Raw genomic sequence first — 57,225 nt, 5'->3', positions numbered from 1 at the left:
AAAACATTTGCCTATTTCCATTCCTATGTTGCTGAAATTGTTACAAGTGGTCCTTGGGTTACAACCACCTTAGTGACCATCCATAGTTATGAATGGCATTGAACAAGGACGTATTTATTTTGAGAGTGCAAGTAACTCATTCATCTACTTCTTTCAAATTTTAAAAAGCACAAAAACTCTGGTGCAGCATTACCCTAAGGATTTTAATATTGAGCCCAGCTGTTGGATGCCACATCTTTTTATCTCATGAGTGTATTACTAAACAAGTGCATTCATTACACGTTCTATGAACTCATGGCTTTGACTACCAATTACACTATTAATGTATTTCATTTCCAAAATATGTTTACTATGTAAAATAGAAGGTGCATGCAGGCTCAAGCAAAATATAACCTCTGTAGTTATTAAAAGTCCAGGTCTGAAAGCAAAACTCCCCACCAACTCTATTAATTATATCACCATCTGATTATTCCAAAAAAACATTCAACATTCTCAAGGCATAATCCAGTTGTAACAGATAAAAGTAGTTCCTACATCAGCTATTCAAGAGACATTTTTTCCTACATCCAAGTGTTGTTATGGTCATTACCCACATCAAATCAAGCAGTTTGATGTTTGAGGGGTGTCAAAATGCCAGCCCATGGGCCGGATGCATCATGGCGAAACCACGCCCACCCCATTGCCAGCAATGGAAAAAAAGTTGCGATATGTCATGAAACATCACATGATGTTGCAAGTTTGACATAAATTATGTCATAACAGCAAGAATTCTAATCTATTAGAACAGACATGTCAAACTCGCGACATCACGTGACGTCGTGCAACGTATCGGAGCTTTTTTGCCATTGCTGACAATGGGGTGGGCACTGACAATGGGGTGGTATGATGAAACCGGCCCGCAGGCCGGCAATTTCACACCCCTGTATTAAAACAATCTTTTAATTTTTTTTTTTTTTTTTTTTTTTATTGAAAATTTTTACATTTTACAAAAACAAATCCCCTTCCCATACCCCCCCCTACCTCACCCCCCCCCCTTCCCAAGCTCCCAAACCCTCCCCTGGACTTCCCAGAGCTGAGTACAGGCTTAATTAAAAAAAAAAAAAAACTTAAAACACTTTTAAAACCTAAACAAATTTAAATACAATCATCATTCTATATAAGCTCCCTCCAAAAACACAAATTTAAACATTACTTTCTTTGAATATCTATATCTATAATATAAAATCTAATTTCTCCCTCTTTCTTTATCCTAAAACGAAAAAATAAACATACAAATCTTTGTTATACCATTAAAGCTAAATACTCTTAAAGAACTTAAAGTAAGTACATATTTCCTTCAATCTTCATAATCTTCTCTCCTATCCAAAAAGAAAAAAAAAAAAAAAAAAAAACTTAAAAAACCTATAAGTCCTAAACAAATCTAAGCACATTTAATTAAACAAATTATTTTGTCTTAAAAATATTAATAATAATATTTAAAAACTAAAAACACTTTTAAATCCTAAACAAATCTAAATACAATCATCACTCTATATAAACTCCCTCCAAAACCACAAATTTTTAAAATTTAAAACATTAGAATCCACTCACTAAAATAAGCAAATTATAATCCCTTCAAAACACAAATTTAAACAATATTATCATTAAAGGTTCAAAACTTAAAACAACAAAGTTAATAAACACATTAAACATTTCAATCTTCACCAATAACTAATTCCATCCGTAAAAAACTACATCCTTATCAATCTCAATTATATTAGTATTATTAATTATTCACATTCCAGTTTTTTCCATTCTCCATTCTTCCATTCTTCCATTTCCCTTCTCCATTCTTGTATCAAACTCGTAAGAAATGCTGCAAGTTCTGCCTTAGGAGACTGCTCCAAAATTCCTGAATCTCCCATCGACTCCGAAGCCAATAAGGGTTCCTTAAATTCCTCCTTGTATTGATCTTTACAATTGTAAGTTGTACAAGTTATCCTCTGCCCATTCCTCTCTTGTTGATGCCCCTCAGACTGAGATTTCCCAGTTTCCATTTCAGGCAACAATTCCACCCTTAAAGATTGCTCCAAAGACTTTGTAGGTCTAACATCTCCCAGAGATTCAGAAACCACTAAATATGAAACTTCCTTAACCTTCTTCTGTTGCTGCTTTTCTTTGGGATTATATACTGCACAAGTTGTCTTCTGCTCCTCAACCTGGACTTGTTGAGGCCTCTCACACAAAGATTCTCCAGTTTTCATAAATATAGGCTCTTCAAACTGTGATTCTACATTCTTTTCTTCCAAAGCTTTAAACTTAATTGATGGCGATGCACATACCCCCAGGACCGAAGTATAAAAATCTTTTGCTTGAAAAACAGTATTAAGTCTATAACATGTCCCCAGGTAATTCACCACCATTCCAATCGGAACATCCCATCTGAATGAAATTTTTCTCTTTTTAAGTTCATTTGCTAAAAAAGCAAACTCCTTTCTTCTTCTTAAAATTTTAGATGGGATCTCTTTAAAAATTATAACATCTTGTGAAGCAATTTGAAATCTCTTCTTATAATAGGCTTGCACAATTTCATTGCGTAAAGATCTTTTACCAAAGTAAATTACCACATCTCTTGGCAGATTCTTCTGTGCTGCCACCACAGAGTTAACCCTAAATAATTTTTCAATTTCATTAAGTATTCCCTCTTTTTCTTTATTCAAAATCAATGCAAAGTCCTTTGCAACCATCTCCTTCAGATCTCCTTGCAAAGACTCTCCCAGGCCTCTAATTCTTAAGGCATATTCCATTTGTCCATATTGAAGCATAAGAATCTCATTTTCCATTTCTTTTTCCATACTTTCAATTTTCCCCTCCATTATGTCCACTTTTTCAGCTACCTCTTCCACATGGGAGTTCACCTTTTCAAGAACAGAAGCAACACCTTCTAAAGCCAAAACAAAATCTTGTCTCAAGATCTTATTGTTTTCCTCTAAAATCTTTTTCATTTCTGCCCTAATTTGAATTATAACATCTCCCATCATGTCTTGCAAGTCCTTCATAGTTATTAGCTGACCCCCAGAAGAGGGTGAAACTGTTGATTTAGAAGCTGTAGAAATCCCTGGACGCTTTGGAGCCATCTTAAAGAAAAACCTTTAGTCCTTCTTAAGAAATTATAAAAATTCCTTCAAAAATCATAACTCCCTCCAAAGAAGGTCATTATAATAAAAAGAAAAAAGGGAAAAAAAGGAAGAGAAAAAGAATTAAAAAAAAATTTTACTCCTTCTTAAAAATTACAAAAAATTAAACAAAAAAAAAGTCCTTCAAAAAAGGGTCATTACAAAAAAAAAGGGAGTTCAAAGGAAAAAAAAAGGGAGAAGAAAAAAAAAAATAATAATTAAATAAAAAAAGTCCGTTCCAAAAAAAATACTTAGAGATACCAAAAACAACCATTCCAATCATAAGGAAATAAAAAGAGAAAGGGAAAGGAAAGAAAGAAAAACACCAAAAAGCCTGCCGGTCAGCATTCTAACTTCCAGAAAAAAAAAACACCGAGGAGTTTGCCGATCGCCATTTTACTTTCCCTTTCAACAAAGAAAAAAAATAAAAAGAGAGAATAAAAATAGAAACAAATCTTAAAACTTAAAATCCAAATAAGTCAAAGAAAGCAAAAACTAAATCCTCTACTCAGCTCTGTCCATTTAAAAAAAAAAACTCACCAGTTCTCTTTAAGCACGGAGGTGTTTGCAGCGGCTCGTTTTGTCCCTGAGGACAAAAACAGCTGGGAAGCGGAGACAAGTCTGAACTCCGTGGGAGCACTCCTTTCACCCCCCCAAAAAAAAAAACTTGGGGGGTGCGAAAGAGGCTCTACCACTATTCAGACACTCTCTACCCCCCCCCTTTGCCCGGGAGGGGGATTTTGAACCGCTGAACAGCTGGTGTCTGCTGTTCATAGCGGTTCTTACACTTACCCAGGAGGACGGCTACAAAGTAGCCGCCATCACGCACGCAAAATCCACCGGAAGTCCAACAATCTTTTAATTTTGAGCTACTAATCATTTGAAACAGACTGCTGTGCCAAAATTAAGAACCGTTTCAGGTACTTGACATCACTATTGGTTTTCTGAGAAACAAGTGTTTTTCAAGAATATAAAAACTAGCTGCTTAATGCCTGGAAAATACATGTAATAGCAAAAGCACGAGACCCCAATTTAATGCAGTGGTTAAAGATTCAGGGGGAGAAACTAGAAAGCTGTAACTTCTAAGCTTGCCTTAGTCATGAAGCCAGGCTAAATGGGCCAGTCACTTACTCTTTGCTCTAGGAAGAAGGATATGGCAAACGACTTCCAAAAGTGCAAATGCCACCCATACACTCTTCATCTACTTGACAAAGTTTATTGCAATAATGAGATGGGTGGCATGTAAACTTAATAAACAGTAATAATAATCCAGTTCAAACAGCAATTATCTCTGCTCCCTCTGAGTTTATGAGTATCATCACAAAATGGTATTGGGAGCAATTTAAAAAAAAATTCACAGAATGCCAATTGGTAGAAGTAACAGACAAATAACTTGCATAAAAAGCATAAGCCTCAAATATCTTTAAATTTTGCCTCTCTGTTCCAGGACCAGGCCTTATTCCTGTTTTCTTGTTCTCCCAAAGATAGTCCAGCAATTAATTTTTCTTCAAACATATGCATACAAAAAATATTTATTTGGACAGAAGATAGAATTCATGGACCCTTTTGCTTTTTCTCTCAAGACTGGCTCACAGCTTTCCTAATGGCAATTATGCTTCCTCCTTCTTTCCCCACTGCCTCTCCTCACTATATTGAATTGCCTTCCTTGGGCTACACCAGTACTTCCTTAGTTATCTCACACCTCTACTCCCAGGTTTCTTCACTTATCCAGCAGAGAAAATGAGACCATTTTTTCGGCTCAGTCCCAGGGAACAAAGAAAAGGAGGCCAACCTTCCTACATACACATCTACTTAACATTTTAAGAAAATGTAAAATAAGTCATAGTAAATCACAATTAGTTATAAGACAGTACTGTAAATAAAACTACAGAGCACTTCACCAACTTCGTCTATCTCCACCTTTCAGGGAGTGCTTCACCAATGATAACTGAAGCAATAGGCATTTGTTTTCTTTCTTTCGGGATCATTATATAAAATACAACATTGTGGTCTCATATAAGAAAACATTGAGCACATTAATTCTGTTGGACTGAAAATGAGTTGTTCTTCACGTCCAATAAAATGCTGTGTGTGCTTTGACAGCCATTATTTACCATCCCAACAGAACAGTATAAATCAAAATTTGTGTTATTTTTTTGGCATACCTTCATGCTGAGTATAATTTCATACTGTCCATCAGTGTCAAACTAAAGTGTTGGCAAAGAGAGGCATAAAGCCATGAAAAGCAAATTTAGCAAGCAAAACAGAAGCATTAGAAAACTGAAAACAGAATGGAATTACATAGAAACGGCACTGGAAAAACTAAGCTGTATGTTAAAATGTACTCTTGGAGCAAGGATTTCTTTAATTATTAACATTTCCGCATTGTAGTACTTCAGTAATCTCAGGACTGACACCAAATATGCTACATTTTAAAGATGTAAATACTCTTCACTTTCTACAGAAGAAATATCAAAAATTACTATCCAGCAGAGAAAAAAGCATACTATAATGCCATTATGATAATAAACATGAGAAACTACAGTGCAGATCATGAACTGAGATTATATATTTAATATCTTTCTAATTCCACTTTGAAAATCACAATCATAATCTGAACTCATGATTTCAAATATCCAGGAATAAAAATCTAAAATTCACTTCTTTGAAATTTCAGTCAAAGTAAGGTGCTGCACCTGGCCATTGAAAACTTGGTATCTTATTGGTAATTTAAAGAAAAAGGATGAGTTAAAAATATGAAGAGGTTATACTTAGTTTCTTAGCTTTTGCCCAAGGACATGCTTTAAAATCTGCATTTCTTCCTGAAGCTAAACAATTTTTTAAAAGCTGTTTGGCATACCAACCAGCCTCCCAAATTTGTTCTTATGCTTAGGAACAGCTGTGCAGTACTTCATAAGACAGCTGTTATTTAAATTAAATTGCTCCCATGTATAGGTGTTTATTACTTATATTGAACTTTACTTTTTTAATCAAGATATATAATAAAATATCTCTTCATGACAGAGTTATTTGACCATATTTTTTCTACCGCTATGAAAGTACACAAAGGACCATTACTAAGCCATTAATTTGATGTTTGATGGCAACTAAAATCCACACAGAATATTCACAAGAAAACCTGAAAAGCAAAATGGCATTCTCTTTTCTCATTTTCTCAAGTCACTTGTCATGTTTCATGGCATCTTGGAAATAGACAGAAAGTTAATATTCAAATGATAAGCAATATGATTTGTATTCATATTAAAATAAAATAACAGTTTCTACATAATTTTATTTCTGAATGCATAGACATAAAATATTTACTCTACTTAGATGGGCAACAACATCCACTCCTGAAGCTTGCTCTTTACTTTAGGGGAGCAGAATGCTCCCCTAGGTTAGTTAGAAATGTTTTCTATAGTAGTGTAATAACTGTAATTAGACAAAGTATTTTGCTACAAATTTCATTTCTTTGAATTCACTGTCCCTGAATACTCGAAGACAAAGAAGCAGAGAAACCTACTTCCAGAGGGCAATAAGTGTGTTTTTCCTCTAAAGAAAGCAGCATAAATGAAGTAGCTCTTCGATTCACAAACCCCAAAACAAAATTACTTTTGGTGTGTAAACTGTTGTACTGTCCTTTCACTCTCTTTTTTCAATTCTTCAATATGTGTATCTAAGCGTTCCAAAATATGATGGGACCTTTCTTCTTCTTCTTCTAGGAACTTTGCAGCAATCACATCTACATTTGTGGCAGGCAGAGGACTCTAAAAAAAAAATATGTTCAACAAGACTGTGAATCAAAAAAAAACCAATTTTAATCTAATGCTTATTATTACTATTTAAACAATGAAAAGGAGAGAACTATATTACCAGTTTCACAATGTAATTACAACACTAGCCGGTTTACTAGCTCCAGAACTTTGTAGAGAATAGCTAGGTCACAGTGATACACGTCTTACTAACCTTGTTCCTAGATTACTGCAACATGAGGTACAACTAATTCAGGAGACTGGACAGCCACTTGTCAGAAATGGGATAGGGTCTCCCGCTTGAACAGGGGATTGGACTAGATGACCTACAAGGTCCCTTCCAGCTGTTCTATTCTATTCTATTCTATTCTATTCTATTCTATTCTATTCTATTCTATTCTATTCTATTCTATTCTATTCTATTCTTGTCTGTATATGTCAATCCTTGCCAATTAAGATCTTAAGAGGCAGTTTGTAGTGCCCAAGCACTATGAAGCATTATTGCAAGGAATGATTGTGGCACTCTTTTGGTAAAGCATGTCAGGCATCTAGTATTTCCTAATTTATATGTACTTCTTTAAACTTTATTTGAAGTATTTGCCTCTGACTTTTTTATGGTACATACTTTATTGTGTTGTATAGCTTTTAGTTTTGTTATTTTGTATTGCTGCACATTGCTCTTAATATTGGATAGAGCAGTTATTGGCGAATCTTTTAGAGACCGAGTGCCCAAACTGCAACCCAAAACCCACTTATGCATCATCGGGTGCCGGATGGGTGTGGCCCATTGGGTGGGTGTGGCCCATTGGTGGGCATGGCTGCAGTAACAGCAGACTGGGTGGGACTAAAAAGTTCAATCAATTCCAACTTTGCAAGATCTTTTTTTTCCCGTGAGAAGTTGAAATTGACTGATTGATTGAACCGGTTTTTTTGCACACGGTGGCAGAGGCCTAAAGCAAAATGGTTTTATAAAACCCAGCTGAAGGCCTAAAACTGGAGCGACGGCACGTGTGCTGACAGAGAAGGCTCTGAGTGCCGCCTCTGGCACCCGTGCCATAGGTTCGCCACCACTGGGATAGAGAAATAATAATTGAAAATCAGAAGGCAAAGCTTCATGTCTGCATTGAGTACAAGAATTTAACTGCAAATGGAATCCCAGTTTAAAAGCTAGATAAATAAATATCTACATATTTTAAAAGATATATCTATTTTTAAAAAACCAAATCACTTAAATGACTAGTTTATTTGCATTTATGATCTCTGAAAAAAAAATTGACCAAGATTGAATATTTGGTTGCATACTGAAAAACCTTTATTGAAAATGATAACTATCATTTGGCTTTTAAGGCATCTAGGTTTAATTTGTATATATACTCCTGGAACTGAAAGTCTCAGTGTAATCTATAAGACTGACTTCTCAACAATAAGATTCATCTTCAGGCCTTTAACAGTCAACCCATGATTACTGGTGTTCCTCAGCAACCATACGGCCTTTGAAAATTGAATACTAAATATTCAAAATCTTATTGGTAGTTCATAATTAATCCTTCAAAAGATACATACAAGCAACAGGTTACATTCTTCAGTTTATATAAATATTTATATTCTACGCATTTTTTGCACGTGAATTTGCTTCTCATAGTTAAGCTAACATTCCAACAGTCAAAGCATGCTGTATACTTGTCAGGTTTTAGCACTCATTCCAACAGTCCCTTCTCAAGCAATGTGTTCTGTCCCATATTTTCTGCTAAATTCAAAGTTAATAGCAAACTAGCCAGATTTACAAGTATTGTTCCTCAGCATTTATTTAGAGAACAGTTTGCACTTATTATAGTTGGGAATTGGGGAATTGACGGTTCTCATCTTTCTTTCATCTCTTGTTCCATTGTTCCATTGTAGATTGAAAAGTAAGTAGCATGGCGTTAGTGAGTGAAAATATTTCAAAGAGGACATATTGAAACGAATGCAAAACCTCACAGATTATGATATCAGAAAATAGTATATCCCTTGCAATCTTTTATTATGCTTACCAAAGGTAAAACGTCTTTCTCATACTCTCTTGATACCATGTAAGAAAATTCTGGATCTTCACAGAGCAAAAGATCGGATCTCTCAAGAGATTCATAAGGCAAAGATTCGACACTGTTTGTTCCATTGACCTGAAGTAGACCAGCAGCTGTACTAGAAACAGAAAGCATTCTGGATGGAAAGTATTTTGCTCTCTGGAGTTCCTCCTCATAATGTTGAACAGTCCTGTCATATTTAGCTTGAAGTGCTTTCATTTCTTCCTCATGCTTGCACTGCAGATCTTGCATTCTTCTGTAAATTTATTAGAAATAATATGTTAGATCCAACAGACCAATGATTTTCAGTTTAAAATCTGCAAAAAAATTTAGTGGCTGAAATCACTGCCAGAAACTTCCTGAATGCAATATAGTCCATAGAAAATTTAAATGTAATTTCCCTCTGTGCTATTCAAAAGGTATATATTACAACTGCTTCTACCACATGGAACTGTTTTTCACAAAATAAGAAAGAAGAAGGGAGAAGAACATCTCTTTTCAATGTTTTTTCTGTTTGGTAACAATGTAAAAAAAATTAATCAAATCTCATTTACAATTAATAAAATATGGGAAATAACTAGAAATTATAAAAAGATTTTAGAGTGCTTCAGCATTTTTTTTAAAAAATCAAAATCTAGTATTTGTTAGGCTTTCAAAAAGTCTCCATTTTCAAAATCATATAAATTCTTACTTGTTTTCTGCATTTGTTATCTCAGTCACCTGATGCTGCAATTGCTGCACAATATTGTCATATTTGCTCTGAGAAACCCAAGACGAAGCTTCTAAGTTAGTTCTAGTTTCTGCTAATTCTTTCTGTAGATGCTTATTCTGAAGTTCCACTTTATTTAAAGGCTTGTTATAACTTTCCTGGAATTCTGCAAAGGAAGTACTTTTTGCCTTAAAATGATAGAAACACATTAGTAAGATTTTTTTTTTGTTTAATAAAACTCAGTTGCTTCTAAAGTTATTTTTCTGTTTTATGGATTTAAGAAATTTACAAGTATTTTATTAAGAAAGAACCCCATAGAAGATAAATCAATCACTAAATGTTTGAATCATCATCTGAACTAATCAAATCTACAGACCAACAGTTTCTCTCATTCATCTAAAATGAATATGAACTTTAAAACCACTCAACTCACTCACAAATCAGTATACAGTTAAACATGTATATAGCTTCATAATTCAGATCCAAAACAATGAGATTGCTCTCTGTTTGCTGAAGATACTCAAAATCTCCTAATACTCCATTTAGTAGAAGTTGCTCTATGATTACTACATTTTTGCTCCATATAAAACCTTAAACAACGATAGCAATGAATCTAAAAATCTTATTACGGACAAAGCCAAACAGAAGCATAAACACAAATTGTGACATAACTTATAACTTCTTGCCTTAAGCAAAGAATTGTCATTTCCATTTTGTTTCTTCATGGTTACATGGGTAAATGATTAGAATTATTGGAGTTAGTTTCTGCTCCCTAACTCATTAAAATTAATTTGCAAGAACTGCAATATTTTTTCAAATTCAAATAGTTCTTTATGAATTTAGAATACAATAGAACTGGATCTTGGAGGTCTTCTAGTCCAGTCCCCTGCTCAAGCAGGAGAACCTATACCATTTCAGACAAGTGACTGTAGCCTCTTCTTAAAAAGTGATGGAGCATCCATGATTTCTGAAAGCAAGCTGTTCCACTGGTTAACTGTCCTCACTGTTAGGAAGTTTCTCCTTAATTCCAGGTTACTTCTCTCTTTGATTAATTTCCAACCATTTTGAAAAAAAAAAAATCCTGGTATAATTGTTGTTAATTTTGTAAAAAGTATATTTTTATTATATTTTTTATTATTATTTGATACAAAAAAGTTAAGCCTAGTTTCATTTCATGCCAGATATGAAACATTTTTAAGGGCTCGTTCTCACAGGGAGTCTCTTAGAAAAATGTCCTCTTTTTATGCAGAGATCAAGAGGGCAGCACTAAGATTATGAACTTGCACTGACATCTAGTGGTCATACTAAATAAAATAATACCTTATTTGTGTATAACCTTTTTAAAAAATCATACTCTGTTGAATATATTGAGAAACAAATTTCCTAATCAACTTTACACCCCACTATTACTTTCAACATTAGATGCATATAGTAATTTGTTTTGGGGGAGCATCTTCAACTTTGTATAAATGCATAAAAATAATATTTGTCTGTACTATAAAGCAGTTAAGCAACTCAATGCATCAAAGGAAATAACACAACTCAATCAAAATGTATTCTACCTTCTGCAGCTTCTCTGACAGATGGTGATTTTCTTGTCTGAGGGCTTCCAACTGAGACAGAACAGCCTTAAGAGATAAATTTAATTTTTTTTATTGTTAGTATAGATTAGATGCAGGAAATAAATAGCCCCTTGGCTATACACTTCTTATCAAGCCATGTGGATTTTAGTATCATAAATTATTTCAAATAAGAGAAGCCAAACTTTCATATTCTGAAGTTACTAGTAATTATATTTAAATCTGAACAAGTATTACCAAAAAGATTAGAATGTACAACGAGGGAACCAAAGAAAATAAGTCCCATATTATTTTTAATCGAACAAGTTGTAATACTATACTATAAAATATTGTAGAACTCAATTATTCTACCTTGTGCTCTATTGTCTTTTGCTCTGTTTTTTCAATCTCTATTTTTAACTGTTGCTCTAAGCTTAAAGTAGAACCCAAGGAAGAAGCAATTGTGATGTCACGTTGATACAGTTCCCGTGTTAATTGGGTAACCTCAAGCCTCATTCCTTCCAATTCTCGGCTATGACTTTGCTCTTTGCGGGATAGCTCTTCCTTCATCTGGACAGAATTGGATACAAATTTGCAGGTCAGCATTTTTGTGATAATCATCATGCATAGTAAGTAATACTAACTCTCTATAGCATAATTTCCTCCTGTTACCTTGCTAATCCCATACTGCAGCAATGTTTCAGAAATCTATTACATTAAGTTACAGTAAAACAGTCCTGTCTGAAGTTGGAATATTCATCTGGAGTCTTTGTATTCAATCAAATAGAACCTAATTGATGGTTTTCTGTATTTTCATTAAAGCCAGCCAACAACAAAGTACAAATATGACCAAGTAAGACTGCTTTTATGAAATAATTTGAATTCCTAAAGATCTGCACGTTAGGGTACAAATTGCACAAAACAAGAACAACCTCCTAACCTCGTTTATAGTAAACACCAGCAGCTCCTAAAAAATAGGAATGCTGGGACTAGTGAAAAGCAGTAAATGCTAAAAGTCCCAGTATGGCTCAAAGAAAGGATGACATCTTAAGACAATACCCTCAACTCCTCCAGATTTTACACATTATTCCTAGAGGATTATCTTCCATCTTGATCTGAGATAAATATTTGATATGGACTGTAAGAGAATGTAAGATAGGATGCTCAGATTGCCATATACCAATTTTCAATGGGCAACTTAAATTCAATTTAGATGAAACAGTCATTTTAACAAACCAATCTGCTGGAACATGGACAAACTGAAGCATTGTTTTTTCCTCATATAATGCCCATATACATTTCAATATGTCTTAAACCATAGCCTCATGTGAAGTCAGAACTAGGAAACTGAGTTAACCAATTAAGAAGTTGCTCTGAAGTCAGCAGTGTGAAAGAAAAACAAAACCTAAATTGTTCTTTAGTTCATAGTTTTAAGTTCCCATGCATCACCATTTATGGGTACTTTCCCTTTAAGCTTGAACTACACTGAATATTTTTATTTCTTGTGTGTGCTGGATTGAGTGAATATTTAGGACGTAACTTTCATCTAAATATGTGAGTATGTCATATACCTGAGCCTTGACACTAATAGCCCATAACAATTTTGAGGGAGAAATGGTTAAATTTGAAGCCTTCATTGAGAAAACCATGGGGGGCTATAGATTTAGTACTTTTGTACTATTTTTTTTTCTTTAGGTTGATTCATATTCAAAATTTGTCTCAGTCTTGATGGGAAAAGAAAAAGATATACCAGTTAAGGACAACATAGCATTTGGTAGATATTTGGATGGTATCTAATAGAAAACGCTATCTGAACTGTATTTCTAAGCATACCCTTTCACCCAGCTGGCCATCTTCCATTTAATTTCAAGCTACTGCTTTACACTATTGACATTTCATTGTGTACAGTTATCCTCAGTTTTCTTTTTAGCCAAGCTAGATGACTTTCTCTGTCTGCAATTCCTTGCATTCAACTATTCTTCTGGAATTTTGCAAATTCTGCTGAAACTATAATAATGATATGAGATATCAGAGAAGTTCTTATTTTTTAAGAATATTTTGCAATAAGCACCTTAGACAGTCCAAAATATAAACATATATGAGTCTGTACTTTCTACAGTTATCTAACTTTACTTACATAACCTGAATTGGAGACTCAGCTTTTTATGAAAAGGTTATCTTGCAGGCATGAAAATTGCAATAATGGAAGCAGTGAATGTATTGAGTTGCAAAGAAAATAATCTTAAATTCTGAATCATCTTCTTCAATATAATTCATCACTCCTCTTTTAGTACCCCTTAATGATAAATTGTTTCTTTGTCTACATTACCACAATGTAAGAAACTTCATATTGTCCCAATCTGTTTTAATGATACATAAATTGGGCATTTTAATATGTTTATTTGTACAAGAGATCCACACTTTTTTTATCTCGGTCTTGGCTTTGCACAGCTGTTCTTCAGTTAGTCGAAGCTCCAGTAACTTCTCCTTTTGCTCTTCAGATAGCTGGATGCACTTTCTATCTGGAGATTCCAAGCTAAAGCCAAGAAAAATACATGCAAAATCAAAAGCAAGTATTTGTAAGCAACATAATGCCAAATTTAACAAATCCAACAGATTTTTTGTTTCATAAGGTTTTTATTATAAAGAAATTTTTGAGGTCATGTACCTGCTCTCAAGTTGAATCACTTCAGTGCCATCAAACTGCTGGCATAAATGCTTCTCTAATTCTGTTCCACCATAGTAGTTTCCTTTGGCTTCTGTATTCTTTTGCAGCTGCCTAGACAAGACAGTTTAATGCTTGAAGCTTTCTAACAAACAAAGTAAATTATACCAGTTGTACAGGGAGGCATTTGTGTAGATACATTAATGGCATAAATGAAGATGGCAATGTGTCTTTAAAATAACTTTAAATATTTATCAAAATTGTAATAAAAGAAGTTCTGCCACAGTACTACACTGACAGGTATTATCAGTCAATGACATTACAACATAATCTCTTACCAACATCTTTTAAAATTATTATCTCACCCTTTATTCTGACTATTTGACAAAAGAATTGTCACTGGTCTTCCTAATATTGGAACACTGATTTAAAATATCTTATTAGAACATTAAGTGAGTTAGTTTGGTTTAGAGATTAGAGTTTGCTTTAGGAGCAGGAAAACCTGACTTCCATTCCTGCCTTATGAAGGCATCTGAGTGACATTGAGCCACTCAGACATTCTTGTTAATTGTCCATGTAGTTGTTGGGAGTCAAAAGTGACTTGAAGTAAAAACACACACACAAACAGACATAGAGAGTGAGGTGGGATATTACTTTTTAAAATGAGGTGGGTGGGTGAATCACTGGGACTAATTTTAAGGAAACAGGAAAAGGGAAAATGGAGAGAATTACAAAGGACCGAGAAGTGGGGAGGGTGATCCTCTGTAGGCTTTGATAAGAGAAATTTTTCCTTTTCCTAGTAGACTTATATGCAGGACAAAAGAGAAAAAAAGACCATATGGAAGGATGGCCATACTACTATTGGTTCCACTTTTATCTACATTTGGCAGCAGTTCACAACAAATTTAGGAAAGATGATGAGCTTTAACAATATTAGAAACTTAATGAATTCAGTTAGACTGAAATTTCATGCATGCACCAGACAGCAACACACATTCTTACCACAGCAAAAATACAGTGTCAAATATGTGGTTCCCAATGCATAAACTGGCTGAACTGACAATTCCAAATCAAGAGAAATTACAGCAAGGGTGTTGACAATCAACCGCCAGAGGCACATTTTCACTTTATAATAGTGCACATATACATTTTAATAACTGTTTTCATTATCTTTGCTCTACTAGAATTTTAAGAAAAAGTTCAATTTGCCAAACAAAATTATGTTAATTTTCTATAAAAAAAACTGTTGGCTTGCTAAGTTCTGTCATACAGGCAACAGTTGTATTGACAATCAACATAAAGAGAATCCATCTGTTTTACTATTTTAAAAAAATCTGAAAATATTTTAAATTATGTTATATATCCATGTAATCATGTTTTCTCTTCTTAATTGAAGAATAATGACATAATGCATAGTAATCTGTTCAATATTTTCCTCAATATTTGGAGACACACCTGATAAGAGTTTCTTTCACATTCAGAGTTTCAGTTAGCTTGGACAATTCTTTCTGTAATTGTTCATGATAAAGCTGTAAATTCGTGATGAAGTCCTCTTGAGACAACAGAGTAGATCTGAGTTCCATCTTTTCATCATGAAGAACCTTCGAGGGAGAAAATGAAACTCACTGAAAATAAATATAACATATGGGATTAAATTTACCTTTCAACAGAGAATCCCTTTCTTACAACCATGTTTCCTATTTAGCCTCAATGGAATGCTAGAACAAGTGGCTAAATAAAATATGTATTATTCAGCTTCCTAGCAATTCATTCACACACCTCTAGGGAGTTCCGGGAAAGTTTCAGTTCGTGTAAAAGCTTTTGTTGTTCTGACAGAATCTTCTGGTTAGTATCAGTCAAATCATCTACTCTTATATTCAGTCTCTCCAGTTCCAATTCATTGGCACAAATAGTGTCATTGGCTCTTTCCAACTTGCTGGCTAAATGATGGATTTCAGATTGACTTGCCAGTTCCACAGATTCAAACATTTGCTTCCGGTTGCACAGTTGAGTCTATGAAGTAGAAAGCATTATTGTGTTAAAATTAAGCAATATCTTTCAAAAATAAAAATTAAGTTGGATGCAGATGTCACATGTCATTCTATTTTCCAATATGAGAGGATTTTTTTTCCCAAAGCTTAATTCCATTGTAAAAATAAGGAATTATGACTAGAAAAATATCTCAAAGCCACTCAGCATATATTTAACTCAATCAGATCTTTAGCCATCCACATCCAATTAAGAATACCATTCTATTACACCAAGGAGATAATTTACCACCTTCGGGTCCCATTATCTGCATCTCAGTTTTGGTCGTTAAAAGAAAATTGAATTTCAAAGATTGAATCTCAGAAATGTTTTGAGAATTTCTGAAATGAAGGATAGCATCAAGGACTATTCTTGGTCTCTTCTCCATGGGATAGTCAAGTGCCTCCAAAGCAAGCAGAGCAAAAGGTCCAACTCAAGCTAGAAAAAGGGGTTATCCCTGTAAAGGATTCGGTATCGGGATAACAGAGACATCTGAGCAACGCTATTTTTCCATGTGAGCAGTACTGTAGATTACTGATACAAATTCTGGCTGATTATTGCAGACAGCCAAAATTTCTGACTAATTTAGAATAATTCAGACTAATAGACTCCCCATATATTAAAAGTAAAAAAAACACACTGCAAAAGAAACAAACGTAAATAAACTTATTTCAAAAATAAAAGTTACTGTTACAGGATTTATTTTAAAGGCAGAAATATTGCATACCAATTTCTTATTCTTGCTCATAAATTTACATTTTTTTCCTTAAACTCCTCACCTTTCAGTTCTACTACAAAACTGAGAAAAGCAATGTGCTTGGACTGCAGAGGAAGCAATCACAATTTAATACACAACACAGAAGGCTGACATGGCTATGATCTGTCAAAATAGTAGAAGTTGAGAGAGCACATATATGAGCTGTAACAAGATAAAAAAATATTCTTGCCAAATTTTCTTTTTATTCACTATGATCATGTTGACCATGACACTAATTTTTCTGAGGAAAAAAACTTTTAAATATTTGCAAAAGAAAATATTACAGAAGTACGTTTAACACTTTTTTTGTCACTGACTTAACAAGTCAAGCAAAACACATAGTTTGCAGAAATTTGGGAGATTTCTGTTAAAAGAATTGTTGGGGTGAAATTACAAGCCCCTGACCTCAATACATCTTCTCAGGAAAAACTGTTTGCTCACTCCCAAAACATTTAGAAAGCCAAAGCATACTGATAAACTGAGGAAAGATACTGGGACATAAGCAGAACTCTGGCAAAGCAAAATAAAGTAACTCCCTAGAAAGAAACAGAGTTATCTCTTCATGAAATACTGCCTTTTTATTTTTTCAAAATCCAACTGTCTTTGAAGTCTTTGCCTCAATTCCTTACAACTACACCTACTGGCCTCACTGATTTTATACATACATGTTGTGTTATATACATGAAATACCTAGTTGCTCTTCCTAGTTGCTCTTCCTATATATATGTAGGTCTTTGGTTGTTCGGGTTTTCTCCCGCGTAAAATTGGAAGTGTCTTGGCGACGTTTCGACGAAGTCTCATTCGTCATCTTCAGGCTGGTGCTTTCGGCTTTGTGCTTCTAGGAGCAATGTGTGATTGTAGCTGTTTCCTCCTTTTAACTGCCAGTGGGGATATGAACTGATTGGATGAGAGCTTGGCTGTGTTCTGATTGGATGGAGGTGTATTCTGATTGGTTAGGAGCTTGGCTGTGCTCTGATTGGCTGGGGAGTTGGCTGTGTTCTGATTGGCTGGGGAAGTGTTCTGTTTGGGTGGGGGCTTTGTTGTGCTCAGGTTAGTCTGAGTTGCAGGGGGGTTTAAAATGGTGAACTGCATTGCTATTTTTTGGCTTCGCGTTCGTGGTCGTGCCTCATCTTCATGGTGGTGTCAGTTTGCTTCATGTATGGATTGGAGGGGTTTAAAGTGGCTAATGATGCAGCTGTGGTCTGGCTTCTGGTTTGTGGTCGTGCCTCATCATTGGTGTGGCTTTGGGTTTGCTTTTTGCGTGGATGTGTGGTGGTGACATCCTGTGTGGTTTTTGTGAGGGTGGGTCTGGTATCATTTTTTGTGTTAGGGAGTCGTTTGTCAATAAGGGCGGGTTTCCAAATGGCTGGTAGGCAGGAGGTATCATCTCGCTTGTTCATGCTGTGTGGGCATTTTTCTATCTCGATGGCTTCTCTGATTATTCTGTTATTAAAATGTTCAGTTTTGGAGATAGTTCTGGTCTTTTTAAAGTCAATTTCATGTCCTGTGATTTTAAGGTGTTGGACCAGGGAAGAAGTTGGTTCCTTTTTTTTGACTGAGTTCTTATGCTCTTCAATGCGTGCACTTATTCTTCTGTTGGTTTGTCCGATGTATGTGGTGGGACAAGTGGTGCATGGGATTTCGTATACTCCTTGATTTTCTAATTCAATTTTATCTTTGGGGTTTCTTGGGATGGTGGATATTTTTCTGTTTGGGCAGAATGCTATCTTAATGTTGTGTTTGTGGAGGATCTTACTGATTCTGTCTGTGGTGCCTTTTATGTAAGAGAGGAGGGTTTTGCCGTTTTCTTGTTCTCTGTCTTGGGTTTTAATGGGGGTTTCTTTTTGGATTAGTTTGGTAATCTTATTTCATTGGAATCCATTGGATGTAAGTACATTAGTGAGAGTGTGTAGTTCAGTTTTTAGGTGTTGTTCATCAGCTAAGCGTTTTGTTCTAGAGATGAGTGTCTTGGCTACGGAGTTGATCTGTGCTGGGTGGTAGCGTGAGAGAGCATGCAGATAGCGGTTTGTGTGTGTTTTCTTCTGGTAGATGGTGTGTCCTAGGGAGCCATTGGATTTCTTGTAGACTAAGACATCTAGGAAGGGAAGTTGGTTATTAGCTTCTGTTTCCATGGTGAACTGTATTTTGGGGTGTAGGCTGTTGAGGTGTATGAGGAAGTTGTACAGTTTTTCTTTCCCATGTGGCCAGATTATGAAGGTGTCGTCTACGTATCTGAAGGTGTTCTGTTTGGATGGGGGCCCACCCAAACAGAACACTCCCCCAGCCAATCAGAGCACAGCCAACCCCCCAGCCAATCAGAGCACAGCCAACCCCCCAGCCAATCAGAGCACAGCCAAGCTTCTAACCAATCAGAACACACCTCCATCCAATCAGAACACAGCCAAGCTCTCATCCAATCAGTTCATACCCCCACTGGCAGTTAAAAGGAGGAAACAGCTACAATCACACATTGCTCCTAGAAGCACAAAGCCGAAAGCACCAGCCTGAAGATGACGAATAAGATTTCGTCAAAACGTTGCTAAGACACTTCCAATTTTACGTGGGAGAAAACCCGAATAACCAAAGACCTACATATATATATATATATATATATATATATATATATATATATATATATATATATATATATATATATATATTATTTTGCATAAGTCTGTAAATAGAAACAATAACCCCATCCTACAAAATCAATTTTGTAGTTCAATGTAATGTGCCCATAAAATATTCTACATACCATTTGCTTTACCCAAATTTGCATCAGAGGATCTCTGATTCCCCCAACACTATTTTTCAAAGGGCACTGAATGGATCTGTTTTGCCAGATAGCCTGAATAGTTATTTATCAGCAGAGTTCTACAGTGTAATTATGTATCAAATCATTTTCACATGGTATACTTCCGGAAAAAAATATATCTAAAATCTATCAATGTAAGAAATAAATAATCAACTATCTGATGGGGAAGCAAATATTTTTATGGACAACCTTCTGTATTAACTTTCATGACTACAATCATTCCAAAAACATGAAAGTGGCAAATACACAGCTACATTTGAAAATCAAAATGCTAATTATTATTTTTCTATTATCTTGTAACTAACAGAAGTATACCAAAAAAAAGTTCTCTGAAACCCAGTTTTAAAAGGCTAAACCATCAACAACTTAGGCATAACGCAACAAGGCATTTGTTTTTAAAAAAACACACACTTTTTCCCAAGTCATTCTGTCAACATCTGTCTTTTGCAAAGCCACCATCAGTGTCAGCTTCAGTCCCATCACAGCCAATTTCTGCCATGCAGAACTTCTATTCAGAGGCAACTCTATAGTCCATTAAGTGGAAAGCTCCCAGAAGGAGCTTCTTAGCTGTCACAGCAAGCTTTTTCACAGATGGAACCTTATCTGTTAAACTAAACCACAGTAGCCTTAAGCCAACATAGATTGTTTTTTTTTAGAAACTGTGAAAGTCTCTTTTAAACCTCATGAGAAATAAACAATAGAACTTAGAATATTTTGGTTATATACCACATGCATATTTTGTATGATATCTATACTATTTATGAAAAGTGTCATTTAGATCTATCACATATACTGAGATATACTACTGGGCATTTAGTTGCTACAAAGCCTTTAGCAAAATAATTTTTAAAAATCGTACTATTTTTTTTCCCACCCAAACCATTGTTTGGGAACTTAACAGTAAAAAGATCCAGTGCCTATTAGTTACTGAACAGATTTTAGATTATTTCCTGACTGTATGCACAGTGGTGCTTATAGGTTTGTCAACCTTTTGGAATTTTCTATATGTCTGCATAAATATGACCTAGAACGTGATCTATTGTCTACATAAATCATAAAACTAGATATAGAAAATCCAATTAAACAAATGAGTCAAAACATTATGCTTGTTCATATCTTTATTGAGGAAAATGGCCCAAAGCTATGTACTTATAAGCACCACTGTGAATAAGCACAGTGAATAGGACAGGGATTATCCCACAAGAGATTCCCTTCAATGATTGCCTGAATAAACACTCAAGATTGCCATAAATTATTTCCGTCTTCCAAGGCAAACAATTCAACTTAACTGTACCTGAACTAGCTCAGACTTCTCAGCCAAAGCCTTCCTTTGTGCTTCCAATGAAGCAATTTGCTGCTGGTACTGCAGACGCTGCTTTTCCCAATCTAAAGACTTTTCATGGAACTCCTAGAAAAGATAATTACTATTTACTTACAATCTGGATGCTTAACAGTATTCTGGATTTCCTTCCAAGATTAAATTAAATTCTGATATTAAGTTATTGGATATTATTCACTAAATAAACTTACAGTTGTCTTTAAGGAATTAACATTCTGCTTTCCAAAGAGGTAGCATATACTTTGTAAGTATGGCATGGCAAAAATCTGATTATATAGTTCAGAAATATTGCTGAAGAATTAATGACAGAAAGATTAAGAGGAAAAAATAATATTGAATGTGAAGATCATCTTCTTTCACTGTGTGAACAACTTTTGTAGAGATATATATGGATAGGAAAAAAAGAAATATCTAGGTACATGTAACAATTAGCACTAGCCATCAGTAAGAAGTTAGATATTTCAACCAATCAACCTTACATCTCCAGCTCTTTCATTCTGCTGCTTCATATTCACGCATGTTAATCAAAGGACACTATAATTAGCTAAGGAACTTTCTAGACAATAGGAAGTTTATCTAATAATTATTTTTCCCTCATTGGATGTATCGTGTATGTATTTTGAACTACAAAATTATATTGTTAGAATGGGAAAAAGTAAAACATACATAGAATGAAATCTTCATTTAGTGATTTAGTAAACCTCACTGAAATGGATGATGAATAAATTCTATTACATTTACATCACTTGCACAATGAAGCTATTACACAAATGATGCAAATTGCATCACCGTCTACCACTTGCACAACTTTCTGCAAATGACATAAATGACAAGATTTGCAGCATTTTACATTATTTGTACAATGCCACTACAAATGATATGCTTTTCAATATAACAGACCTTTCTCCAACTGATCTGTTTAATTGAGATCTCACTCTGTTTAACAATATATACACTGAAACATTAATCAACTATTGCCAGGAACAATTTCTTGAACAAAAATGAATGTCTTGCCCAGAATGATGTTCTTGTTTCAGACAATATATGTTTTTATAACTGATGCACCATTTAAACAATCGCAGAAGGATGTATCTAAATTTGTGTGGCAGAGGAAAAAAAACACATTAAATATAACATGTTACAAGATGCAAAGAAAAGAGGAGGATTGGGTCTACCTGATTAGAAATTGTATTTTGCAGTTTGCTGATCAGTTTGGATGAAAGGGTGGATACTGCTGAGGAATAGAAGCCTCTTGAGGTTAGAAAGATATAACCTGATATTTGAGTGGCATGAATATTTGTGATGCGACAAAGCCAAGCTTAAAATTTATTATGTTAGACATGCCATACTTAGAATATGGAATAGGTACTTTTGTGGCTCTCAGTACAAATAAGTATTTTACAAATAAGAAATAATAGGCAAACATAAATGGCTAACTTATTATGAGATACTGGAATTTTGTGAAGGAAGCCCACTTTATGCTGAACCTCCTAAAGCTGCTGCGTAATCACCTTCTTCATAACCTACCCTAAAAATGACTGTTCAATACTTGAGAAAAGAAAATCAAGAGAATAATTGGTAGCAGAGGAGTATAGTTATTTATGTTTCTCTTATTTACAGTACTGAGTGACTGAGTAGAGCTTCACAGTCCAGGAAGGAGGCACAACTGGCACATTTTTGTAGCACAAAGCTGTGCAAAGGTCTTTCTCAAACAGGTATCACAAGACTAGAAGGACCCAGAGATTGCGTACAGTGTCTGACTGGGCAGTGCCACTCCATCCAGGTACCAAAGATGGTAAAGTCCAAGAATCAGAAGGTCCCAAAATCTAGAGGTTCTTTTTTTATTATTGAAAAAGTTTTATTGACAATTAACAAAAAAAAATTTAAACCCACAAGCCCACCCACCCCCACTCCCCAACCCCCCCCCCACTTCCCAGAGCTGAGTACAGGGTTATTACAAACATATTAAACAAAATCTAATTAAATTTAACAAATTATACAATAACTAAATTCATACTTAACCCTTAACTCCCTTTAAACCTTAATATCATAATATTATAAACAAATCCATTTTAAAACAATTATTATAAAGAACCATAATCAGTAAATAAACTAAATAATTTCCATTATAAAATGCTATTACTAATAATTATTATTTAAAATTTAATCATAGAATAAATGGAACTTTTTAGTTCCATATTTAATCTGAATATAATCTATCCATCTTCTCCATACCATAATATCTTTCTTGTGTATGATCCTTTAAATAAGCAGAAATTTTAGCCATTTCTGCTAAATTAGAAACCTTAAGTGTCCATTCTTCTATAGTAGGCAACGAATCTTTCTTCCAATATTGACCTATCAATAGCCTTGCTGCTGTTACTAGATTCAACATTAAAATAGTTTCTTTAACATCAAAATCCTCAAAAATCCCTAGTAAGAATAGTTGAGGAGTAAACTTTATTTTCCTTTTAAAAATCTTTTGAATGTTCTACCAAATCATAATCCAAAAAGCCTTAATATTTTTACAAGTCCACCAAACATGAAAATAAGTTGCGTCAGAACTACCGCATCTCCAACATTTAGGCTATAAATTAGGATACATACAAGACAACTTTTTAGGATCCAAATGCCACCTATGAAACATTTTGTAAAAATTTTCCCTTAAATTTTGAGCCTGTGTAAATTTAACCAAAATCTAGAGGTTCTTATTCCCTATCCAAATTTCTACAATGTCCAAGCATCAGGATGAGATTAATTTGTCAAGGGTGAAGATACAGAACTGAGTACAGTATCATTAGCATATTGATGATACATTACCCTTAGATAGATGCTCACTCAGCAGCTTCATGTAGAAGTTAAACAGGAGTGAGAGTTACCAAACCCCACAGAAATCCACAAAATAATGGTTGAGGGTAGGACCTCTTACACTCTGTTAACACTGACTGGTACCAGCCCTACAGAAAGTGAACCAGCACAATACTGCCCCACCCACTCCCAGCCCATGGAGCCGATACAGAAAATACTATAGTCAATTGTATCAAAGGCCACCAAGAGATAAAAAAATAAGGACAGATGCATTATCCCTGTTGCGCTCCTGCCACAGATGATATAAAACCTTGGCCAATACCATCTCTGACTCATGTCCAGGCTTGAATCTCAACTGAAAAAGAATCAGATAATCTGCTTTATCCAAGGCCCACTGAAGCTGCTACATAATCAGTTTCTCCACAACCTAAAAAGAGAGAGGCTTAATACTGGATGAAAATTGTCCAGTATGGTGGGATCCAGCAAGGGCTTCTTGAGGAGGGGGCAAACCAACACTTACATGAGCAACCCCTTATCTCAAAGAATAATTAACCAACATTAGGTTCCAACCACACAACCTTCCCAGGAAGCCGTAGCTAGCTAAGGAGGGTATGGATCTAAGGAGCAGGTGGCATGGATCTAAGGAGCAGGTGGCTGACCTCACAAGTATGAAGACCCTGTCTATTTCCTCAGGCACAATAGGATCAAATTGTTCCCAGACAACTAGGCAGGACTGAACTTTAGTCATCTCCCTAGGACCTATACCAAAGTTGGAATCCACCTTGGAGCTTATCTTTATTTAGGAAGCCCAAGAACACAGAACATGTTGATGGTGGATTAGGGTTAAATATACTTGTTTTACTGAGCAGTTATGTGACAACTAAGAAATCCATTAATTTCAATTGGACTTATACTGAGATAAAGGTCTCCCACTTCGAAATTTAAAATAAAAATATTGAGATTTTTCCAAACCTATTCACATTTATTTGAATTTATAAATTCTGACCAAGACAACTTTTCCACTTACCTCTAATTTTTTTGACAAAATATTTATTTCAGACTGATCTTCGTCCTGATTCTTGGAAGATTGCCTAGTTCCTTTTAACTGTTTCTTCATCAATTTTTCGTAACTTCTCTTCAACCTAGCTAACTGGAAAAAATAAAAGTAATTTTGATGGCATAAATACTAAAACATAGATTTTTAAAACACCTAGTCTGTTTTCAATGACCAGAAAATGTATATTTATAAATTAAATTAAGGAGAACTATGAATATTTCTGAAATGTTGCAAAAACTAAATGGACTGATAGTCAAGAGTTCTTATTATGGCATAGTTTCAGTGAAACGTTTTTATTATAACAAGTACAAATTAACCATCTTTCATTGAAAATACAGTAAAGAAAGTAAATATTTGAAAATTCCAACCTCAGCTCCAATCAAATCAAGCATGAACAAAAGATCAGGAAAAGAGAACAGAAATAGAACAAAGATATTAAATATATTAAAGTTTTTAAAAAATAAATAAGGAAGCAATATTGCCAATAAACTATGAACAATTTTATATTTCACTTCAAATAGTATGTATACTTCTTTAGAATGGGATTTTATTTAAATCAAATTAGCCTGCTATAAAAGAGTTATACTATTTGATGGAAAAGAAGGAAATGGATGTTGCAAAAGGATTTCATTTTTATCACAGACATCAATAACCATGAATCCAACGGCAACATGGGATACTTCAAATAGAGGCATAACTACTCTTATAAGTGAAAAATAAGATATGAGGATTACCCCATTATGGAGTTATGGATATTAATTACTATAAGGAATTACTGGGGCTTTTAAACCTTATTTAATAGTTAATTATGCTGTGATCCCAGCTGCCAAACATTTTAAAGATCTATCACTGAACTTCAATCTAGCTTGGTGGAATCCTTCCTACTTCCCTGAAGGATTTCCTAAACAAGAAACATTATTATGAAATAATGTCTTCAGCTTGCAAAAGGAATAACACAAAAATTAATTTCATCAATAGCCCAGAACAGGCCTGTGCACCTTGCATATTCCACCATCTTTTTTAAAAAAGAAAAAAGCCAATAAATTTTCCAGCACTGCTCAAAGTGTGCAATATTTAGAATCCCTAATGCCTCCAGGTCTACCACCTTCAGCGCTACCACTCTTCTACTAGCCCCAAACAGATAATCAATGCCCCAGATTCTCCTTTGGGATTACTATGATTTTTAATTTATCAATGTGGCCCTTTCCCCTCTACCAAGTCATGTAGGCCTGGCCTAGAATTAAAAAAAAAACCTTTAACTCTCCAGGGGAACAATTTAATGCACTACTAGTCACTTCAGCATTTAACTGCAAATAAAGAAAAAGTAAAACTAAAAGCACAAGCTGAACATGAAATGACACAGCATCTGAAATTTTACACTGAAATAGTTGAAATAATGGCAAACCTTTTAGTCTCTTATTTTGGAAAAAAATATCAAAATACAGAAATGCACACACAAACTTTAAAGAAAAACATTCATCACTGTCTTCTGTTATATTGAAAGTGTACTCACTCTTATTCAAAATGTATGTCTTTATTCATCTGAAAACAATCTATATTCTTTGATTTCAATACCTATATGTACAGATATACAAGCTGCCTTTCATCTGACAGATATGATTATGAAGAAACCCGCTTTACATTTTGGTCAAGGCAGTTCTGCTATCTTTCAGAGATCTCACCTCATTTTGGACTTTTGTTAACTGACGTTCATATTCTATAGTCATCTCACGATTCAGTTGCTCCATCTCATCTAATCTCTGGCACAATCTCTCAGTCTGGAAGATAATAATAATATAGAGCTTAATACAGAAAATTCTGTCTGAGAAACTTTACTTGGACAATGGGTTGGAAAAACAACAAACCTATGGAGCCACAGAACTGAATATATAAATGTTTGTCCACATAAATGACAATCCAGCAAAGAGTCAGAACTCTAAATTAGTAAAGCAGACCCATTTACTCCCCTTTTTTCCTCCCTATAAAACTTTTTTTTACCATGGTAATGAAATTAATAAACAAGGTTATTTCCTAAATAGAAAGCAAAACTAAACAAAACTTCAGAATCATTTGCTGATATAACATGAGTAAAATTAATTTTCCATATTTAAGTAAGAGATGAACAAAACTAGTGGGACATTATCATACAGAAGTCTTCCTGGAACCTACAAATTATAGCAACTATTGCCCACTGCAAACGTACTCTTAGAGTCAAGATGTACAAGGAAGGGGTTGCTATGGAATTTCAGGTATTCATGATTACAATCTGGATCCAATTTACTTTTTGTTGAAGTAGCTCAATGTCAAAACAGTCTTAAATTTATTCACTTTGCCACTGTCTAATTCAGGTACTCTGACAGTTTAAATATATTGGAGAAAGGCCTAAGAGAATAAAACTGTCAATTTAAAAACTAGTTTTCAAAATCTAGTGGTGCTTCACATTACCCTCTTAAGGGAAAAACAGTAACAGTCATGGAGATCATATTTTATGAGTCGATGCATCCCTAATGTAGTGTTCTCTTTAAGAAAGTATGCATGACACTGAAGTTTTCTATACTATTCATTTATAGCATGTACAATAATACACCACCCATGGTCACTTTTTGTGAAATGGATGGCCATACAAATTTGATAATAAATAAATATCATCACCACATCCAACCAAACCACCAAAGGCAAGATGTTTATTGCTGCAAGTCTCACTATAAATCCCTCATATGGAAACGTTCACAGAGCCCAGGGCCATTTTTGCACTCTGATAAGAGATTACGTTTGAGGCAGAAACTACTGACGTTATGTTCTTAATCTTACAATATTTTTATCAATGACCAGCTAAATGGTTTTGACTATAAAATGTGAATCAAATCATGATGTAATAAATAACACTTAAAACCTTTCAATATAGAAGGAACAAATTGGAAAAACAGACGTAGAAAAAGTAATGGTGAGTCTACCACTTTATCAAATGAATACTATTCACATAATATTTGCAGAATTCTCAAACTATGACTAATGAATGCACTTCATATGATAGCATTTTACTTATGAACCAATTCCTTTAAATGACCTCCAGAAATGTTCAAGGGGTATGTTTTTATGGGGTCAATATCTATTGCGGAATTTTTCAGAAAACAGGTAATGTCTATTTAAATAAAATGAAAATTACATAAAGTTCAAAGAGATACCTCTTTGTGTTTCTCCTCTGCTGCATTTTTGAGGGAGGACAGCTCCTGGTTTCGGAATTCTAAACAAGACTCCAAAGTCTGAGTTTGAGTTTCCCATTCAGCTTTCTTGTGAGCCACCATGATATCTATTTGCTTCATCAATTCTTGCAACTCTGCCTCACATGAAGTCTGGAAACTTCTGCTATTGAGAAAATAGCTTTACTGATTGCACAATTACCAGAAAACTGATATAAGGTAAGCAAAACTTTCTTCATCTTTTTCTCTGAGACCAGCCCCTAGCCCAGGGGTAGGCAACCCAAAACACTCAAAGAGCTACTTGGACCCATTTCCTACCAAAAACAAAACCCCGGGAGCCGCAAAACCCTTTTGATATCTAAAATGAAGATAACACTGCATATATCCTTTTTTACCTTTATATAGGTGTGTGTGTTTGTGTGGGGGGGTATTTGTGTGTGTGTGTCTGTATATATGTATATATTAATATATACACACACACACATACACACACACAAACACACACACACCTATAATAAAGGTAAAAAAGGATATATGCAGTGTTATCTTCATTTTAGATGTCAAAAGGGTCTCTCTCTCTTTGTCTCTCTCTCTCTCCCTCCCTCCCTATCTGCCCTTGGTCTGCCACTCCTCTTCCCCCACTCTCTTTCTCTCTCTTTCCTCTCTTTCCTCTCTCTCTCTCTCTCTCTCTCTCTCTCCCTCTCTCTCTCCCCCCCCCTATCTGCTGCTCACCTGGCAAGCTTCAAGCTGTTGTCCACAAGCTCAGGAGTAGGCAACCTTGTCTCTTTTATGACTCATGGACTTCAACTCCCAGAATTCCTGAGTCAGCCTAGCTGGGCTAGCTAGCTCTCTCCTGCTTCCTGCTTCCTGCAAAGACGCAGCAAAGGGAGGAGCTCCGCCCAGTAAGCTTTTCAGCTGCTCAGAGAACACTGTGAGTGCACTCTCTTTTACACATGCACACACACAAAAACACAAACACACACACACACACAGAGAGAGAGAGAGAGAGAGGCAGGGAAGCGCAATTGCCTCTCTCTGTCTCTGTCTCTCTCTGCAGAGGCAGAGGAGGCTGGGAGCCACAAGGGAAGACTCAAAGAGCCGCATGCGGCTCCGGAGCCGCAGGTTGCCGACCTGTGCCCTAGCCATAGGTAATATTCTATAGCAGGGCTATGCAGCAGATTGAGATTCAAAAAGATGCTTCAGAGTACATAAAAGTGCAAACATAATATTCATCCATAACTTATTAAAGCAGCTGTACTTTTTCCTGGTATTGTGCAGCTGCATAAAGTAAGTATAGATGGTTCTTGTGTAACCATTCAAAGTTATCACAAAGCTGAACAAATGGTACTTACAACCAGTCCTTATAGTTGTGGCTGTAAAGCGTCCATGGTCACGTGATCAGCATTTGCAACCATCAGTGTTGGCTTCCAACAAACAAATACAATGGGGAAACCAGCAAGAGATTGCAAATGGTGATGTGACATCACACTTAGAGATAATATGAGATTTGCTTAATTAGAAGTGTCAGCACTGCGGTCACTAAGCAATGCAGTCATATGACATTGAACTTCAAATCTACTGAAAACAAATGGAAAAGATAATTTGACAAGAACACACAATTACAGCTAGTGGAAATGAATATCTCAAGCTTTTCAAAACCTTGACTGGAGATTTCACTTTGGTTCTTTCAAAGCAAAGGCACAGCAAACACATAAGGAAAAGCATGATTCTTTTAATAAATATAAAACAATTTACAGTGCAATTCTACTCAAATAGTGGATCTAAAATGAATGAACTAACTGAACAAATTCAAAATGCAACTAGTCTTATACAAGCAAGCTGAAAACAAGGAGGAATAGCATTTTTCTCCTTTCCTGTTTGTTTCTGATTATAGACTTAAAAAAAAAATTCTCATTACATTCAGTAGAACGGAATTTATATAAAACATTCACTGCTGGAATATCTTAAGCATGCCAGAAATGTTAACTTGAAACAGTACTGTCCTAAAACCTGTAAATTCTAATTGTGTTCCAGTCTGCCCATGACACAATAGTCGTTTTTACTTCTACAAATATTAGAGCTTTGATATCAAAATGTAAGAGACTCAGATTTCTATACAGGGTGAATAAGAACATTTAATGTCCAAATGTAAGAACTAATATTCCAGTGAACTAAGATTCCACCTTTATGTTTTCAGGTTCTCTACAATAACAGCCTCAACCTTTTGAATGGCAGGGACCAGTACCGTGGAAAGAGGTTTTTCTGTGGACTGGAGGGGGCATGGTTTTGCGTGTTGCCTGCAATCTGCACGTGCATGGATGGGATTTCACTCGTTTGCATGGCCCGGTTTCTGGCACAACGCAGACTAGTGCCAGTCCAGGGCCCATGGGCCCCTGTTCTACAAGAAAGCTCCTTGTAGAGCAGTGTCCTACAGTGAAACAAATATACACAACTACTACATTAATCAGTCTAAATGAGATCTGGGGAATTTATGGCCCTTTAGCTGACCCTGTCCGGCCTGTATGAAGTCAATTGGAAATTAAAAATCAAATGTAAATAAGTCGCTGCAAGGGACAGGAGAAGCAAGTTGGATCCAGCTCTACACAATTTCCATGTGTTCCTTTAGTTGGCTGGCAGCCACATGAGGGCATGGAAAGCACTTTTTCTGTGCCTGCAGAGCACTTGCCGCTCACCTGGATCAGCTTGAGGAGTTAAAGTGATGGAGTTTGAGGACATCAAATCAGGTTACATTACTCCACAACAGTCCCAGTTTCTCATATGGTCCCTTGGGAAAATTCATTACACATCCCTGTTCTAAATTGTAATGGTGATCCCTGGTACTGTAACAGCTGCACTCACCCTCCCTATACCACAATTCTGATGCCCATAGAATGTTATTTTTTTATTATTATCAGAAGTATAAATATAATGATAAAAATTTCTGAAGCTGAACATAACTGGTATAACCTAATAATTATTCTTAATTCTATGTAGCTAATTCTTAAGAATTACTTTACACTGAGTGCACTAAAGTGCACATTAAAATGGCTTACATATCTCTCTGTAATTAGCCTGAATTAGTTGGTACAGCAACTTTAAAAGGTAAACATAGTACTACTGTTTTAAACACCATTTGCAGTTGCATTTAAACAAGGAATTAAGAGACAAGCAAAAACACAGCTGTTTCTGAATTACAACACTTTCGTAAGAGTTTATTTAAAATAATATTTAGCAATACCACTGCTAAATTGATTTATTTTAGTAAAAAGTGATACAAATTATAAATGAATGCACATTTCTTTTTCCTCAAGATTCAGAATTTTTGTATTAGAATGGAAAAAAACACCACAAGTTGCTGCATTTAATAAATGTTTACTGACTATTTGGTAAAAGAAGTAGCTAATATATTATTGCCTTAATATCTAATGTTATTTTAATAACATTATTAATAGCAAATACACACCTGCTATGTCCTTGGGTTTGCATTTTTTCCAACAATGCCTCCATCCTGAAATCACTTCCCTTAAAGCTGCTGGAAAAAAAATGAAAATTATGCTACAGTAAGCTATCACCATTTCTACCCCTCCTATCACACTGAGAGAACACGTAATAAAAAGACCTACAATTAGAAAAGGGAAAAAAATCACTGAAAAATTACACAGTTTATAGTAGGAAATAATTAAACCTTCAATAGCTTTGCAGGCTAAATGGTGGGCAGACTATAACCTATAGACCAGTGGTGGGATTTGGCCCGTTCGTACCACTTCGGCAGAATCGGTAGGTAATTTTTTGTTGTCCAGACTCAGAATGGATTTCCGGAAGCCGCATCCACACAGAGAACCAGTTGTTCACATATTTGAATCCCACCACTGCTATAGACCATAAACTAAAAATAATACAAAACTAAACTAGCAAACAACATTTTGCTAAAACTTTAACTAAGCAAGCTTTATTTCATACATTACCATAGTATTATAAAATTAAAAGTTCTAAAGTAGCTTTAAAGCTATTCATAAAAATGTATTTGTTGCAATTATTTTGTGCTTTGTGTCTCTCACTTTTTCAAAATAAGAAAGGAAAGGCGTCACCCACCCCAAAACATGCGCTGTAATTTATCTTCAGATGGAAGAACTACAAGTGACCCAGGAGATGCCTGAAGACCATACAAATAAAAAAAATACACTTAACACTTAAGAAATGTTGATCTATAGATGCCATATAAATAATTTTCACATACACAACAGTTTTATGGTATTTTTACCAGAAAAACTCCCAATTGATACTAAGATTAGAAAGCTGAGATAGTAAAGGAAGACTCCTGCGAGTCCCCTGGACTGCAAGGCGATCAAACCGGTCAGTCCTAGAGGAGATCAACCCTGACTGCTCTTTAGAAGGCCAGATCCTGAAGTTGAAACTCAAGTACTTTGGCCACCTAATGAGACGGAATGACTCACTGGAGAACAGCCTAATGCTGGGAAAGATTGAGGGCAATAGAAGAATGGGACGACAAAGAATGAGATGGCTGGATGGAGTCACTGAAGCAGTAGGCGTCAGCTTAAATGGACTCCAGAAGATGGTAGAGGACAGGAAGGCCTGGAGGAACGTTATCCATGGGGTCGCGATGGGTCGAACCCCATGGACAACATTGCAACTAATAACAACAAGGAGGCAAGCAAACTGGCAGTACAAGACTGTACTGGTTCACAAATTGACCTAGCAAATTTTAGCATCTGATATAGCCCATTGGAAAATTGCACCATATGAGAAAATACAGAAAACATCTATATCTTATTATTTGTGTAGAGCCATTTATTTTAGGATTTTACAGATTTAAAGTCATTTTCACTATGATTTTAGATATTATTGTATATATTTATTGTATTGCTTTTTTATAATTTTAACTTGTAAATTTTGATTGTTATTGGACTGTACATTGCTGAAAGGAATAATTTTGTTTTGTACTGAAAGTATGTAAAGAATCCACTGAAAGGGTCCACTGAAAGTCTTATCTGAATAGTAGAAAGATTTTGCATACCTGTTCCCTTCATCACAGAATGGCTATATTTAACCAGCTATATGTAAACCAGCCCTGAATGCTTAAATTCTCCAAAATTGTTAAGACTGAATACTAAATACTTACTCTTTAATAAAGTATCTTAAATTCAGAATTTACCTGAAAGTTGCCATCTAGTATTTAATACTTAGTGCAAACAAAGACATCATTCCATTTTCTCAGATTTTTTTTTCCTCTAAAGTCCTAATTATTTTCATTTCTGTTAAGGTAAAAAAGAAATAAAATATAATAAGTGGAATGCCTCTTAGATTTAATAAACAGTTTTAATTTTTGCTAATTTATTGTTCATATTTTTCTCCATTCTTTTATCAAACCTAAAATCATCAGATAAAAACTCACGATTGGCATTTCCTAAACTATATTTAACAGAAAACTTTTGACTGTATCTCCAGTGTGGCCAGGAAATATATTCAGTCAATGGTTATTGGTGCATATTTATCCATGTTATTCCGTCAGACAATTAATGTAGAACTAACAAGGTCAATGAATAGAGAACATGAGGTGATGGGGTAAGTAGAATTTAAGTGCTAGGAAAGATTAATCTCCTAGCACATCATGGCAACAATATCCTCTAAAGACCCACAATAATTAATTGAACTGTAACTGGTTTAATTAACCTTCTAATAACTTCCTAAGTATGTAAAAATATAAAATGCCCCATCTTTTTCCAAGGACTTGTTGGAACAAGAATGCATTTTTGTTAGCTGAGGCTTCCTCGGATATTTAAAAGAAATGCACCTTGATTTTTATTCAAACTGTCAAGTTTTTCAAATAGGACCTTCTCAAGTATCTGTAGAATAGCGTCTCAAATTATTTTTGAAGTCTGCATTGGGACTTCCAACGTTGCTCAGAAAGAATTCTTGTGTCATCTATTGTAAAGAAAAGGAATTGGGCAAAGACCAGCAAATGAGAGATGGGAATTGAGTGACTGCATTCGCACAACACTCGCACTGGGTCGCGGTTTATTCATTTAATCCAGTTTTCTGGATTCACATAACATGTTGAACGATAAAGTAACTCAACGCGCTGGGTTCACATCACTCAGTAAGCCAAAATGAGTAAGGGCGAACCGACAACAGAGGACTAAGAGAACTGAGAACGGAAAGCAGAGCGTCAGAAAAGGAGCCAAATCGGTAAACTTGGCGGCAAATAACCGATGCCAAGTACTCAGAGCACTTCAGAGCCCTAAGGTTTCTCGCCAAAAGGAATCGACGAAACGAACAGGCGAACAACCCGCTCCCGCACACCACCATTACATCCCCCGGAGTTCTTCCGTTACCTCCAAGCCGCTCCTAGGGGAAGAATTGAGACCGCCCCACCCACCTTCTCTACGATCCTCTCTATGATTTACGTCTACTAGAACTGCTGCCTGTGACGTCACGTCCTTTCGTTCGGACGTGAAGAGCGGCGGATATCGCGTGCTGCAGGTGTGGGCCTGGGCATTAGTGTGAGAGGCGGAAGGAGAAAGAGGGGGCGCAATAAAAGAGGAGTGGGGGGCGCACGAGAGGGCTGGTGCTGAAATAGCCGCCTTTTTGGAATGAAGTCGAGATGGATAAACGGCAGGCTTCATATAGGGGCAGGGAAACTAAGAATGTAGGTGCTGCTAGTTTCGGGCTGTCAAGAGAGTCTTGCAGGTCCTCATGAGAAAATGAGTTGCGGTTGTGTTTATCGATAAGTATCATCTGTAAGTTTTACAATCAAACTTGTAAGATAAGTTATTTCTTCATTAAGTGGTATTACAACTAGCCCAGCAATAAGACACTTGAATAATGATAAATCCAGGTAATTAAGAGGAATGGGAGATTAAGAAGGAGCTGAGGCGGCGCAGCAGTTAGAGTGCAGTACTGCAGGCCACTTTAGCTGACTGTGTTCAGCAGGTCAGCGGTTCAAATCTCACCGGCTCAAGGTTGACTCAGCCTTCCATCCTTCCGGGGTAGGTAAAATGAGGACCCAGATTGTTGGGGGCAATGTAAATATATATTCATTGCTTACTGGTGTACACCGCTTAGAGAGTGCTTGCACTTAAAGCGGTATATAAGTCTCATAAATAAATAAGAAATACGAAAATAAAGCAAGCAAGTGGCTGGACCTATTAAAACTTTCAGAAAGATGCTGGCAAATTCGGAATTTCTAAATCTATCATAGATGGAAAAGTGCTGTGACAGATGTATAATGGTTAAAGAACAGGAATGCTTCCTGATGGATGTTATTAAATGTTGTTATCTATTAGGTATACCTGTATTTTTCCTCCATAGTAGTATTTTTAAAAGAAAAATATTGCAAATATTTTTTTATTGAAAATTTTTCAAATTTTACAAGACAAATCCCCTCCCCAAACCCCCCCAGCCTCCCGTACCCTCCCCCAACTCCCCAAACCTCCCTAACCCTCCCCTGGACCTCCCAGAGTTGATTACGGGCTTATCCAAAATATTTCAAAAAAGAAAAAGAAAAAACTTAAAACACATATAAAACTTAAAACACATATAAATCCTAAACAAATCTTAATATTCTAAATTAAATAGATTATCTCTAAAAAATAATAATCATTAAACACATTATAATATACTCTGAACATCTTCTAATCATGCTTATAATATTATCCACCATTCTATATAAATTCCTCCCGAAACACAATTTTAAGCACTACTTTCTTTGAACATCTATAACTATAATATAAAATCTAATATAAATCATAAACAAATCTAAATACATTTAGTTAAACGAGTTATACTCCCTCCAAAACACAAATTTAAACATAAACACAAATTTAAACATTACTTAAAACTTTAAACATTAGAATCCCCTTATACACATTTAATCAAATTCCATCTTAAAAATAGTAATAATAATTAGAAAAAATAAAAATAAACCCAGACACTAAACACATTATAGTATACTCCAAACCTTCTAATATCATGCTAATATTATTATCATTTTTATAAACTCCCCCAAAACACAAATTTAAACATTACTTAAAACTTAAAGAATCCCTTATACACATTTAAATCTTTATCAATAAGAAATTCCATCCACAATAAACACATTAAACATTTAAATCTTCACCAATAACAAATTCCATCCACAAAAAAAACACAATCCTTATCAGTCTCAATTGTCCATTTTCATTCTCCATCCATTATCATACTGATATTATTATTATCAATCTCGATTGTCCATTTTCATTCTCCATCCTTATCATTCTCTAATTTTGAATATTCGTCTTTAACCTTATCAAACTCAAGAGAAGTGCTTTGAGATCTGGCTTTAAAGATTGCTCCAAAATTTCTGGATCTCCCAACAACTCAGAAGCCAATACATGTGGGGATTCCTTAAACTCCTTATTCTGTTGGTCTTTTTCTTTACAATTATATGTTGCACGAATTGTCCTCTGCCCCTTCCTCTCAATTTGTTGAAACTCCTCAAGCTGAGATTTCCCATTTTTCATTTCAGACAACAATTCCATCCTTGAAGATTGCTCCAAAGGCTTTATAAGTCTTGCTTCTCCCACAGATTCAGAAACCACTAGATGTGAAACTTCTTTAATCTTCTTCTGTTGTTGCTTTTCTTTACAGTTATGTGCTACACAAGTTATCTTCTGCTCCTCAATCTGAACGTGGTGAGATCTCTCAGGCAAAGGTTCCCCAATTTTAGGGTCTTCAAACTGTAATTCTACATTCTTTTCTTCCAAGGTTTTAAACTTAATAGATGACGATGAACATACCCCCAAGACCGAAGTATAAAAATCTTTTGCTTGAGAAGCAGTATTAAGTCTATAAGATATCCCCAGGTAGTTCACCACCATTCCAATCGGAATATCCCATCTGAACGAAATTCGTCTCTTTTTAAGTTCATTTGCTAAAAAAGCAAACTCCTTTCTTCTTCTTAAAATTTTAGATGGGATCTCCTTTAAAATTATAACATCTTGTGAAGCAATTTGAAATCTCTTCTTATAAAAAGCTTGTATAATTTCATTGCGTAGAGATCTTGCAAAAATATTGCAAATATTGATAAAACATAATTGTCATGTTTTTAATATTTTTCCCTTAGTAAGCATAATTTTTCCACTAATCTCTTAAAAACTGCAATTAAGACAAAACAAATTGCAGAGCAAAGTCACAAAAGTTTGTGAAGCAGTGAATATGTGAAAGTTACTGACATTGAGGAAAAATAACCATTGAAAATGTCCAAAAATCTATATCATTGCTGTTTATCTTGTTATATAATAGGTTACATTTAATAGGAATGTAATTTTGAAGGTTATATTAAAAGATTTTGGGGAAAGAAAAAGTGCTTTTCAAAATGTTCCCCAAAAGTTTCTTGCAAAATGTAACAGCCCAACAAAAAGTAGGAGGAACATGATACAATTTCTCTATACTGGATTTTTAAAATATGTAGGTATAATAAAATATACCTACATATGTTTTGATTAGCAGTTTTGATTAGCAGTAGAGGGATCTTGGTGTCATATATAGCTCAGTAAAAGCAATGTTGTATGGTTCATGTTGCTCATTTATGCTTCTAAAATGATGAATTTTGATTTTAGGAAGAACTTTATCGGGGGGGGGGGCCTTGGGAAGGATAATTTTTTAAGGATACTGAAATAGATTATATTCCTGATGTTGAAACATTCATTCAAAATGTTTCCCCTAGCAATTTTAAAATGTCTTTATATTTTAAAATGAGAAGATGGAACAATATGTTTTTGTAGTTAAAATTTCATGAGAAGTTGATTTAAATTAGGTGGTTTCTTTTTACTTTATTCCTTTATTCTCTTTCCCCTTTTAGTTAGTTTATTTTACTTACCATAAGGCATGAAGTTTTTAAAATTGTAAACAAAGCATTATTTTTTGTTTGTTATATTTCACTAATTCACTTTTTAAAAAACAGTTTCCGTTCATTTCAATGGAATTTCTTTGGCAATTGGGTATATGAGAAGCAGTAGTATATATGCATAAATATTTCCTTTGTATCATAGCCCTCATTATAAACTGTGCAAAAAATGGACAGTGAAGTACAAAGAGATGGGAGAATTCTAGATTTGATTGATGACGCATGGAGAGAAGATAAGTTACCATATGAAGATGTGGCAATACCCTTGGTAAGTTCCTGGATAATTAATATATTTTTCCCATTTATTTTAGAATATTTTCTCAGTTTCAAAAAGCTTTCAATGAAGCATTTGCTAATAATTTTATTTAAACCCAGTCAAGAACTAACATTCCAAAAGCCTGATAAAGTTCCTCCCTAGGAGCAGAAAGGTGAGATATAAATAGTACAAATATTTATAATAAAACTAAGCAGCAGTAATGCAACTGTTGTTAATACAGATATATCAAAACATAGCCTTATAGATGCCACATACATTTCTTTTAATGCTGTCATCTACTTTATAGCTGTTTGAAATGTTTTTAATATATATTAGAGTTGTGCAGTGATCTAGGTTTAAAGGGGAGAAGCTAATTCAAAGTGTAAGTTGGGAAATGTATGACACTTATTAGCAACTCCTTAAAAGAATTATCATTCTCTGCTCTATTTCACTCCAGGAAAAGAGTACTTAATTTAAGGAGGTGCCAACTGGTGGGATGTACTGAAGCAGGAAAAAGGAATTATCTCTCCTGTTTCCCAATAAAAACTGCTGGAGCAAATGATAATATGTGGTTGGTTTCTGTTCGTTCACCATCCTGCACTAGTCCTAAAAAATGTTCTTCTTGAAACAAATCAAAGTGGAAATTACAAATCAAAAAGCAAACAGAGCAATTCGAGATTGGATGGATACACATTTATAAATAAAACAAATGTTTTATTTACATAAAATAAAATGCATTTAAAAAATAAAATAATTCAGTGTTGGTTTTATAAGGGTTGTATGAATCAACTATTAAATAAAATCACAGCAAGCAAGCAAAACAGTATGTTTTCATAAAATTATGTTAATTGCATTATTGAGCCATATCTTGTACTATCGTATATATGTACAATATCTTGTGTTGATATTTTTATAGCATGACTATATTAACCATAACGTCATTTTTAGCTTAAGTGGAGTATAATGCAAGAACCTATTTTGTTAACCCTTTAAGTTGTACAGTATTGACCTATACATCAGTAAGGGTCAGTGTTATGGAACTTTTAATTTTAACTTTTTTATGAATGTTTATTCAATATACAGATAGTTGTCGACTTGCAGCAGTTGAGACCGGAATGTAATCATGAAGTACAACTGTATCACTTAGCAATGGCAATCCCTACAATCCCTCTTGGCATAGTTAACTGAATTCCATGATCATTAGGCAAGGCAAGTTCCTACCTGCTTGTCTAAGGACAATGGGGAAGCAGGAGGAAGTTGCCAGTCCCAGGCCCACAGGCAGATAAGTGGCTGCGGCCAAGTGAGGAGGTCAGTCTGGGAGAGGGCCAGATAGGGGCTGCACAAGTGGCCAACACAAGCACAGAGGGTCTGTTCTTCCCTGCCATCTTCTTGTATTTTCTGAGAAAGCCAGAATGGAAGATTGCAAATGGCAGTCATGTAATTGTAGACACCTGACAACCAGTCATAAGTTGCCGAGTATGCAGATGACAATTGTATGACCCCCAGGGATTGCTGGATGGCTGGAACTCCAAGGACCAATCATAACCACTTTTCATTCAGTGCCATTGTAACTTCAAATAATCGCTGAACAAATGATTGTAAGTTGAGAACTGCCTGTATGCTACATCTCGGTATCTATGGGGAGAGGGAATTAATCACTAAAAAACAAGGTGATATAACAGATATACCGAAGAATCAGTAGGACTCTAATTGTAATAAGCAAAACTATAATTACAAACTTGATTTCCAAATGCCTAGCATTTAAGCCAGTAAGCCATTAACAATTGCATATATATACCCTTATGCATGATGCGCTTAAAGATATTTTAGATTTGTAATTAAAAACAAAATATTGCTTACTTTCTCATTTATGAATAGATTTTTCTCAAAAAAAAACCAAACCACTGATTACTATTGAAAACAGAACTTTTTTTCCCACTAAGTTCTATCATTTCTTTAATTACTTAATGATAAATATTTTTTTTATTTTCAGAATGAACTTCCAGAACCAGAACAAGACAATGGTGGAGCAACAGAATCAGTGAAAGAACAAGAAATGAAATGGACTGACCTGGCTTTGCAGTATCTTCATGAGAATATTCCTCCAATTGGAAATTAATCTGTACAAATTAGTATAATAACCACTTTATTGAGATGAATTTCTTGTCAATATTGGTTTGCAGTCTTTTGCCCTGTTAGTCTTGTTTTGAGATAACTTGATAATTAATTGTTTTAATTAAAAAGTTACTTAAAAGGCACTAAAAGTTTTTTTGTAGATCATGAGAGATTTTTCTACCTTTCTAAATACGAAAGATTTTCCTTGAAGTTTCCAGCAGAGGTCGCAGAAGTACAACAGTTTCCTTGAGTATGAATTGCTCTTTAGTCAACTTGAAATATATTGCAAAAATTCTGTTTGCAGTTTTTGATTTCAGTAAATTCTTATTTGTACTAAATATATTCTGTGGAAATGTAGGCAGTTCTGCTGATAAAAGCTTTTTCACTTCATCTTTTTAATGCTATCTAGAAGATGGATTGAAAGTACTCAAAATACACATTACCACACATAATAAAACTTTAATAGCTTCAACTACAGACAGAATTAATGCACTGAAGTAGCTAAGGGAGGGATATTTAACTTTTCTTCCATCTACCGATTTTCTAGAGCATTTCATTCTAAATATATCGTCATACATTTCCTGAATTTACAGATATATTCAAAAGGTATATACTCAACTGTAATATTGTAAACAAGAACAATGGTGAAAAGTTAAAGTAGCTCAGTTAAGTAATCTGTTGCATGCTGAATTTCTTAAAAGACATTAGCTATAGACATGATATTAAAAAGTTTATTCTAGAAAATTGTACCTAACAATGACAACATTACCTCTATTTTGTAGGGAGTACTTAAGGTCCTTGATGTGATTCTTCACAAGTGATATGGAAAATCCAGAAACAAAGCCATTTCTACACAAATTTAGGGTCACCCTTAAGACTTTAATGCAGTAGTCCTTGACTTATTACCAGAACTGGGACCGGAACTTCCATACTAAGCAATGAGGTTGTTAAATAAATCATTGAGCAAATCCAGTTCTCCCACTGACTTTGCAAGAAGCCTTTTGGGAAGATTGCAGATGGTTACCATGTGACCCTAGGATGCTGCAACTGTCATAAATGCATGCTGATTGCCAAGCGCTCAAATTTTGAGCATGGAATACTGCAACAAGTTTAAGCGCAAGTACTGGTCATGAGGCATCTAAGTATAGTATAGGTCAGGGCTTTTCAACCTTTTCACAGATTGTGCCACTTTTAGGACATGACAATATTTGAGTACCACCAGTGCTTAGCAAGGAGTCCATCACTCTTCAATGGCCTTTTGAAAATATATAAGAATTTTGTGGAGAGATTTTCAGGATTGATTCTGGTGCTATCAATGTAAGTTTTAGTTTTTCATTATCATTATATAGTCTTTATTTTATAATTACTATATTATGGGGATAGATAGACAGACAGATAGATAAATAGATTCTTGATGTTTCATATTTAAATTAATATAAAACCTTTGCAACTATTTTTGGGAAACATTCGACATCTGAAGTACATATTGAAAAAAACTTAAATTTTTTTAAATCTAATTAAGTATAGATCTTTTCAATGCAACTTAATATATATGGTACAGTAGACGTTTTTTCATTTTATTGGACTCTAGATCTCACATTTTTTATTATTATTTTACCTTATTTTAATTTTACCGAACTATAATATTTAATTCCAAGAATATTTCAGGGATATATCTACATCTGTATTCCAGGGATGTTGTTAGAAATGATGGGAAAATCCATTCCACTGAGTTGTTTGAGAATTGTCCATGTGCATCAAAATGTCAGAGCAACTTGGATGGTATTTATCTTTTGATAAATAACTGTTTTATGATTAGCCTTGCCTACTATGGAGTCATTTTGCAAGAATCTACATAATAAGTTATAAAATTCCAAACATGGCCAACAGTCCAGAAAGTTTGGTCCATTCTTTAATAATGCTATCTAGTAGTCAGTATTGTTAACAGATTATATTTTAGAATCACGGGTTAGTGGTGTGAATATAAAACTAACATTTTGGTTTCATAAAATGGTTAGATATACTTCTAAGGTTTACAGTCAGCTTAGAAGATCCTGGTGATTTGTAACACTTCTATGCAATTCCATATTAGACAAAAATATTTTGTGTTATTTCCTAATCCATCTCTCAAAATGTGAGTAGAACACTTAAAATTGGATGGTGACTCAAATATAATTCTAAAAAAAGAATTCCATATCGCTTGAATTACACTTTAATTGTCTACTGAAAACAACCTCTAAATTTCTTCAAGAAGTATAGATGATTAGTAGAGAAAACCTCCCTTTTACTTCTCTTTCTACCTTTTTTTATTAAGCCCATTAATATAATAATTGTATTCAGCAGCTTATAGCTGCAGTAAGGTTGATAGCCAAAAATGAAGAGATTACTATTTTGGGAGCAAATCTTCTCTAACTTGATCAACAAAAGCTATACAAGGGACACAATATTCGAAAGAGAAAAAGGAAAACAAAGCAAATTTATGTGTATTATCATATCTGCCAAAAAATTTAGGTAGTAATCTATTGTATATAAATATGATACATGCTTGCTAATTCAGGATGTCTGGATTGTAATGATTGATACCGTGATACTGAGACAGATTCTGAGCCAATCAAATCAACCAAAAATAGTTTACTTAGTTTGGAATGCAACAGCCAACTTTACTTGGCCCCTGACAGCCCATTTTAGCCTTTAAAACTGAACTGAGAGGGAAAAATCAGAGTATGGGTCATGACTCCATAACTCATCCATGTAGAGCTAAAACACAATTTAGAGTTATATCTGAATTAACTCAATACAAGGAAATGAAATCTATTTTTTTAAAAAAAAATCAGTTATATCAGTTTTAAATATAATATTGTAGTGTTTTAACACTAAATTGAATCGAATTTGCTCTTAAGAGCAGAAAATACATTATTTTGTTATATTATTAAAGATACAATATGTTCTTTCTTAACACATGGATTTTATTTTTTTAATCAGTGCTCCAAGCAACAAACTGTGCTTTAGATTCAACTGTCTGCTTAGTGATACAAATCTCTGAAATACATTGCAACATCTTGTATTCTTCATCAAATAGCTCCCAATCTCAACTGAAAAAGACAAATTGTTCAAAATCAAATGACATTCTTTTGTTATTTTGTTCAAAATACTGTATCATTTTTTTCATTGTTTGAAGGCAGAAATAAAAATACTATAAAAAAGTGATAACAATAACATTAATAACATTTTCTACAATCTAGTACAGCACATACTAAACAAATGCCTCATTCATTATTTGAACTATTAAAATAGATTTCGTCCAGTCTGGTGCCTTATAAATGCAGTAGGCTTGCAATTCCATAATAACCATTATGCCAGAAAATTCTAGAGGATCCAAGACACCAGAAGCCCCCAGACTGAAAGTTTATTTAAAATGTTTCTTTTCTTACTTACTTCTTGCATTCCATCTTCCCAGTAAACCTTTCACATCCCAAGTAATCCTATTTCAGTCTCAGTGCTTTAAACCATTAATTACAGCAGGAAGAAAAAAAATAGTCATTTCCAGTCTCCAGAATCACATAGCAATGCAAATTATTAATAGTGTCAACACAAGTTTGCCTTTCTTAAAGGATAAAAAAGCAGAGAATGCATTAAATCCACTCCACCATTTCAAAGAGCAAAATAGATACATATTATACATTAGGGAAACTGGATTCAGAGCCAGATTGCATGTCACACTGAATCATAAACTAACTAGCAACTCTTTAGCCTAGCAAATTGGATAAATCTAGATGGTATAATTAGTCTGCAGTTGCAATTGTACTCATTGTGCAGTTCAGAAATCTTAGTGCCTTCTATGATTGAGATAATGTAAATATGTTGTGAAAACGTAAGTGTCTTTCAAATGAACAATCACTTCCATAGAATATGAGGGAAACACTATGATCGTCTGCAGTGCTTTTTTTGTAAAAAAAAAAAAAAAAAAAAGGTGCCAGAACTCACAAGTCATACAACCCGCCTTGCCTACCCTACAAGGTTCCATTCAAAAAAGGTGCCGGAACTCCATTCTGGGCGTTGTATGACAAAAATAGCCCTGATCGTCTGACTGAAAATGTCCAATTCTAATTCATTTCAATTAACTGATGCCTAAGTTGTTGATGAGTATTTCAGTTCATTTAATTTTTCATTATATTGCGTTTTCCCATGATCAGGCTTCTTATGTTCCATGTTTCCGTTCTGCTTTTGCAATTTCAGATTTTATTTTCCTGCATGATAACATCACCAACTAATGTTCATAAGGCTTTGATCTAAACCATGTCATAAACATCATTAATGTTTCAAAAGATCTTCAGCTCTCGTTGAGTAAACTGTTAGTGCCATACAACCTTAGGGGCTCATCACCTGCCAATATATCATCAATCACTTTATTTTTTTTCTTTGCATGATTTTCTTATTAAACCAGGAATGATTTGGCATTGCCTTCTCTTGCCCATATCAAATCATGCCTTTGCCATTGTCACTGAAATTATTATTAACTATATTGCTGCTGCCCAATATAGAGGATTGCTTGCTTTAGTGAAGCAACTGGAATGTCTTCATACCTTGGGTGAATCTGCTGGTATATATGCTTTCAACATACACTGTTCTTCACTCATGCCTCTCAGATAGCCACCATCACAGTGACTCACCACAGTGAGCCACTATAACAGAATTTACAATAGCAGACAGGATGTATTCCAATAAATAACAGTTATTCACTTCACCTCATACAAAAGCAAGGGCAGTCCACACCAAATGGCATGTCATTACTATGAAAAACTTGGCTCTAATATTCCCTTAATTTCTTCTCGTTGTAAAATGAAAAACTGAATTACCAGCGAGAGAGTGGGAAAGGCTCCAGTTGTCTTCTTTTCCTCATCTGCACTCATTTCCATCATCTTTGTGCACATATGTACCTCTCAACATTACTAAATGTTTAGATATGTTTTTATATTTTCGGAGACAATTTAAGGAGCAAGCTGTTGTTGGCAACTGAGACAGTATTGGAATGTTAATGTGGACCATCTGGACTACTTGCTAATGTCGAAATATCAGTTTGATGTGGTAATTTTGGAGTGTATGCCAAAGAAGGGAGAATGAGCTGTTGGTACTTTTTGCCCTAAAAACTAATAATAATTAACATATTATTTAACTCTCCACAGAAAATAAAATGTATGATATATATTGGGGAAAAGTGAGGATGTGCATTGATTCTCTTCTATCCCTCTGTTTTCTTTGGAAGCAAGATGGGGGAGGTAGTTTTCCAAGGAGACCTTGAAGTATGGGGTTTTGTTAGGCATGGAATCTGTATCTCCATAGAAACTGGCCATGAGGAGAGCAACAAACAGAGGCGAAGGAATTTCAGCATTGCCAGACAGGCATCAGAGAAACAAGAAAAGTTCTCTTTTAAAAATGAAGAAAAATACAAACCTATCCAAGGAATACATGGGGGACAGAAGTGCTACTTATTGCTGGGAACTCAAGTATGAGGGTGGGAGATTCTTGCTCTTCAAAAAAAAAAAAAAGTCCACGTCCTGTCATTTCTTTTTTATTCTTTTTCTTTGCAAAGAGAGAACTACCAAAAACATGCATTTTAAGTGATCCTTAACTAAAAATAAAATTTTAAGATATTCTCCAAATCTTTACACCCTAACTTTTGTCATAAAATATTAAAGGCAAGTAAGACTGTGGAAAGTAAGCAAGAAAATAATCCCTTAACAGAAAATTAAAATGTAAATGGAGTATAAACTGTGGTGTTGTACCGTAACAGTGCTGTGTTGTGATTTGGAAAAAGGGCATGAAAAAGATAGTCAAAAGCTTAGTAATAAAGATATTTTGTACTTGTCCCTGTTTTTAGACATTTAAGATCCATTTTCATATTATATTCTCTTTCTTCCTCAATGGACTCCAGAGCAGTTTGCCATTCCCTTCATTATATTTTCACAAGGATATGCTCATCAGAAAGTAGGCAGACTATTGTCAATTAATGTCCTGGAAGATTTCTGGCTGATCTGCAATACATCTTCAAAGCTATAGGAACAGTTTTAAAACAATATTCTCTTAGACTCCTGAAAAAAATTCATTTGGGGAAAAAAAGAAAGAAAATAGATAAAGACGTGTTGAGAAGCATTCCATTCTTCAGTCCTTAATATATGTCTGGGATTGCACTTGGCTCTAACGTATAGAATTCAGGGTTCTAATGAAAAAATTCATACCTATCATGCAATTCATTTTCAGTGTAAGCAATATTTAACCAACACAGAAAAGGAATGGGAATCAGTAAGAACAGAAAGGAAAGGAAAAAGAAAATGAAACAAAGCTAAGTCTCAGTTATATCAACAGCATTCTTTATTCTTTCCACATTTTGTGTCCTTCCAAACCATGCTTGTTTTCACTATTTCCATATACCACCTCATACATGGCTATTTGTGGTTAGATTTATCTCTTATCTAAGTGTGAGGATCTCATCATCTGTATTCAGCCATTCATTTCTGGATCTGGATCTCTTTCCTTTGAAATTGGTCACTTTTCATTCATTCATTCATTCATTCAGTTTGTATGATCACCCATTTCAGAGTGCCTTTGAGCAGAAAACAATCTTAAAATAAATTAAAAACAAATTTACATCATAAATACATAAGTATTAAAATACCAGGTAACAGAATCTTCACACACTCAGGGCCTCAGGCTTGCACATTTATTTGCTTTGTGATATGATCATCATTTTTCACAATTCACTTCATACTGAAGTGACCAAACCACTTCAATATTGCACAGGTCTTTTATCCATATTTCTTCATCTTCCATTCATTCCTGAGCCATCTATTTGTGTTTATACTACAACTACTCTTCAGAAATCCAGTCCCACTGCATTCTACTTTTATATTTGTTCACACAAACAGAATTGTCACTTTCTATTCTTCCCTTTCTTGTTTTTTTGACAGTATTGATTCCTTAATATTACATCAGAAGTGGTGAATGCTCCAACACTGGAAGTTTTTAAGAAGAAACTGGACAGCCATTTGTCCGAAATGGTATAGGGTTCCTGCCTGAGCAGGGGGTTGGACTTGATGACCTCCAAGGTCCCTTCCAACTTTATTATTATTATTATATTATTATTTACAGTTTTTTCAATATTACCAATTTTCACTATTGTCAATTTATTACTTCCTTTTCTTTCTTTCTTTGACTTCAACATTAACATAGCAATCTTTGATACATCATTATCTTTATCATAAATATCATTAAAATATTCCCTTTAATCCTGAATTAACCATTATGCAAAACAGACGTTTTGCTCTTAACAATCATGCCCTTTACTCTTTCACTGCCACACTTGACTTCAGTTTTCAAGAAATTGTTATATTTGCATTTTCCCTTATAGCAGTTTTATTTAAAATGCAATTACAACTTTTTAGAATTTGTATTTTTTTCAGTTGCCCATGTTATAAAAAAAATTGCTTAAATTTCTTACAGCTATTTAGTGATATAATTTTTTTCAAAACATTTGTATTTAATATAGTTGTGAAATTTTGCCTGGGACATGGTTTCAGAGAAAATTTTTAATTTCCTATTTCATCGTCAGCTCTTATTAATTTTTGTCAGTTAAGCGATGGAAGGGCCACGAAGCATCATTATTAGGCTGTACTTTAAAAACTTTATTTTGTTTTACTGACACTCTATACACTTATTCCTTAATGAATGAAACAATGAAATGAGGAGCAATTCACTTTCCCTAAGAAGCCTTATACAAAACCTCCAATTTTATCAATAGATTTGTTTGCATCATAAATCTCCCTACTTTTGGAGATTGCATGCATACTTCAATTAATATTCTTATTTGGAAGAAAAGTCCTCCTGAGTCATAAGTATAAATATAAAAATCTGGTTCACATCTTTTTGATCAGTGCTTTTGCCAGGACGTAACGAAAAATAGGAATTACTTTTGAACAATACTAGACCTTGTTTATCTTACTCATTCTCCCATGTCAATACCCCTTCTTTAAAGTATACATCTGATGGGAAAGCAATACTGATTGAAATTTTTCAGCAACTCTAGTTTCCTCCATTTCCCCTTTGACCTTTCAACAGCATACATTTTCTTACACAGGGAGTCCTCAGGTTATATCCATTCGCTCAGTGACTATTCAAAGTTACAACAGCACTCAATGAGAGGGATTTATGATGGTTCCTCAGAGTTCCGGCTCTTGGGGTATCCCAACAATCATGTGATCTTGAGGCCAAACCCACAATTGCAATATTGCAGCAAGCTATGGTCATGTTATCATGATTTCTGACATGACCTGCTAGCTTCTCACAAGCAAATAGGAAAACTGACAGAAAGTTGAATATACGATCACATGGCTCCTCACTTAAGAACCCATATTCCTTGCATAATAAAAGCAACCCAGATTTCTGGAACTGCCATTACTAAACAAATCAGTTATCTGACATTGTGCTTTCTGATTATGTTGCTTAGCAATGGAAATTCCAGTCCCAATTATTATAATAAGCCAGGGGGTACCTGAATTCTTATCTGAAAAGTTTTTTAAAAAACCTTAGCAAACTCAAGAAAAACCAACATATCAAGTATACTAAGCTTATGTTTGAGTCTATGTTATTTTGATAAAATTCCTGTTTACTGTTTAAGTTTATTCCTCAAATCTCCAGTCAACACATTTAGAGATTCCCTTCATATAACAATCCTTTTCCAACATTCCTGATATCTCTATTTTGACTTTCAGTCTTATGTTTTTTCTTACTCATTTTGATATCCTTCACAAAATTGAAACAATTATCAAAGACTCATAACACAAACATTAAAAAAGTAACCCTATCTTGTGTGAATGAGTACTAATGACTCTGTCTGAGGTACACCGTAATCACAGAGTTGGCTAATGTAGAGGGAAACTGCTACATCAGGCTGGCCATACATGTACAATGAGCCTGTATAGAGTCAGAATCAGTAACACAAATTATATTTTAAAAATATAGTTCAAGGTCTTTTATTGTTAACTGCATTGCCATTAGAACCATGATTATTTATTTCTTCTGTAGGACGAAGCTAAAATTCATCATGTCTTTGCTAGCTTCTGTCCAAGACCAGGGCACAGTATATAAGTGATGCTTAAGCAGAGTCCGCAGAATTGTCTGGGATGCTACACATCCTCTTTATGATCTGTTCTCCTTGTTACCTTCTGGTACGAGGCTTCATGGTATCTAAAGCAGAACATCCAGATTCAGTCACAGTTTTGTTCCATATAACATTAACCTTGTGAACTCTCAAATTTCCTCTTTCCGCTATGTATTCAACATGGACAGTGATTGATATTTATATGTGTGTGTGTGTAACCATACTTTCTTTTGAGAGTAAGCAACAGAATTTCAATTTTAATGTGGGCCAGAGTGCTCACAGTAAAAAATGACAATAAAGATGATCTTATCTAATAATATTTTAATAAAATAATTTATATTTTCATAATAACTTCACAAAAGAAAGTTCTATAGGCCACGTGAGCTGCCAGTTGGACACTCCTGCTGATTGCAAGACATGAATGCCATTATAGGAATGAATTTGTGAACCATATTTGTGGTACATTCAACCTGAGTTTTAATCTGTGTTAGAAATAACAGTACATGTAGTAGTAAGTGCCCAGCTATTTGAAAAGTTGGAATGATCTCTTGATTTTTCTTTTTTATTCTTATATCTTTGCAGTTTGTATTATTTTTTATTTTTTCTAATTATAGTTTTTAATAAAAATTATTTTTATAAAAAGAATGATGTTTTAATGCACCCAAGTAAACATTTTTACTAGGCTTAAGAAGGAATTTGTACAATATTGCTCATCAAGTCATTAAAGAACTGAAGTAGTGTACATTCCTGTCATATTTGTCAGAAAGTTGTGGATCCTAAATGAATGCTAACAGCATGTCTTTGTACGTCAAAATATATGAGTTATCATGCCCACAGGTAGCTCTGTAGTTGAAAAACTCTTTCTAAGCAGCATTCAGGATTGCCCATGAATAAAACATTAAATCATCTGTTCTCTCCATCACTCTTCAGGGCTTCCATATGCTGGTAATATTTTTCTAGTCTGTTTAGAAAATGATAATCCCATGAATCCTTTGGTATGCCTGAAATGTTTGCATTTCCAACTGTGTGTGTGTTTTAGGCATGTTGGAAAAGGAAGAACTTCCTAGTTATTTAGTAAAAATTATACTAATGGTGCCAGTCTTTGGATTTTTTTTTAAAAAAAAATGCAATCCGCAACAATGTAAGTTCAGAAATTGAGAATAAGCATTAGAAACTTTAATAGCAATTAGACAATGGCACAAATCCTACTGGTTTGCAACAGATTGGAAATACAAAGCTATGGTCCTCCATTACAGCTACAGTAGTTTGAGAGGCACTGATCTAGATTATCTTTTGGCATTTTATTAATAAGGATGTCATGAGATATCTATCTGAATATTTCACTGAAATTTAGGTACATTATATCCATGGCATTCCCCTGATGTGTAAATATCTTTCAAAAAGGGAAATAAATTTAATCTGAAATGACTAGCGTTTGTTAATTATTGCATTAGCACACAAGAACCAAATACCCACGCTATTTAATAATCTGAGTGGGGTCCTCGGTGCTCTCAGAGCTTGGTTGTTTTCTTCCAGATATTTGATTACCATCAATGCTAATAGGGAGTAGGGTTTGAGAGCACAAGGACCCCACAGATCAACCCTGAGCTATAAATATTCTTTTCTATCAATATTCTGAGTGAAAATCTGGCCCCAAATAAATATAAGGAAGATGGAACTATAATTTCACAGATCGCTCTCCTTCCCTTTTTGTGGAGACAAGGACAACATTTATTCAGTCTTCTGGAACTTTCCCAGAAAGTTTCCCAGAACTTTCCTAAATCTGTAGGAATTATTTATTTATTTATTTATTTATTAATAAAATTTATATGCCACCCAATCCCTAGGGACTCAGGGCAGCGTACAAAATTAAAACAACAAGTATAACAATTAAAAATGAATACATTCACACAGCATGTCCCAATCAAATCCTGGGCCCCCCGGGGACATCAACCCCAGGCCTGCTGGAACAGGAGAATTTTAATAGCTTTCTTGAAGGCCGGCAAGGTGGGAGTAGTTCGAATCTCGGGGGGAAGTTGATTCCACCATGTTGGAGCCACCACAGAAAGGGCCCTTCCCCGAGGGCCCACCAGCCGACATTGTCTGGCCGACGGGACCTGAAGAAGGCCCAATCTGTGGGACCTCACCGGTCTCTGGGAACTATGTAAATAACCTGGTCCTAAGCCATGAAGGGCTTTAAAGGTGACAACCAACACCTTGAATTGCGTCCGGAGACCCACAGGAAGCCAGTGCAGCTCGCGGAGGATAGGTGACACGTGGGTGTACCTTGGTGCACCCACAATCGCTCTCGCGGCTGCATTCTGAACCAACTGCAGCCTCCGAACGCTCTTCAAGGGTAGCCCCATGTAGAGCGCATTACAGTAATCCAGTCTTGAGGTGTCAAGGGCATGAGTAACAGTGAGTAGAGCCTCCTGGTCCAAATAAGGCCGCAACTGATGCACCAGGCTAATTCTCAGAATTACAGCTAACAATGTTGTAGTCATCTCCACTAGTTCCTTTAATAATTATTCTGGCCCTGGACACTTGAATTCATTTAAATTGGTTACATATTCTTCTTGCCTACCCTGAGCTGCAGCTCTTTCTTTCCATCAGTAACATAACAGATGGCAACTGTGAGTTGTTTCTCTTCTAAAAGAAGACAGATGCAAAATGCAAATTATAAGAGTCTGCTTTCTCAACATCACTGTTGTCATTTCATCCCATTCTCCTCACAACAGACCTACAGTCCCTTTACTTTTCCTTTGTTTCAGATGTAACTAAAGACCCATTTACTACTAATAGATTTAATCTTTCATTCATTCAAATGTTTTCGTAGGACTAGATTTCTACATATATCTTATTTTTTCTCATCCACAGCCTCTTCATTATTCTACCAATCATCATTTTTTCACACTTCTTGTTAATCTAAAGAATACCATTTACTCCTCTTATATTTCAATTCACCAAATTTCCATAAATCAGGAGTGGAAATCTGGAATAAAGACAAAGTTAGATATAAAAAGTAATAATGGTATTATTTCCACATACTTGTTACATTCTTGCATACAGCTTTGGGAAAGGCAGTGTCACATGAGGATATTGTCATATTGGCCTTCTTAGAAATGCCTAACAGATACATAATTTTTTTGGATAGAGAAGCAATTGCTGACCCAACTTAAATCTTAAAATGCTCACTGCTTCTTTTTCAGTCTTATGTTGATCCCACTCCTATGCCCTTGTTTGAACTTCTTTTAATTGCTTTTAAAGAATAAACTCTCTTCTAGGAACTGTTCCTATTTGTCTAGCAACAGTGGTAAAAGAAACAGTGGAAATATGCAAGCTTTATACAATAACTTGTTTTGTCATCTTACAGAAGAGTAAAACGTGCTCTGACTTTAATTAGGGAATATGATTGATCCAGGCAATGCTATGCTATCATACTAGTTAGAGAGAATGAAGACATGCTTATAAATTATTGTAACTGTTGATGAACAAGCTTCTTCCTTTGTGTAGCTTTGGAAGAGCATTCCTGTTTACCTTATAAAACTGGAATCAATTTTGCCCGCATATTAAATGTCTATGTGGCAAACAGATGCAAAGATTTTTGATCCATACTCCTTTAGGTTTTACGTATTTCTGAAGCAAGAAGCACCTGTAAATTTATTTTGGGATTGAATATGATGATTTCTTCAGAATTGGAGGGAATTACTCTGCACTCAATACTGTAAGATATGAGGAATATTTTCACTCTGGTCTATGGCAAACTGCTAAGTTCAAGCCCTTTGATGAAATGGCAATTGTATTCTCAAAAACCTTGGCACTACTGCTACTAGCTCTATCTGAACACAGTTAATATATAGCTTATTGCAAAAGAGAGAGAGTTTTTGTATGCTTTTCAAACAGTTGTCTTGGATATTATTATTGTTATTGTTATTTTGGAATAGAAAAATATAATTAGAGTGTGCCAATTTCTTCATTTTCTAATGAAGACATATTTAATCAGTCTGATTAAACACCAGGTTGTTTAAGAGACTAGTGTTTAATTGGTTGGCAGCCTAGAAGTAACTTGGATTTTTGCCAAACCAAGTTGACATTTTTATGTTCCTGATTATGTTGTATACCCTATTTCTATTGTATAAATGTTTGCCATATATGGACAGGCCATGTCCAGAGGAAGTAAACAACCTCTCTAGGTACATTCCCTACATCTATAACATTCAGGCTACTGCTCTGAAATGTTACAGTACACAGACAAAGTAGAGCTTATTCTTTTCAACAACAAAGAAAATAAGCCCTTGTTGCTAGTATCACCCTATATATTTCATCTGCATCTTAATGTGCATGGCATGGCATATAATGCTCCTATTCCTAACATAAGACATGAGTCTTTAAAACTAAAAACATATCCAAGTCTAATAAATAAAGCACTCTTATACAAAGCATAAAAAAGAATTATAAATAGTATGCTAAAGCAACTTTTCTTCATACTTTTTTTACACGGTCATGATTGTCATGTCTTTTGGGAAAAAAATTGCTTATTTGTAGCTCGGGGTTGAAATGAGTAATCTTTGGGGGTCTCTGAGCTTGGTTGTTTTCTTGCAGACATTTCATTACCCAAACCAGGTAATATCATCAGTACTAGAAATCATTCCTCAAATCGAACTATTATATCTTTCCAGCATGGTTTGTACATCTTAAAATTTCTTCCTTCCTCTACACTTTCACCATTTATGTATTAAAAACTGCCTAACAATTGCTGGAAAACATTCAAATTCTCAGTGAACAATGTGGCATTGTCTGCATATAAAGTACATAGACTTTACATCCCCAACCATGTTACCAGAAACATTCCTTACACATTTATTCATAAATATATTACACAATTTAGAGGATACACATGTCCTTGTCTCCTCCCTACTAATATTGAATCATTTGCTAAGCATTTCATTCTTACATATTCTTTACTTCCAACAACAATGTGCTCTTACCACATTCAATTCCACGTTCACACAGAACTTTCCATAATTCAAGCCTGTTCATTTTGTCAAGTTTCTTAAATCAGCTTTCTGTAAATCAGCAAATGTATAATATGGTCTTGACAACTTTCTGTCTATTCCTAATTTTTAAAAAGTATGAAGCCATATGGCACTTCTCAAATTCTTGCATCCCACAATCTTTTAATGAAAATTCTGCCAAACCCCTTCCTGAATACTTTTATTAAACAAATTCCCCTGCAGTTTAGCATTCTGTAAGTATAGTGGTATATATACTTATAATATTTCTCCAATTGTCTATCAAGATGCAATCTTGATACATACATTAAATGTTGCACAGCCATTCTGTAGGAAAATGCATCCATATTTTAACATAATAACACAATATATTCCAGCAGCCTTGCCATTTTTAACACTCTTAGAATGTGTATGACTTCCTTTCCATCACCGTTTTCTGAGACATTAACATGTATAGCATTCATTTTAGTTCCATGCTTTGATATATCACTATCTTTCCCTTGTTTGACTGTCTGTCTGCATTTGTGCACAAACACACACACAAACACTTTTGATTCAATCTTATCTCTATCTATCTATCTATCTATCTATCTATCTATCTATCTATCTATCTATCTATCTATCATCTTGTATAAGTCCATCTTACTATCTTGACTTCTGCCACTATATATGTTCTTCTATGCTGCCACTGCCAATCTTGACTTCTGCTATACAAATCCCTACAATTTTCTTACCAATATTTTTCAGAAGTACTTTGTCCTTGCCTTCTTCCTAGGGGTGATTGAAGGAGTAAGACAGGAGAAAAATCATGATATTCCAGTTTCTAACCTAGTGCCTTTAACTATTGCCTCAAACTGGCTCTCCTTCCCATTGAAATCTCTAAATCAGTGGTTCTCAACCTGTGGGTCGGGACCCCATTTGGGGTTGAACGACCATTTCACGGGGGTCGCCAAACAACGCAGTCCGCCATTTTTTTCCCCTTTTCCTTAGCTGTGCTACTCCCTTTTATTCTATTGGCTTTTGAAAGCCAATAGAATAGACTCTCTTGAATAGAGTCTAATTCTATTGGCTTTCAAAAGCCAATAGGAATTGTCCAGGCTGTCTCTGCCCTGCTGAGCCCGCCAAAAGTCCCATTCTGCAAACGGTGCTGCACCAGTTGAGTAGTCCTCGACTTACGACCAGTTGAGTAGTCCTTGACTTATGACCAGTTGGGGGTCGCGGCATTAAAAAGATTGAGAACCACTGCTCTAAATTATTCCATCCAGTATTCCTTCACACCAGTTTTATCTGAAATTATTTCATCACTTTTGTTCTTAATTCCATGCAGTCTGCTGGAAATTTCTTGTTTTGTTGACAAGCTTTGTAAGGCTACCCAGTATGACTAGGGTGGCATACAGCATAACAAAGAACCAACCTTTCCACCAAACCATATAATATTAAACATATACAATATAGGTAGCCTTTGCTTAACTATAAAATTAGGACTGGAATTTCCATTGTTAAGAAATTCAGTCATAAAGCATGACATCATGTGACCTCATCACTTACCAATAGCAATCCTGGCAGTCCCTGTTGCTATTCTTAAGTGAAGATTGTGCATCATTAAGTTAAGATCTTTTGTGATTGTGACTTGTGACTTCCTGCCAGCTATCAAAAGCAAAGTCAATAGGGAAGCAAGTGACAGATGGTTTGGAAACAAGCCATGAGGTCTATGGGTTTGTTGGGAGGAGCAAGGGAAGGTGTGTTGCAGTGCTATGCCAGAGTGGGTGGCAGTGGGCTGCAGTGCCACATGAGGACAGGTGGGTGAGGGGGTACAGAGGCACCATGCAAGTGGAACCAGGGGATCTAGTTAGGGTTATGGATATCTACTCCGTAGCAGGCTTCTCAAAACAAAAAAGCAGTGAGAGTGTCTTAGCAAGAACAACTTATGACCTTCCCTCCAGTTTACCTACTGATTTTCCTTGTGGAAAGCCAGCAGGGAAAGTTGCAAATGGTGACCTTGTGACTCTGGGACATTGCAATCATTGTAAGTGTGGGCCAGCTGCCAAGTACCAGAATCACATGACTAAGGGGATGCTGTGACAGCCAGAACTTCAAAGGCTTTGAAGTACTACTCATTCAGTGCTGCCGCAACTTCAAACAGTTACTGAACAAGTGGTTGTTAACTGAGGTCTATTTATATATGTAGAAGTTACAATGGATTTTTAAAAAGCTACTTACGAACCATCCTCGAAATTATGAGTGCCCACAGTCACATGATCATATTTTGGGTGCTTTGTAACCAGCTGGTTACAACCAATTATAGCATCCAACAGTCACATGACAACAGTTTGGAATCTTTTTTGTCAAGCACAGGAAATCAGGAGCCAGGATAGAGTTCAAAAGCACTATTCGTTTATTTCATGCTACCTATTCACAAGAATCTGATCTACTAATGGTCAAGAAAAATTGGTATCAGATAAGAGTCAAAGGACTTAAAAGGGGGTTGTAAGTCCAGGACTAGCTATATATAAATAAATATGGGAACCAAGTACCATAATATAACAACTAAAACAGGACTCTACTCAACTGGCCTCTAAAGCTTTGAGAAAGAACCATGCCTTAAGGGCTTTCCTTAACTCAAACAGAATTGGGGCCTGTTATATATCAGGAGGAAAATACTCCATAAAACAGGGGTGACCACAGAAAATGCTCACTTTCTAGGTCCATCAAATGACAAATTTTAAAAGAAGGAACCTGGAGCATAGTCTCCCTGTGGGAGCATGTGGGGCAGGCAGACATTCTCTGAAGGTGGTGCCTAAAGTACCCTATCTTATGCTTTATATTTATTTCCATCCAACTTCCAAAACATTTGAGCATTGTTTGTCCTATATGTAC

At 35.0% G+C, this 57,225-nt stretch overlaps 2 protein-coding genes across 13 annotated transcripts; one reads left to right on the top strand and one right to left on the bottom strand.

The window, feature by feature from the left end:
• Positions 1–5,497: 5,497 nt before the first annotated feature.
• On the bottom strand, positions 5,498–34,318 carry CEP63 (centrosomal protein 63). 10 transcript variants are annotated; one of them, XM_039360077.1, is made up of 17 exons: positions 34,261–34,278; positions 33,081–33,180; positions 32,000–32,060; positions 31,371–31,439; positions 27,893–28,073; positions 26,390–26,485; positions 24,678–24,800; positions 20,798–20,911; positions 15,683–15,916; positions 15,359–15,504; positions 13,907–14,017; positions 13,660–13,774; positions 11,611–11,808; positions 11,242–11,307; positions 9,662–9,867; positions 8,938–9,226; positions 5,498–6,922 (listed from the first exon to the last, which is right to left on the bottom strand). In XM_039360077.1, exons 4-17 carry the CDS (start codon positions 31,412–31,414, stop codon positions 6,764–6,766), a joined length of 2,082 nt encoding a protein of 693 aa, XP_039216011.1. In that variant the 5' UTR covers positions 31,415–31,439; positions 32,000–32,060; positions 33,081–33,180; positions 34,261–34,278; the 3' UTR covers positions 5,498–6,763. The 10 variants fall into 10 exon arrangements, with proteins under 10 accessions (XP_039216011.1, XP_039216014.1, XP_039216013.1 ...); XM_039360080.1 differs by having other exon boundaries at positions 27,893–28,070; XM_039360079.1 differs by having other exon boundaries at positions 31,371–31,436.
• A 2-nt stretch (positions 34,319–34,320) lies between these two features.
• Positions 34,321–42,000, top strand: ANAPC13 (anaphase promoting complex subunit 13). Of its 3 annotated transcripts, none has more exons than XM_039360083.1 (3): positions 34,321–34,408; positions 37,957–38,079; positions 40,061–42,000. In XM_039360083.1, exons 2-3 carry the CDS (start codon positions 37,981–37,983, stop codon positions 40,184–40,186), a joined length of 225 nt encoding a protein of 74 aa, XP_039216017.1. In that variant the 5' UTR covers positions 34,321–34,408; positions 37,957–37,980; the 3' UTR covers positions 40,187–42,000. The 3 variants fall into 3 exon arrangements, with proteins under 3 accessions (XP_039216017.1, XP_039216019.1, XP_039216020.1); XM_039360085.1 differs by lacking the exon at positions 34,321–34,408 and adding an exon at positions 34,416–34,665; XM_039360086.1 differs by lacking the exon at positions 34,321–34,408 and adding an exon at positions 34,716–34,914.
• The last annotated feature ends 15,225 nt before the right edge of the window (positions 42,001–57,225 follow it).

This window comes from Crotalus tigris, unplaced genomic scaffold (genome assembly GCF_016545835.1).
Source record: "Crotalus tigris isolate CLP2741 ecotype Arizona unplaced genomic scaffold, ASM1654583v1 scf7180000019154.1569036, whole genome shotgun sequence".
Taxonomy (NCBI): domain Eukaryota; kingdom Metazoa; phylum Chordata; class Lepidosauria; order Squamata; family Viperidae; genus Crotalus; species Crotalus tigris.
This window is presented reverse-complemented; position numbering and strand designations above follow the sequence as displayed.

Coding starts and splice junctions, on each gene's coding strand:
- ANAPC13 (XM_039360083.1), top strand. CDS start 37,981: ATGGACAGTGAAGTACAAAGAGATGGGAGAATTCTAGATTTGATTGAT. Junction 38,080..40,060: donor AAGATGTGGCAATACCCTTG/GTAAGTTCCTGG, acceptor TTTTATTTTCAG/AATGAACTTCCAGAACCAGA.
- CEP63 (XM_039360071.1), bottom strand. Junction 15,505..15,682: donor TTTCCCGGAACTCCCTAGAG/GTGTGTGAATGA, acceptor TCTCCCTCGAAG/GTTCTTCATGATGAAAAGAT. Junction 11,809..13,659: donor CCAAGACCGAGATAAAAAAA/GTGTGGATCTCT, acceptor AATTCTGTCCAG/ATGAAGGAAGAGCTATCCCG.